The sequence below is a fragment of the Macaca nemestrina genome, chromosome 6 (assembly GCF_043159975.1).
Source record: "Macaca nemestrina isolate mMacNem1 chromosome 6, mMacNem.hap1, whole genome shotgun sequence".
Classification (NCBI taxonomy): domain Eukaryota; kingdom Metazoa; phylum Chordata; class Mammalia; order Primates; family Cercopithecidae; genus Macaca; species Macaca nemestrina.
The window spans coordinates 3955908-4010590 of record NC_092130.1 but is presented as its reverse complement, the minus strand read 5'-3'; the positions used below and the strand labels follow the sequence as shown (position 1 = coordinate 4010590).

The 54683-nt window shown below is 51.6% G+C and overlaps 4 protein-coding genes across 7 annotated transcripts; 2 read left to right on the top strand and 2 right to left on the bottom strand.

Moving 5' to 3' along the window:
* The first annotated feature begins 923 nt into the window (after nucleotides 1-923).
* On the top strand, nucleotides 924-17442 carry LOC105480935 (ARF like GTPase 10). Of its 2 annotated transcripts, XM_011740137.3 has the most exons (4): nucleotides 924-1181; nucleotides 1783-1984; nucleotides 4103-4278; nucleotides 6901-7223. In XM_011740137.3, exons 1-4 carry the CDS (start codon nucleotides 999-1001, stop codon nucleotides 7072-7074), a joined length of 735 nt encoding a protein of 244 aa, XP_011738439.1. In that variant the 5' UTR covers nucleotides 924-998; the 3' UTR covers nucleotides 7075-7223. The 2 variants fall into 2 exon arrangements, with proteins under 2 accessions (XP_011738439.1, XP_011738438.1); XM_011740136.2 differs by lacking the exon at nucleotides 4103-4278 and having other exon boundaries at nucleotides 6901-17442.
* A 2161-nt stretch (nucleotides 17443-19603) lies between these two features.
* Nucleotides 19604-24213, bottom strand: LOC105480937 (NOP16 nucleolar protein). The gene is made up of 5 exons (XM_011740139.3): nucleotides 24075-24213; nucleotides 23877-23985; nucleotides 22516-22585; nucleotides 20916-21022; nucleotides 19604-20046 (listed from the first exon to the last, which is right to left on the bottom strand). Exons 1-5 carry the CDS (start codon nucleotides 24179-24181, stop codon nucleotides 19903-19905), a joined length of 537 nt encoding a protein of 178 aa, XP_011738441.2. The 5' UTR covers nucleotides 24182-24213; the 3' UTR covers nucleotides 19604-19902.
* A 243-nt stretch (nucleotides 24214-24456) lies between these two features.
* LOC105480936 (HIG1 hypoxia inducible domain family member 2A) lies at nucleotides 24457-25380 on the top strand. Its single transcript, XM_011740138.3, has 2 exons — nucleotides 24457-24610; nucleotides 24966-25380. Exons 1-2 carry the CDS (start codon nucleotides 24457-24459, stop codon nucleotides 25130-25132), a joined length of 321 nt encoding a protein of 106 aa, XP_011738440.2. The 3' UTR covers nucleotides 25133-25380.
* A 2706-nt stretch (nucleotides 25381-28086) lies between these two features.
* Nucleotides 28087-53265, bottom strand: LOC105480938 (clathrin light chain B). Of its 3 annotated transcripts, XM_011740141.2 has the most exons (6): nucleotides 52903-53265; nucleotides 46989-47035; nucleotides 33483-33600; nucleotides 33151-33262; nucleotides 31910-31963; nucleotides 28087-28538 (listed from the first exon to the last, which is right to left on the bottom strand). In XM_011740141.2, the coding sequence occupies exons 1-6, from the start codon at nucleotides 53087-53089 to the stop codon at nucleotides 28367-28369; spliced, it is 690 nt and encodes a 229-aa protein (XP_011738443.1). In that variant the 5' UTR covers nucleotides 53090-53265; the 3' UTR covers nucleotides 28087-28366. The 3 variants fall into 3 exon arrangements, with proteins under 3 accessions (XP_011738443.1, XP_011738445.1, XP_011738444.2); XM_011740143.2 differs by lacking the exon at nucleotides 31910-31963; XM_011740142.3 differs by lacking the exons at nucleotides 31910-31963; nucleotides 52903-53265 and adding an exon at nucleotides 47770-47788.
* Between the last annotated feature and the right edge of the window lie 1418 nt (nucleotides 53266-54683).

Below are 54683 nucleotides of genomic sequence, written 5' to 3'. Positions count from 1 at the left end.
AGATGCTGTTAATCTGTGACCCTACCCCCAACCTTGTCCTTGCAAGAGACATGTGCTGTGGTAACTCAAGGTTTAATGGATTTGGGGCGTGCAGGGTGTGTCTTTCTTCCTAGAAAAGCTAGGTATTGTCCAAGGTTTATCCCCATGTGATAGGATGAAACAATGCTGCTAAAAGGTTTATCTCAAGGCACAGGATTTTCCTTTAAACTTATTCATGTCACAGAGATCCCTGTTCTTATGTCTTACTGCTGATTTCCTCCCTAAAAACGATCCTATTGTCCTGCCACTCCCTTATCTTTAAGATGGTAAAGATAATTATCTATAAATACTAAGGGAACTCAGAGACCAGTGCCGGCCTGGGGCCCCGCTTTTCTTTCTCTATACTTTGTCTCTGTGTCTTATTTCTTTTCTCAAGTCTCTGGTTCCACCTAATGAGAAACACCCACAGGTGTGGAGGGGCAGGCCACCCCTTCACTATTCCTGCCTCTGCCACCCCATAGCCGTGTGATCTCCGGGGTCTTGCTTCAATTTCCTCCCCCAGGTCTTGAGGGATGACCAGGAGACAGATCGCTTGGGTTTGAACGCAGGCCACACGGAAGCACTACGATGCGGCGTTGGGCGGGTTACTTAACTCCTGGGCCTCGGTTTTCCCTTTTGCGTGGTATCGTTGTAAGGGGTAACCGAGAAAAGCCATGAGCTAACCCCTGGTGGTTGCCAGCAAGCACCGCCGTCTCCCGTCCTCCCCAGGCACAGCCTCTCATCCCCACACCCCGCACTTGGCAGGGGGAGCGGAGGTCCCTGCGCGCCTGCCAGCGCCCCCAACCCGCGCCGCCGGTCCCGGGCGGCCAGCCGTGACAGCGGCGGTGCATTGTGGGGCTTGTAGTGCCGGACTGGGGCTGGGTGGGTGGGCGCGGCCGCGGCAGTCGCAGCGGGGCCATCTTCGGCGGGCGAGCGGGCTTGGCCTGTGCAGCCCGAACTTGGGCCCCTTGCCCAGCCCGATGGCGCCGCGGCCGCTGGGCCCCTTGGTGCTGGCGCTGGGCGGCGCCGCGGCGGTTCTGGGCTCGGTGCTCTTCATCCTCTGGAAGACCTACTTCAGCCGCGGCCGGGAGCGGCGCTGGGACCGCGGCGAGGCCTGGTGGGGCGCGGAAGCCGCCCGCCTCCCCGAGTGGGACGAGTGGGATGTGAGTGCCGGGCCTAGGTTCGCGAAAGGGCGGGCAAGCTGGGGCTGCGACTCCGCGCATGTGGCCAAGGGGTGTGACCACGGCCCTGCTGGCGCCGGGAGCTCGGGGGGTCGAGGGCTTGGCAGCCGCAGGCCGGTCAGAGCCCGGGAACCGAGGAACGGGTGGGCGTGTTTGGGTGTATACGGCGCCCTAGAGCCGCGCCGTCGCTGCACGCCGCGGGGCTCGGGCGTTCCAGCGTGGGCCGGAGTTTGGAGGGCGCGGCTCGGGAGTATCCTGGGCCCCAGCTGGGTCGGCTAGCGCCCCTCCGGCGCCTGCGCAGTGCGCCCCGCCCCGGGAGATGTCGGGAGAAACCCCGTCCCCTCCCGTCTGCGGCTGGGACTCCGAGTCCGGTGGAGGAAGCAGGGCGCGCGAGCGTGAGGAGTTCGCCAAGCGTTTGGAACTCAGGATTCCAAAGGCAGCGTTCGTCCCACTCATCCAGACCATGCCTGCCTGTCCCAGGACGGGTGGAGGGCGGGCCTGAGCCCTCTGGTGCCTTGGTCTTCCCTCGGGAAAGGTCCACCGGGAGGCCGCCAGCCGCAGCCTTACCTCCGCTTCCCCGCAGCCCGAGGACGAGGAGGACGAGGAGCCGGCGCTGGAGGAGCTGGAACAGCGCGAGGTGCTGGTGTTGGGGCTGGATGGCGCGGGCAAGAGCACGTTCCTGCGCGTGCTGTCGGGGAAGCCACCGCTGGAAGGCCACATCCCCACCTGGGGCTTCAACTCCGTGCGTCTGCCCACCAAGGACTTTGAGGTGGACCTGCTGGAAAGTGAGCGGACACCCTACCCCATCTCCCCGTCTCCTCTACTGGACCTGTCCTGGATTCTCGCAGGGAAGGGGGCTTCCAAAATGCATGTCTAAGCAGCACATTCCCGTGTACGAATCCTTCCCACCCCTCTCTGGGGCACAGGATTCAGTCCACGCTTTGTGCTCTGACATTTAGGGCCCTTCGTGATGGGGCCTCTCCAGTTGCACCGCCTGCCCCATCACCCCTACCAAAGTCGACAGGCCTAACACAGTGATACTAACAGCTAAGGGTTCATATGCCAAGCACTTGACAGGCATTGCTTAAGAAAAATCCCCTAAACAACTGCATAAAACTAGAATCAGTCACTACCCTAATTATCCCCAGAGAAAAATGAGTTCCAGCAGTAGTATCATGAATCCAAGGTCACCCACCTTTCAAGTGTTCTTTTTTTTTTTTTTTGAGATGGAGTCTCACTGTGACACCCAGGCTGGAGGGGCAATGGTGCAGTCTCGGCTCACTGCAACTTCTGCCTCCCGGATTCAAGCGATTCTCCAGCCTCAGCCTCCCGAGCAGCTGGGATTACAGGCGCCCGCCACCACGCCCGGCTAATTTTTGTATTTTTAGAGGAGACGGGGTTTCACCATATTAGTCAGGCTAGTCTTGAACTCCTGACCTTAAGTGATCCGCCCCCTTCGACCTCCCAAAGTGCTGGGACTGCAGGCGTGAGCCAACGCGCCCGACCTTTCTAGTCTTTTTTTTTTTTTGAGACGGGGTCTCTGTTGCCCAGGCTGGAGTGCAGTGAGCAGTGGCACACCCTCCTCCACCATTGCCTGTGTGGCCCAATCTAGTATCATCTTTCCTCTCAGCACCACAGCCTCCTCTTTGGTCTTCCTGCTTCCCCTTCTGTCCCTAGTGTCAGCTGCAGAAAGCCCATGTCAGGTCATGTCACTCTTGCATCTCCCTACCCCCTCACTGTGTTTTTGGCCCTATGTGGCCCGTCCCAGCTAGCCTCACAGCCATGTTTCTCCTTCTTGCAGTGCCTCAGCACCCCAGCCTTCTTTCTGTTTTGCAGACACTTCCAGCTTGCTCTCCCCTCTGTCTGGAATGCTTTCCTCTGCCTCTTCCCGTGGCTGGCTCCTTCTCACCATCCCACACTCAGCTCACATGCCACTTCCTTGATGAGACCTACCCAGACCACCCAATCCAGGGCCAACCCCTGTTCCACCTCAGCCACTTTCCCTTTTTTCTGTTTTATTTCTTTCCTTTCTGAAATGTGTTGATGTCACTGACATGTGCTTCCCAGTTAGGGAGGGAGCTCCTTGGTGCAGGGCCCCTGCCTGCCTTGCTCACCTCTGTATCCCCAGCACCCAGATCAGTGCTTGGCACCTAGCAAGCACTCAGTAAATACTTGTTGAGTGCCTGCTATGTGCCGGGCATTGTGCTGAGGGCTTTGTGGGGATCCAGAGGTAAGTGTCTCTGACTCTCACAGCTTAGAATCCACAAGTGTCAGAAGCATAGCCAGAAACACTAGGGTGCGGGGTGACCAATGGGACTAGTGCAGAGGAGCACAGAGGAACAGAAAGGTGACCCAGGCTGGGGGACTGTGTTGGCAACCATGTGTTCGTAGGATGGAGTATGACATTTCCGAGGGAAAAGAAGGGGATGGGGAAACTGAATGGAGAATGATTGTATATAGGCAGGGCAGGGGGTCCTGAGTTTTCTAGACAATAGGACTCCTGGCTCCTATCACAGCCATCACTGACAGTTTCGAACCTGTCGGAGAAATCTAAGAATTAGCAAGAGGCAAAGCAAGATAGCCCAGGGGGGAGAGCTGAAGAGTCCCATTTACTGAGCACCTATGTGTCAGTCCTGTGAAAGGTACATTGCACATGGTACCTGTGGGTTTTACTGCACCCTGTTAGGAAAGTTCAGGGAGGAGACTGGTGTTTAAAGCTAGGGACTTGCTCCAGGAGACCCACCTGTCAGAGGTAGAGCTGAATCCCGTGTGAGTAGCTGCCGAAACTGCCCCTTGCCCCTGGCCGGTGGAAGCTCACCAAGCTAGGATTAGGGTGGGGTGGGAGCTGTGGGCAGTGAGCCAGGGCCCTGGACGCTCTGAGCTGGCCCCTGGCCTCTCCTCAGTTGGTGGCAGCCAGAACCTGCGCTTCTACTGGAAGGAGTTTGTGAATGAGGTGGATGTGCTGGTGTTTGTGGTGGACTCAGCTGACCGACTGCGACTGCCCTGGGCCCGACAGGAGCTGCACAAGCTGCTGGACAAGGACCCTGACCTGCCTGTCGTGGTGGTGGCCAACAAGCAGGTGAGGGCTGTGGGAGGGCAGCTCAGTCCAGGGGATGTCCACTTAGAGATGCTTGGGCAGGGGCAAGGAGCGCTGCCTGGGCCCATGGCCTAGAGAGGTTGGCTGAGATGCTGCCCCTACCTCTTCTACCTGTGCCCTGTCCTGATCCCTGCTTCTGTCTTCCTTCCTCTTTGCCTCCCTATCATCTCGCACCCTGGAGAGATGAGAAGAATAATTATTAAGTGCCTCCTACATGCCAGGCATGGTGTTTTGTTTTTGTTTTTGTTTTTGTTTTGAGGCAGAGTCTTGTTCTGTTGCCCAGGCTGGAATGCAGTGGTGTGATCTCGGCTCACTGCAACCTCCACCTCCCGGGTTCAAGCAATTCTTGTGCCTCAGCATTCTGAGTAGCTGGGATTACAGACATGTGCCACCACACCCAGCCAACTTTTGTATTTTTAGTAGAGGCAGAGTTTTGCCATGTTGGCCAGGCTGGTCTTGAACTCCTGACCTCAAGTGATGCGCCCACCTCAGCTTCCCAAAGTGCTGGAATTATAGGCGTGAGCCACTGTGTCTGGCCTCCGGTACGGTTTTGAATAACATTTCTTCTTATGCTTCTGTTCAGCCTATAAAGTATAGAATGCTATTCCATTTTATAGATGAGAGACGTTTTGTAATCTTTCCAAGGCTGTACATCTTGAGAGTAATAGAATTGGTCCAGGCGTGGTGGCTGAAACCTCTACCCCCAACATTTTGAGGCCGAGGAATGTGGATCGTTTGTTTCCAGGAGTTCGAGACCAGCCTGGGCAACATGGCGAAACTCTGTCTCTACAAAAAAATGCAAAAAATTAACTGGATGTGGTGGTGCCTGCCTATAGTCCCAGCTACTTTGGAGGCTGAGGCAGAAAGATCACTTGAACCCGGGAGGTCGAGGCTGCAGTGAGCTGTGATCACACTCCAGCCTGGGTGACGCAGCGAGACCCTATCTCAAAAAAAAAAAGAATAGTGGAATTGAGAACGTCTAACTCTAAAGCTGTACCTTTTCCACTCTGCTATTCCCTTGCAAATTCTGGCTCTAGATCAGAGAGCTGAAGCTGGTAACTGATGAGAGGTAGAAGAGGTTAAATAATAATAGCTAACATTTATTGTGTGCTTACAGTGTGCCATACATGTGGTAAGCACCTGACAATCATGACCTCACTTCAGCCCTCCAAAAACCCCGTGATGGGCCCTGCTGCTAGCACTAAATACCTGGAGTTGCAGCTGGTATGTGGCAAAGCCTACCTGAACTCAGATATTCTTCCAAGTTCTTCCTCTAAACCAGTATGCTGCACTTCTCATCGGTGCCAGAGAGTTACCTTAGGCCCAGGAACCCTCAGTATCACAGACCTTGGGTCACAATATCAGGTGAAACTGCCAGAGTACAGAGTCTGATCATATTTCCTGTGGCCTAAACTCAGGTGCCTCTGAGAGCTGTGGGACCCATTTCCAACTTGATGTGGAGAGAGGCTGTATGTCTTTGACCTCAGATTCCCCAACCTGTTAGGAAACATTTGACAATTATTTCTAAATAGGGTGACTGTATGTCCTTTTCTGTCCAAGACAGTCCCCATATATGACTATTAATAGTGCCTGCTCTGAGCCTTACACTGCCCCAGTTTGGACCAGGAATCACATCATATTCTATTTATAAACTAATTTATAGCAGTTTTGAACCTGTAGGAGACAACATCTAAGGTCCCAGCAGTCTCTGAATTGCTCCAGGAAGAATCATTTCATTCTTGGGCCAGGGCTGAAATTACAGTGTCCATCGCCAGCCATGCTGTGTAGTGGTCTCTTGTTTTCCTCCAGCTAGTTTCTAGAGGTCTTGTCTGGGAGTGACCCTACTGTATCATCTCTCCATGACTGAGTTTAAGAAACTTGGTTGTCAAACCAACCTGAGTTGGAACCTGGCTCTGCCACTTATCACTGTTACCTTAGCTCAATGATTTCAGCTCCCTGAGCTAATTTTCTCATCAATTAAGTGTGGACTGTGAAAATTAAGCTAGGTATATAAGGGCCTGTCTACAACGCTTGACACATAGAAAGTGCTCTGTTTCTGGCTGGGCGTGGTGGCTCACGCCTGTAATCCCAGCACTTTGGGAGGCTGAGGCGGGTGGATCACCTAAGGTCAGGAGTTCGAGACCAGCCTGGCCAACATGGCGAAACCCTGTCTCTACTAAAAATACAAAAATTAGCCAGGCATGGTGGCTCACGCCTGTAGTCCCAGCTACTGGGGAGGCTGAAGCAGGAGAATCGCTTCAGGATTCCACCACAGGAGGTAGAAGTTGCAGTGAGCCAAGATCGCGCCACTGCAGCCCAGCCTGGGTGACAGAGCAAAACTCCGTCTCAAAACAAAAAAAGAAAGTGCTCTGTTTTTTACCACAGTGACTGTGGTAATGCAATGAAAAGAGGTTGGTACAAAGGTGAGCCCAGGGTGAGAGAGAGAGTATTGAGGTAGATCAAGGGGTCCAGAGGCTAATTCTGGGAACTTGGGGCCTCATATTCCCAGGGATAGCCTAAGAACAGTGTATTTCATGAATGACAAGGGTGTGAGTGTGTTACGAAATGCTGCCAGCTGTGTTCTGACTTCTCTGTCTCACCCAGGACCTCAGCGAGGCCATGAGTATGGTGGAGCTGCAGCGGGAGCTGGGCCTCCAGGCTGTCGACAGCCAGCGGGAGGTTTTCCTCTTGGCAGCCAGCATTGCCCCTGCGGGACCCAGCTTCGAAGAGCCTGGCACTGTTCACATCTGGAAACTGCTCTTGGAGCTTCTCTCCTAGGCTGGAGCTCTCCTGCTCGCCACCTGCCTGTCAAGACCACAGTTGTACTGCTGCTGCTTCATTGCCAGACTGGGCCTGGGGCAAGAGCCACATGGCAGCATTTCTCTTCTGCCCTCCTTTCCCCCTCAAGAGCAGGGCCTGGGCAAGGCCGAGAACCATGCAGAAGCTTTCCTGGTGAGGTGGCCGTGAAGCCGGAGCAGGGAGGTGGGTGAGACAGAGGGTGTCTAGCTCATTCCAGGCTGGAATGTGGATCCAGCTTTCCCTTCTCTTACCTGTACAGTGAGATGCTCAGTGGGCTCAGTTCTCCGCTGCGGGTCCCGGTAGCTGAGGAACCAGTGTAGGTGTCAGAAATGCTCCTAGAGCCTCAAGGTCTCTCCCAGTCTAGACTGTTCCCTCCTGGTGACATCATGCCTTTGTCACGTGGGCAGCTTCTGAGTGGTAACACAGCAAGCCTTTGTTCCCAGTCCTGCATTGTACAGCCCCAGCTCCACCTAAATGACTTGTGGCCTTGTGCAATCTCTGCCTCTCTGGCCCCAGGGCCATTATTTTTAAAGGGAGGTGGTTTCCCAATTCGGAGATGCCTTTCCCAGCCATGGGAGTACGAAGTGCTAGGATGAACCTGGCAATCCTAGCAAGGAGCTTTCTGAAGACCTCCCTGCTTTTCCCTGAGCCCAGGCCTGGCCTGCCAGCCTCTTTTGACTACAGAATAACATATTCACCCACCAAACAGAAAAAGTGAAGGCTGGGTTTTTTTCCCTCTAATCTGGAGACAAGCTGCTGCTCTTGTACTAACTGTGCCAATGCCCATGTTTACATAAGTCAGGGGAAGGAAGGAGCCTGTGTCCCTGGGATGACAGTCAACTGGAGCTAGGTGTTGACCTCAGAACTGCAGTTTATTAATTTATAAGAGGAACAGGCCAGAGTTCTAGGCTCTGTTTCTAGGTGCTGTTATCAAAACCCCAGATGATAGTGATAGAAAATTTGGAACTTAGGAAAATAGCTGGAATCATGACTGACAATGAGATGACATACAGATGTCAATGGAGACAACGCTGTAGGTTCCTCCTCCCACCAGGCTTTGAGGCTGTCTTCGATGTCATAGTACTTTACATGGATTCACGTGAACTGAAACTCCACCACTTGGCCCAGGATGTTGAAAGGGTGCAAATTCCTTCTGGGTAGATAAGAAATGGCTCTGGGAGAGGATTTCCCTTATGTGAATCTAGGTAAAAAGATGGAAAAAAATTGTATTATGTGATCCTAAGGACAGGAATAGCAGACCAGCCAACGGGGTGGCCTTGGGTACATCACTCAGCCTTTCCAGGCCCAATTTTTCCCCAGTGAAAGGCGAGTTGGACTGAGTTTCTGGATTTCTCGTCAGTGCACACTCCATGGTTCTCCAGTGCTTGGCGATCAGCCCAGTGTAAGGACTGGCTCTGTACTGACATTTATTGTTAGTACAGGCAAAGAGGAGCCTGTTGTCTGTTAGGGACCACTAAATCAACAACCACAAAGGGATTTTTTTTTTTTTTTTTTTTTTTTTTTTGAGATGGAGTCTCGCTCTGCCGCCCAGGCTGGAGTGCAGTGGCCGGATCTCAGCTCACTGCAAGCTCCGCCTCCCGGGTTCACGCCATTCTCCTGCCTCAGCCTCCCTAGTAGCTGGGACTACAGGCGCCCACCACCACGCCCGGCTAGTTTTTTGTATTTTTTAGTAGAGACGGGGTTTCACCGTGTTAGCCAGGATGGTCTCGATCTCCTGACCTCGTGATCCACCCGTCTCGGCCTCCCAAAGTGCTGGGATTACAGGCTTGAGCCACCGCGCCCGGCTTTTTTTTTTTTTTTAAGAGGAGCTGTGCACCTCAATTTGCTGTCTAGTTGAGAATAGAGATTGTGTGCCTTCATTTCATTTGACATTTACCCAGCATGCCTCAGTTCCACACTGTGACCAGTGCAAGAAGAGGAACTGTGATAAAAACAGTTCAACAGGCCGCAAGGAGGGTGGGAAATTCTGAAGTCCAGAAGCGAGTGCGATCTTTGGAATAGTGGCTGCTGTGCCCTTGAGCGCCATGTAAAGAATCACTGTTCTTTAAAGTGCTGGTTCACTTTCTGCAGTAAGAAGTGGTTTATGTGCTCCTATGTAAAATTGTAAGGAAGGACTTGGGTTTTAGAGTAGCCTTTGAAACTTTGCTGGCAGCTTTTCATTTTGTCATTGGAAGGGTAAGAGACTTTTCTCCTTTGTTCTATGAACTCCTTGTTCTTCAGTGCTTGAAGGTGTTAACAAAAAAAACCTTAGACAACTTTAACAGAGTTTAAAACTATGTTCTGGTTTCGAGCAGAAAAAAGATTCATGAACTGGGTAGTACTTAGCACCAAAAGCAGTTCAGATGCTCAGCCCCACAGTGTGTGTAGGCTACATTTATAGCCAGAAAAACGAAAATAACTCAGATTGCCTGATTGGCTGCAGTCTGGTATTTGTCTTATTTGAACATGTTTTAGCAGCCTTCAGCTGATGATTGACTGAAGGTTTGGCTGCTGTGATTGGCTAAAATTCAGCTACATGTTAGAAGAACATACTTTTAGGTTAGGTGATGAGTTGTTTACACTTTAAGTTATAATTCACTGTGTACAGAGGCAGCTTTAGGCCAGACTTAATTCAGCTTCACAATGTCCCCCATTTTGCTCAGTCCCTTAATTTTGAGAGACTGACCAAAATCCCAGGCACTGACACTGCCTTGTCACTATTTGACCTCATTATGGAACTCACAGTTTACAATGTTAAATCAGTTAGAGGATTCTTTATGTCTTCAGGTTTTTGTTCCTCTAACCTTAATGAGACCATTTGAGGTACAAAGGATGACTGCACTGGTGGATTTACGACTACAACACATCAGTGAGGACCTTAGGATGGCTATTAGGGGCATAATACCAAGAAACTGGAATGCATTCCTAAATATGAGTCTCTACAAACCAAACTGATCGGAATCAAACAACCCAAGGTCACAGTCGCAACGATAAAAAATAGTTCAACAGCATTCAAGCTCTGTGGCTCATAGCCTGTTCAGGGTATAACGGCAATTAAAGACATAGTTCACTATGAAGTCACTTAATTTTATTTTATTTTATTTTTTTTTTGAGACGGAGTCTCACTCTGTCGCCCAGGCTGGAGTGCAGTGGCGCGATTTCGGCTCACTGCAAGCTCCACCTCCCGGGTTCACGCCATTCTCCCGCCTCAGCCTCTGAGTAGCTGGGACTACAGGCACCCGCCACCACGCCCGGCTAGTTTTTTTTTGTATTTTTAGTAGAGACGGGGTTTCATCATGTTAGCCAGGATGGTCTCGATCTCCTGACCTCGTGATCCACCCGCCTCGGCCTCCCAAAGTGCTGGGATTACAGGCTTGAGCCACCGCGCCCGGCCGAAGTCACTTAATTTTAAAGTTTTTGATTTTTCAGTTAGCTTGGGAACAAAAGTCATGGTGATTGGGATACCCACTAAAGATAAAGATTAGAAAACCTTAGCGGCTGAGCTTGCTGTCTACTATTCAGGATGCCTGCAAACCGACCACTAGCTGTTCCTGCAAGCACATCATGTGTTCCTTTTCCCTGAGAAACATCCTTGATGTGTTTAGTGGCAGTACCTACAGCAGCGGCAGCCACCACCGCCTTTTTAAGCTCTCCATAGCAGTAGAATCGGGAAAGATAAGCACAGCGTTCGGTTTTGTTCAGCACCACACACAAGCTTCTAGCTGGGCAAAGGGCGTCTAAAGCTGCATGACGTTCCATTAAGTGTTTTTGTTGAACCCAGATGGCCTCCATTCATCCATCTGTGGCTTCTCCCCGTGTGAATCTCCATGCTACAAAATGTTGTTCAATGTAGCATTAACTTTAATTTCCATACAGTTGGCACCCCACTGCCATGGAAAGTGAGTCCCAGGAACCCCACTGGAACATCTGCTCGGTGGAAACTTACTCATCATCTGTCTCAAGGCCGGTATTCATTTTAGTCTTTGACCTCTGATTATGGGGCCTTTCAGGGAAAGCTGTTTGCAAGGCGAGTGTGAATCAGGCGAAAGAGCAAGATCTGAAGTCAGGACAGAGTAAGCAAATTATCCACAGACCTAATAGGTACCCTCTGAAGCTGGAAAGTGGGGGCCACCTGGTAGCATTTGAGCAGGGGTCCCTTACGTTCCACCATAAGTCTGCACAGCTCCTAAACAAGCTCCAGTGGGGAACTTGATTTTATGTGGTCCCTTTATAGCATGCTGTAAGGGTGCATAACCACAGCCAGGGCGAAGGGACCCTACTGGATTCAACCCAGTGACATTATATAAGCAGTCGCTTGGAGCCACATAGATAGTTCCCAGGTCCTGAATATGTGACGCCTGAAGGCATAGGTGTAGGCAGTATTCCTTGCATAGGCATTACCTGGACAGGTTTTCCATATTGGCACTTACTAGTTATTAATTGAAAAGGTCAGGGTACCACTTCCAGTGAGCGTAGGGAAGGAAGTAGTGGTGTTATAGAATATCAAGGTTAGCTGCCGGGCGCGGTGGCTCACGCCTGTAATCCCAGCACTTTGGAAGGCCGAGGCAGGCGGATTACGACGTCAGGAGATTGAGACCATCCTGGTTAACATGGTGAAACCCCGTCTCTACTAAAAAATACAAAAAATTAGCCGGGCGTGGTGGGACACGCTGTAATCCCAGCTACTCGGGAGGCTGAGGCAGGAGAATCTCTTAAACCCGGGAGGCGGAGGTTGCAGTGAGCCCAGATCGTACCACTGCACTCCAGCCTGGGAGACAGAGTGAAACTCTGTCTCAAAAAAAAAAAAAAAAAAAAAAAAAGGTTAGCATTCTACTCTTCCTTTGGAGTTTGGGGTTTGGGGTTTCGGGGTGACTCATTGGGAACATGGAGAGATTAATGGAATCTCTGGCATTCCATTAATGGAATCGTTTCCTGATTTTGACATTAACTCAGACCCAGCAGTTACTCTAGTTTCTTGCTAGAGCATTAGCTTTTGCTAAAGCCAGCCCCAGATTATGGTCCCATGGATTTTCCTATAAAGAAAGGGAAAGGATTTGGGGGCAGAAAGTAGGAAATAGAGGGAAAAAGATAAGATTTTTGTGATTGCAGTGAAGTCTTCATCCACAATCTCGGGAAAGCTGTTCGTGTCTAGGATGCCATCTGCTTCTGGGGGAAAACTGCCCTGGGTAGCTTTACCTTCAAGTCTCCAACAGGTGTGTAGCTCCAGGAGTCTGGAGAGGCCCTTTTGAGCTGTGAGATGTGGACCCACGGTTCGAAGCCCTGAAGTTTTGCCACGCTGTGGGAAATAGAAGAACTTGGTATCGCCTCTTTCTGTGAGGTTTAAGGGCACTTTTTCTCTGATACCATCTCCAGAAGACCCAGTCTCAGGTTACAGATTGTGAAGGGTTTGATGGTCCTCTGTGGGCCACAGAAAGTTTATTTTGTCAAAATACAGTGTGACATAATGCGTTATAGCTTTGTCGTATTTAGTCATATGAGCATTTAGGAGAGGAGGAACTACGTGAAGTTCTGTTAGGAGCACAGGCTTTCTAGTAACTATTTCATGGGGGTCAATCTGTCTGTTGTGGATCTGATCCGCGGACCAAAGGCGATGGTTGACTTTCTTCTTCAGAGATCAGAAAAATAAAAATGAAATTCGAAGCCAGTGGTAGTACCTTTGGTCAAGATAATCCAATCAATTCAGTTAATTTTGCCAGTTTTAGTTTTAAAATATTGTGTGTCCTTTTGGCCTTTCCAGAAGACTGAGGGTAAAAGGGATGATGGTAGTGCCACTGTGTTTCTAACACTTTATTTAGCTGCTTCATAGTTTGTCCAATAAAGTAAGTTCCTCTGTCACTGGAGATTTTTCCAGAGATGCCCCATAAAGGAAACATATTTTCTTATAACTCCTTAGCTGCTGTCATGTCACAGCACCAGCTCTCCTACACGGGAAGGCTTCTGTCCAACCAGAACACGTGCCAGCTATTACGAGAACATACTGATACTTAATCGAGGGCGGCAGTTGAATGAGGGCCGTCTGTAAACGTTCCAGTGGTCCATCAGGTGGCGGTGGAAATAAACCGCTTGGAGTTTTTATTATCTTCCCAGGATTATGGGTTTGACAAACCAAATATTGGTTATAACCCATTTTAGCATTTTAGAGGAGTCACACTATCAATATTTTTTATAATTTGGATCATTTTGCTCATTTCATGAGGAATTGTGAGGTGCAGAAGGTTTTTTCGTTTTGAGACAGGATCTCGCTCTGTCACCTAGGCTGGAATGCAGTGGTGCAATCGTGGTTCACTACAACCTCCACCTCCAGGGATCAACAGTCCTCCCACCTCAGTCTCCTGAGTAGCTGGGACTACCGGTGTGCGCCACCATCCCCAGCTAAATTTTGTAATTTTTGTAGAGAGGGTTTTACCCTCTTGCCCAGGCTGGTCTTGAACTCCTGGGCTCAAGCCGTCTGTCCAGCTCAGCTTCCCAAAGTGCTGGGATTATAGGGATGAGCCACCATGCCTGGCTGAGTGCAAAGCTTTTAACAATGGAAGTTTCAAGGGCTCAGGAAGGACCAGGGGGCCATCTAGGCTCTCCGTGAGTTCACACGTAACATTATGTTTATGTCTGTCAGACAACAATTTTGGCTTTCCAGATCAGGTGCATGGCACTGTTAGATGGGTCGTCAAAAAGATCATCAATCTAGTGGCGTTCATTCCAGTTGCACATCCTAACTGTTTCAGCACTATCTGATTTAGCATGAAAATCTGCCAAGGCAGTCCCTTGATATTCAGGTTCAGCTTTCCATGTATGGGCTTCAATCTTGCAAGAATTTGTTATTTATTTTTCTCCTTTACTCAAGATAGCTTGGAACTTAGAGCAATTTGTGATGGCAACAGGATAGTAGCAAGTTCATCCACTTGAGTCTGTTTTTAATGGGGCCTCCACTAGAAGTGAGAACCCCTCTTTGTTGCCATAACACGCCAAAATTGTGGACTACTCCAAAGGCATATCTGCTCTGTACATAAGCATTTACTGAGCTATATGACAAGCTCAAGTGAGAGAAAAACTGGGAAGAGTCTGCTTTTTATTAACTCATTTTGGGTTGTAATGACATATCTTGCCAAAGAGTAATTTCAAATGATGTTAGTCTACTTGCTGAAAAATGCTGGGTTTGACTGGAATTTAATAGACTTTCCACAGCACGTGGAACTTGCAAAAAAAAAGTTCATTCCCTAAAACCAGGTCAGATGAACCCTTTACCAATCTGGTGTTGCTGCCACTGCCTTTAAGCAATTAGGACATGCCTTAGCTATGGGGTCTGATTGCAGGCCATAATACGTGATGGGCCTGTGCTTTCCCAACTATGTTCTTTTTCATGTGTTTGTTTATTTTTTTGAGATGGAGTTTTGCTCTTCTTGCCCAGGCTGGAGTGCAACGGTGCAATCTCGGCTAGCTGCAATCTCCGCCTCCCAGGTTCAAGCGATTCTCCTGCATAAGCCTCCCAAGTAGCTGGGATTACAGGCGTGTGCCACCACACCTGGCTAATTTTTTGTATTTAGTAGCGACGGGGTTTCACCATGTTGGTTAGGCTGGTCTCGAACTCCTGACCTCAGGTGATCACCCGCCTCGGCCTCCCAAAGTGCTGGGCCAACTATGTTCTTGAGTAAGAACTCCTAATGCCTGATTGTTGTGTTTATGAACAAACAAGGTGAAGGGTTCAGTGTAATCTGGAAATCCTAGAGCAACCATATCTGTGGCTTTCCATCCTGGTTTATATTTCTTAATTAGACTGTGAAGTTCTGAATGAAGTCCTTTTTAAATAGAGCAGTTAATGTCATTTCTGTCTCTGCAGGTTTCACAAGTAGTGTTTCTAAATGAGCTCTATAATCTGAAACTGGTTCATCTTTTGCCCACAAGATTATGTGATTGACCAATTTTTTTGTGGAAAAGTCTTAGGGATTGAATTTAAAAGATTTTCGGCAATTCTTCTAGTTCCTTTTGGCCCTCCTCTTGGGGTTTTGGAGTGGTCTTTAATATCCTCAGGCTGTTTCCATTCTACTCCTGCCGTCAATGTCAATCTTCGAGCTTCACCAGGTCCCAGTATCATGTGAATAAACTGGTAAAGATTAGAGGCCTGGATCATAAGCTCCTATGAGGATTCTCAGTTTCCCAGTACATTTTTGAGTATTTTCTCTTGGATTAGTTAAGTCTTTATGATGGCTCTAAGCTCAGCTTTAGACAATGGAGTAAAAGTGGTTACAGCAGGCAGGGCCGGTTGACTAGAGAGTCTCACTTTGCAAGGCATTTATCCAACTTCCCCTCTTTCATTAGCCTCAAGGAGAAAAGGTGACTTCGCAAAAGGGTTACTATACTCAGAGCATCAAGGTAAAGAAGAGAAAGAGAAGGAGCAGTCGGGGTTAGTGTGCTGCATGAGACTTTCATTTGCATTTTGTAAAGAATCTTTTAGGCAATTTTAGATTTGTATAGTCTTTTGGGTGCCTCTGCAGAGACCAATTTAAAATGCATCCCATTGTTTTTGTGGAGTTTTTGATCCTTTCTAATGTGTCCCACAAATAAACAGTTTTATTTAAAGTTTCCTCATTGTGGCCATTTTAATTCTAAGTTGTTTCTAGTAAGGTTAGCCTGGTTTTCTAAAAACAAGGTCTGGGTCCATAATCTTGGGGATTTTTTTTTTTTTTTTTTTTTTTTGAGACAGAGCCTTACTCTGTCACCACCCAGGCTGGAGTGCTGTGGTGCAATCTCAGCTTACTGCACCCTCCGCCTCCCAGGTTCAAGCAATTCTCCTGCCTCAGCCTCCTGAGTAGCTGCGCTCACAGGTGTGCACTACCACGCCCAGCTAATGTTTGTATTTTTAGTAGGGAGGGGTTTGGCCACATTGGCCAGGCAGGTGAGGTGATCTCCCACCTCGGCCTCCCAAAGTGTTGGGATTACAAGTGTGAGCCACCACGCCCGGACTTGTTTTGTTTTTTGACAGTGTTGCTTTTGTCGCCCAGGCTGGAATGCAGTGGCGTGATCTTGGCTTACTGCAACCTGTGCCTCCCGGGCACAAGAGATCTTGCCACCTCAGCCTCCCGAGTAGCTGGGACTATAGGCATACACCACCATGCCCAACTAACTTCTGTATTTTTTGTAGAGATGGGGTTTTGCCATGTTGCCCGGGCTGGTCTCAAACTTGTGAGCTCAAGAGATCTTCCTGCCTTGACCTCCCAAAGTGCTGGGATTCCAGGCGTCAGCCACCACACCCAGCCTCATAATTCTTATATATAAAATTAGATGGAGTTCCAGAAGGTGGAGTCCCAGACTCCTTGGATTGAAACAAGACCATTATCAAAAGGATAACCTACCCAATGCCTCTAACTGGATCCATCCAGTTTATTATGGGATTGAGTCTAATCCAGGACCCAGTCCAGTAAAAATTGCTCAGATAAACTTGGAGAGCTCAAAACACAAATTTGTGGAGCTCAGAATCCCAGAACTCACTATGGCCTCTAGTTGCTGTGAGAGATCAGTGGGCACGATGGGCCCTGGCAGATACCTTTTTGTGTGGTCACTCAGTGCTCCTGGAGGTCACTGAAGTTCTACTTCGGATCCTACTTCTGACACCAATTTGTTAAAAGAAAAATTTTATAGACAAGTTAACTTTAACAGCTTAATTGAGCAGAAGAGGGTTCATGAACCGGGTAGCACTCAGGACCAAAAGCGATGGTTCAGAATGTGTGCAGGCTATATTTATAGGCAAAGGAATGGAAATGACATACAGAGATAGCCTGATTGGCTGCAGTCTGGCGTTTCCCTTCTTTGGACATGTTTTGGCAGCCTTCAGCCTATGGTTGGCTGAGATTTGGCTACTTGTTACAAGAGTAGACTCTTAGATTAGGTTGCAGGGCGTTTACACATTAAGTTAGGTTATAATTCACTATGTACAGAGGCAGCTTTAGGCCAGACTTAATGCAGTTTAACAGAGGTCACCTTTGGAACCAGTTTAATTGTTGAGGGGGTCCCATTTTACCTAATTAAGATCTGTATCTGTCTAATGAATCTCTTTATATAGTACCATTTTTAAAGTCCCCAGTTGTGGGAGGTGACCTTGAAGAATAAAGTTTCTTTATGTCTACTTGAGCTGCTTTTATCAAGACCACTCCCAGCAGCACACTGAGGGCACTGAAGGTCCGGAGTGGCACCGCTCTGTGATACTGGTACAGAATGTAAGTGTCCTACAGCCTGTGGCTTGGTGGTCAGCAGCTGCGCTCCTCTGGTGGGGCTGCTGGCCTGTTCCCCAGGCACAGTCCTCACCTGCTTTGGTTTCCACCACACATAGACTGGGCAAAGTGGGTGAACAGGCCTTAAGAACCTCACCTAACTGGCTGTGTGGTGCCCTTACCCAGCTGCTTCTGAATATGACTTTGTGATTCAGGAGCCACAATCACCTGCTCTTGGGAACCAGTCCAGTTACCCTGAGCTGCTCATGATCTAGCCTGGGTGATACTGTGTTCCCCCCACTGCCTAAACCCAACAGCTGCCAACCTAGCTGAGCTTGGGAACAGAGTTAAATGTTTGGGCAGCTCTCATGTTCCAACAGAGATGGCTGGAGGGAAGGCTGTGGACCTGAGGGAGTGGGTGGTGCCGACCATGCAGAGCGTCCACTCCTCACATAGAAGGGAAGTCTTCACGACACTTACCTGTTGAACCTGTGTCTGGTCACTCACCTGGCACTGGGGGCTTTTGTTCCTCAGTAACTCAGATGAAGCGGTGGCTTCCGATTTTCCATTCTCTGACCTATTACCATCCCTCTGAAGAGAGGCCACCAGAGATGGCTTCCTGGGATGGGCGGAGGAGGGAGGACCACTTGGGCCTGGGAGGTTGAGGCTGCTTCTGCAGTGGGCCATGATCATGTCATTGTACTCTGGCCTGGGATACAAGATCAAGATCTTGTCTCAGAAAACCTACAAGACACTCACATGGCCTGGGGGTGGGGGATAGTGGTAGGGAAGGCTTCTTTTTTTTTTTTTTTTTTTTTTTTTTGAGACGGAGTCTCGCTCTGTCGCCCAGGCTGGAGTGCAATGACCAGATCTCGGCTCACTGCAAGCTCCGCCTCCCGGGTTCCCGCCATTCTCCTGCCTCAGCCTCCCGATTAGCTGGGACCACAGGCGCCGCCACCTCGCCCGGCTAATTTTTTGTGTTTTTTTAGTAGAGACGGGGTTTCGCCGTGTTAGCCAGGATGGTCTCGATCTCCTGACCTTGTGATCCGCCCGTCTCGGCCTCCCAAAGTGCTGGGATTACAGGCTTGAGCCACCGCGCCCGGCCAGGGAAGGCTTCTTAAAGTTCTTTCCTCAACTGCATAAAGATACACGTTAAGGGGCCACCCCAGCCAAAGGCCTGAATTTGGAATCCTGTGGAGGACATGAGATGGGGCCAAATAGGCCCTCAGGAGCTCCGCTGCGGACTAAACACCGTTGCGGACTAAACACCGCTGCGTGCTTCCCAGGGCCAGTCATTGCTGGAGGCTACGGCTGACTCCAGTAAGGGGGCTTCTGGGGCTGTCCCAGCCTGACTTGATGGTGTGGGACCGATGGGCAGCCTTCGGGGTCCTTAAAGGGGAAGAGAGCAAGCAGAAAGCCTAGGCTTAGTTGTTGGACAGACTTCAAACCCCACCTTGACACCTTGTAGCCTGTTTCCTTACCTGTAAGATGAGGATAAAACCATGCATCATACAAGATTTCACATGAAATGATCCATGGAAAAAAAGCAGGCCCTCCTTTTTGAGAACAATGAGTGACAAGAGACAGCTGATAGGTGACTCTGAGAAACCCTGGGAATGAGGTTTTTGTATGACTAATAGTTGGGGATCAAGTAGCAGGACTTAAGAAAATGCCCAGTGCCCACTCCATACCCTGCTTGCGATCCTGCTACATTGTGGACATCACCTCATGCCACCAAATCAGGCAAGCCTGGCCCTGAAGGATGGCCATGCCATGTGTAGCCCAGTGCTTGGCATACAACCGAGTAGGATTCAGCAGTCCACCAGTCCCAGAAGCCAGGCTGGGGGCCTCGGATTCACTTCGGACCAAGGCCAACATAAGCAATGCAAAGAAAAGCAGAGGAGGCAGGTCACTCAGAGGGCAGCTCACTCAAAGAGTCCGGCGGAGCTCCTTACCCCCCGAGCTCCTTACCCTCCACCAGTAAAGCCACAGCTGGCCTCAGGCGAGGCCCCACCAGCCCCCAGCCTAGGGGTGGGACTAGTGTGGGCAAGGCAGGCCCCTTCCAAGCAGCCCAGGGTTCCTGGCGAGCTTCTGTAGAGGTGAGAGGAACTGCCATGTGGGAAACGGGCAGACAGCAGTCAGGAGGAGGCCGGGGCCGTGCCTAGAAGAGCATGTGAATGTAGCACTTGCTGAAGGCGGGATGGCCTCTCAGCCCCGGTAGAGGTGCTTTTCGCTGGGGCAGTCCCAGGGTTTGGCTGACAGCAGAAAATACAAAATCATCAGAGAAGTAAAATACCTTTGTTTTATTATGTACACACTATATATAAAAACCACCTACCCTGAAAACAGCAGGTTCTGGCTTTTCCATGAACCCCCAGACGAATATAAATTGGAGCCTCTGAGAACAGTTCCTTCCCCAGAGCGGGGAGTGTGTGTGTGTGTGCGTGTGAGTGTGTAACCTTCTGATTCCATGGGACCTGGCCAGCACCTCTGGGGCCACACAGCCCTCCTTGCCTTACACCCTGACTCCAGCTTCACTGGTCCGGGGCACGCCTCAGCCTGGGGCGGCTGTGATGTAAAACAGTCACTCAACCTCCATCTTACTCTTCTGCAGAGAATCAAGGAAGTCTTGCCACTCTGCTGGGTAAAAGCGTTTATAGACGTTGATCTTATTCCGAATCTGTTTTGGAGTATCTTGATAGTAATTCTTCTCATCACGGGCCATGGCCTAAGAAAGGAGAAGGGCTACTTTAAGAGAGGGCTAGACAGGCAAAGGCTGAAATTTTAGCTCATCCTGAATTAAGCAAGCCACTTGCTATCTACCCCTGAGGTCCAGAATCCTAACCTCAAAGGCTGTGGTGCACCAGGCACAGTGGCTCACGCCTGTACTCCCAACACTCTGGGAGACCGAGGTGGGAGGATCTCTTGAGCCCAGGAGTTCCAGGCCACCCTGGGCAACATAGTGAGACCCTGTCTCTCCAAAAACAATAAATTAACCATCCTGTGGGCCCAGCTACTTGGGAGGCTGAGGCAGGAGGACTGTTTCAGCCTGGGAGTTTGAGGCTGTGGTGAGCCATGATCACACCACTGCACTCCACCCTGGGTGACAGAGTGAGACTCTGTCTCAAAAAAAGACTGTCTCAGGCCTTCTCAGGAAGGCCTGAGAGTCCAGTGGGCCAGGGAGGAGCTGGGGCCAGCTGAGGAGCTCATGACGCATCATAGCCAACTAATCGCACCTGGGCCCAAGGGTCCATTGTTTGTAGCCGGATCTTTCCACTGTTAAGGAAGCCAAAAATAGACTTCCAGCCTGGGTGACAGAGTGAAATTCTGTCTCAAAAACAAAAACACACCAAAAAACACCATATGCAAGCAAAACATTTATCTGTGAGTGAGACAGGAACCAAGGCCACTCAGTCTATCCTTGCCTTAAGCATTCGTTCGAGTTAGGTCCCTGTCAGTAGGATCCATTTCCTAGAGTGTCTTTTTCCTCCCTTTCTTTGCACTCAGTTTCAGAAAACAGGTGCTGCGCAAGCAGATCAAGCTGCGAATGGTCCAGGGCACCTTCCCAGCCAGCCCACGTGGCCTCAGCCGGCTCACCTTGTAGTCCTCCCCGTGGTTCTCCACCATGTGGCGTACGTAGTCAATGAGGTCCCGAGACAGAGTATTTCCTTTCTTTTCTGGAAGGCTGGCTTCTGCCTCCAGGTCTGGAATGATGAGAAGCGGGGAAATAGGGAATGAGGCTTTGCTTTCTGTGCTCTTTGAGCTGTCCAGTCACCCCTTCACCCACTCCCAAGCCACAAGACCCACCACACCAACCACCTGGGGGTCTTTGCCTCCCCATTCCCCAATTCACTGCTGGAACCTTCTTCAGCCCCTTGGATCCCAGACTCTGTCTCCTATGACCCAATCATCTACCAGTATGGCAACTTTTGGAAAGGGAAGTCACTTCTCTCCGGGCCTCGGGTGGATTTACAAGGAAGGTAACAAACTAATAACCTCTACTTAGTGGCAGGTCTCAGGACAGAGATGAAGGCACATACCTGCTACAGGACAGGGCTCCCTTCCAGATATAAGCCTCTCAAATAAGCTCTTGATGTATTATTTCAACACATGAAATCAGACGGTCTAAATACGTGAGATCTAGAGCTTCCGGGTCTGGGGCCTGAAGCTGGGCCCTGGCACCTTACTAGTGCTCCATGGGAGAGAAAAAGCCAGGATGTGGAGCCAACTAATGGCTTCATTTTTAAAATAGGCAGGAAAATCCTACTCCATTTCTCATCTGAGAGAAAGAGCTACCTCAGAGAAAGGAAGTAGGCAAATAATATCCAGGGGCTAGGTCCTATTGTATATAAAATTATCTTTGACATGGTCGCCAGGGGTTGGAGGTAGGGGAAGACGGGGAGTTGTTTAATGGGTATAGTTTGAGTTTTGCAAAATGAAAGGTTATATGGACCTATTGCACAACAAAGTGAGTATATTTGACTGAACAGTACACTCAAAAATGGTTAGGATCGTGACTTTTATGTACTTTTTAACCACAATTTAAAATTTTTAAAAATATTTCTCTTTGACTACAGTAAGTGCACATGGCTTTGTTTATACAATCCTGTGCAGTAATTCTCATGAGAACCACTGAGATAAAGACAGGAACTCAAGGAATTCTGTATCAAATGTCTGGCCATTCAAATCCTTTATCTTTAGGGGAGCTGCTTAAACACCCTGACAGGTAAGGGGAAGGATGAATGAAGAATTCTAGAGCATTCCCACTTTCCTGTAGGGTTTACTCTTCTCGTTTTAGCACTCACTCTCTATAGCCTTAATATATGTAAAATCGATTTTGTCATTGGAAACATTTATTGAGATGGTGGAATCCCTAAAAATCAGTTCATCCTTAAATTCATGGTAAGCCATACACATGCCTGAGATTTACTAGTTTCTCTTCTATTCTCCCAGGCACCTAGCTACATCCCCCCTGAACATCTCTGACCTTAGTTCACACAGTAAGGTCAGGGTTTAGTCAGTACAATGAAAAATGACCCAGCCAGGACACAGTCCTAACTCTGTGAACTTTGAACCAGCTCATTTCTTCCCTCTGAAACTTGGTTTCTCCATCTGCAAAATGAGAACATCTTAGGGCCCTTCCCAGTTTCCCACAGTGCAGGACAGTGACCTAAAGGAATATACGGACCAAACCCACCATTCAGCACATAGGGCTTCCGCACAAGCTCCTTAGGCCTCTCCTCCATGTCCACCTCCATGGCCTTCACCTGCAGAGAACAGAGTCCTTGAGACCAGAAGGATCTTTGATGAGGGAAAGTTATAGACTCCTGCTTATCCCAACACAACTGCTAACCCATAAGAATCCCTGCCCAAGGTCAGGTAGAAGTAGGTAACAATGAAAACTAATGCCCTGGAGGCTTTTTTTCTCTCTCTTTTTGAGACAGAGTCTCACTCTGTTGCCCAGATTCCAATGCAGTGTTGCGATCTTGGTTGACTGCAACCTCCCCCCGGGTTCAAGTGATCTCCTGCCTCAGCCTCGCAAGTAGCTGGGATTACAATCGTGCACCATGCCCAGCTAAATTTCATGTTTTTAGTACAGATGGGTTTTTGCCATGTTGGCCAGGCCAGTCTCAAACTCCTGGCCTCAAGTAATCCGTCCGTGCCTTTTACCCCCAACATAACCTTGGTGACAAGAACTTTGTGTTTTGTTCTCTACTAAATCCCCAGGGTGCTTAGGATGTGACATGTTCTCAATAAGTAGTTAACCTAATGAATGGGCTTGCTGAATGCATTTGTCCCATTGCCTTAGGCAAGTTTGTTTTTATTCTTTCATGCCAGAGGAAAAATGGCACTGCCATTTCTTGAATAAATGTGAGGCTACAGCCACACGGGTTAGATAATCCCTAAGGCAAGGAGTGTTATACCCATTTTATAGATAGGCAGAGAAAGATGAATTGCTTGCTTTTCTTTTGGGAATCTAGATTCTTTTAATAGTTGAAGCCTCCAGGGGGCCAGGTGGATCACTCGAGGCCCAGCCTGGCCAACATGGCGAAACCCTGTCTCTACTAAAAAGACAAAAATTAGCCGGGTGTGGTGGCACACGCTTGTAACCCCAGCTACTTGGGACGCTGAGGTGGGACATCGCTTGAACCCGGGGAGCAGACTGCAGTCAGGGAAGCCTAGGGAAGCCTCAGACCAAGGATGATAGAGCAACAAAGAAAAGGTGTAGAGATCTCCAACTCTTACGCAGTACTAATTAGGAAAGTTAAGGGTAGAAAAAGATACATTAAGGAAAATACCGTTGAGATGCCAATGGGTTAATTTCAGAGAAAAAAGACCGAGTAGAGAGGGTGTGGGGAATGTGTGCAGGGGAGGGAGTGTGATGAAGGTAGTAAAGAGACCCGTGATCACCGTCAGTTGAGCGTTCCAACTGTGGCGAGGTCGAAAACTCGGGAAGGGCCTGAGGGAAGGTATGGGCAGTACCAAGTTCTGAAACCTAGGTCAGTATGGCAGGGGAGAGTAAAGAAGACAAGGACCGAGACCCTGCCATGTCAGTACCTTTCTCTTACGGAGGGGCACCGCCCTGTTGGGGTCCACAGCCAACCCCATCTCGGCCAGGTTCTGCCGCACCGATTTAGCGTGGTCCCAGGCATGTCGGATGTGGGAGCTACGGGCAAAGGGAGACATCGCGGATCCGTCATCTCGCGGACCCTCCCGGCCGAGGCCCACCGCCACCCGGAACCCCAGCCTCCTCACCATTCGATCCGCGGCGCTGCCTTCCGTCGAGCATTCCGGTTCAGACGCTTTCGGTTGACATTGTAACCAAACTTCTGCCTCCGGGTTTTGCCCTTGGCCTTGGGCATCGCGCTGACCAAGGCACCAGCAGCTCAAAGTGCGTCTCACTCTCAGACCTCGTGTAACAAACTCCTTCCGGAAGGCGTGCACAAGGCTTTGCGGGCATTTGGGGAAATGTAGTCCTTTCGTAGCGCTACCGTTCTGAGCATACGACTCCCAGGATGCAACGAGCACCTGCGCCTGCGTACAACGCTCAATCTATTCGTTTCCCCGCCCCTTTCGTGACCTTTACCGGGAGGCAGAGCTCGGAGTCCCTAATTTCTCATGCTGCTGTGGCCCGGACATGGCGACTCCCGGCCCTGTGGTTCCGGAGGTTCCCTTTGAACCATCGAAGCCTCCAGTCATTGAGGGGCTTAGCCCCACTGTTTACAGGGATCCAGAGACTTTCAAGGAAAAGTTCCTTCGCAAGACCCGCGAGAACCCGGTGGTACCCATAGGTAAGTGGGTGCTGTAGGAACTGCGCAAGGAGAGGAGAGTGATGTCGGAGGGAAGGAAGTAGAGGAGGACACAGCGCTAGCGGGGAGCGGAATGAGAGCGAACCAGAGAAGTAACGAGGGGGCGGGGCGGTGAGGGGAGAAACTGATTGGAGCGGGAGCAGCGGGTTTGGGGGCGGGATTTGGGGCCTAGGATTGGGAGGACTCTGTGGCTAGGAGGACCTCACCTCGACCTACCCTCTCCGCCCTACCTCCGCTGTGATCCAGAGATCTTGGCTTTGGGGAAGCTAGATCTAAAGCGGAGAATGACCTGCGGGGCCCGACCTGCTGTTTCCCAGTTGCTTTGTCCCCTCCTCAGGTTGCCTGGCCACAGTGGCCGCCCTCACCTACGGCGTCTACTCCTTCCACCGGGGCGACAGCCGGCGCTCTCAGCTCATGATGCGCACCCGGATCGCCGCCCAGGGTTTCACGGTCACAGCCCTCTTGCTGGGTCTAGCTGTCACCGCTATGAAATCTCGACCCTGAGCCCAAGGTCTGGCCTTGAAAGCTCCGCAGAAATGATTCCAAAACCCAGGAGCAACCACTGGTCCTACCATGGGACTTACTCCCTCCTCTCGAGAGGCCCATGTGTCGTTGGGGGAGGAAGTGACCCTTTGTGTAACCGTAACTGAAAGTTTTTCAGAAATCCTAGATTCTGTTGTTTGAATGTTACATACTTCTATTTGTGCCACATCTCCCCTCCACTCCCCTGCTTAATAAACTCTAAAAATCCACTTGTAGTATGGTGAATTCAGTATCATCCCCATGGTTTTTGGTCTTTGATTTTGGAGGAAACAGACTTTAGACTGGTGTGGTGCTTAGAAATCGTGTAGTCTAGTTATTCCCGAACTTTCCTAGTAACAGCCACCCAGGGCACTTTGAAAGCAGAGATTTGGCCCGACGCGGTGGCTCACGCCTGTAATCCCAGCACTTTGGGAGGCTGAAGCGAGCGGATAACCTGAAGTCAAGAGTTCAAGACCAGCCTGACCAACATGGAGAAACCCTATCTCTACTAAAAATACAAAATTAGCTGGGCGTGGTGGTGCATGCCTGTAATCCCAGCTACTCGTGAGGCTGAGGCAGGAGAATCACTTGAACCCAGGAGGCGGAGGTTGCGGTGAGCTGAGATCCCGCCATTGCACTCCAGCCTGGACAATAAGAGCAAAACTCCATCTCAAAAAAAAAAAAGAATCTCAAGGTCACTCCTTGAGATTCTAGTTCAGTGGGCCTAGAGTAATGCCATTTGAAAAATGCTGATCTACCCAGCAGGTTTTCACACTGTCAGTAGGACTACCTTCCTTCAGATGAGGCCTCCCATAGTGAGGTCAGGGACAGAGGGTTCTGCCCTCCACTCCGCCATCAGCTCCTCATCCTGCTCCCACCTCCTGAGAGTCTACAGGGCTCCACTGATCTAGACCATCTGGTTGTGTTTTTGTTTTTGTTTTTTTTTTGAGACAGAGTCTCAGTCTGTCAGCCAGGCTGGAGTGCAGCGGCACAATCTCTGCTCACTGCAACCTTCAGGCTCAAGCAATTCTCCTGCCTCAGCCTTCCAAGTAGCTGGTATTACAGGTGTGTGCCACCATGTCCGGCTAATTTTTAGAAGAATACTCCTGACCTCAGGTAATCCACCTGCCTCGGCCTCCCAAACTGCTGGGATTACAGACGTGAGCCACCATGCCCAGCGTAGACCATCTGGTTCTTGACACAGTATAGAAGAGGAAACAGGCTGAGAAGCAGTCTGGCACAGTGGGAAGAACACAGTCCCAAAGCTCTCCAGCGATTTGTGTACGTAATGTTCAAGGGTTCTGGAAGAGGAGGCTGAGGACCTGAGCAAACTCTGGAGGACAGGTGGCCTGTGAGTTCCTCCTTCATGGAAAGTCTCCAACAGGCGTTCCTGGTCTGTGGTCAGCTCTCCTCAAACGCTCTTCCTGTGTGTGATTCTGCTGTTTTCAACACCAGCTTCAAGCTGGCAGAAGGAAAAGGAGTGAAGACATGCCCCTTCCTGAACCCCCCAAGAGTCTAGATCTCAGCGTGGAGGGCTGTACTAGGGCCAGCTAAGTGTCTCGCCTCCACCATGTCCTGTCAGCTTTGAGCCAGAGATGATAGGCGTAGAGCAGTGCACTGTGGTGACTCTTGGCCTCCAGATACAAGACAAGGACATGGAGTGGTGAGGACTGTGACACTTTTAAAGAGGATGACCACTGTAAGTGTTGGTGTCATGGTGTCCCCCTCCAAAAATGTTGAAGTCCTTTTAGTTCGTTAGAATGTGACCTTAAGCTGGGTGCTGTGGCTCATCCCTGTAATCCCGGCACTTTGGGAGACCAAAGTGGGTAAATTGCTTGAGCCCAGGAGTTGGAGCCCAGCCTGGATGACATGGCAAAGCCCCATCTCTACTAAAAATGCAAAGATTAGCCGAATGTGGTGGCACATGCCTGTAGTCCCAGCTACCTGAGAGGCTGAGGTGGAAGGATCACCGGACCCAAGGAAGTTGAGGCTGCAGTGAGCCAAGATTGTGCCACTGCACTCCAGCCTCAGTGACAAAGCGAGACCCTGTTTGGTAAGAAAAAAAAAAAAAAAGGACAATTTGGCTACAAAGACAGACATACCTATAAGGCAATGTGCAAACAGCCATCTGATGGGGGCAGGATTGCAGTGATGCATCTGCCAGCTAAGGGATGCCTGAGGCTACCAGAAGCCAGAAGCAGGTGGAACAGACCCTTCCCCAGCTCCTTCAGAGGGAGCATGGCTCTGCCACAGCTTGATTTCAGATTTCTGGCCTCAAGAACTATGAGACGATAAACTTCTGTTCTAAGCCAGCTAGTTCATGTACCTTCTTATAGAAGCCCTAGGAAGCTAATATTTACTGGCAATTACTCAAATCTTTTTAAACATCATGCAGGTCATAAGCGTCCTGTTTGCAAACTCTGCTGAAGGGGAAGAAGGTGGTCACTGGTTGTTTATCCCGAATCCACAGATGGGCCCAGCTGAAGGAGGAAGCGAAACACACAGGGCAGTGGACCCTCCACATCCAGAGGGTCCCAGCCAACCCCGAGGAAGGGAGTCTCCTGGGTCTTCAGGGCTCTTCCCCAGGCTTAGAAGGAAGCTACCACTAGGAACCTCTGTCTTGCTTTTCCCTCCCACTACAAACCACTTCCCCTCTGGGAACCTTGGTGTCCTTGGCTATTTGAGAATAACAGAATTTACCTCACAGACTTGCTAAAGGATCGAGGTTACAAAAGCATTCTGCGAGAGGCTGTCTTTCCTCCTGGAGATGGAGGCAACAGACATAGACAACTTGAGGCTCCCACTTGGCTGGGAAATGGGGAAACAGTCTCACGTTCTCTCAAGGCCACGAAGCTGGGAAAGTTCTAAGCACAAACTGAGCCCTGACACCAGTTGAGGCTTCCAGAGAAATGAGAATGATAATAAATAAGTGTAAAAAGAGTTAACAACACACCCTTTAAGCTAAGAAAAAAAAATACATCAGGAGGGACAGTCACAATTGAGTAGACTGAGAGGAGGTGTGAGGGGCTGGACCATAGGGCCAGGAGGGAGAGAGGGCTGAGAGGGGTGAGGGTCTCCCTCCCAGCGCCTGGAGATGGGGAGGAGTGGAATAGGCTGTGGGTAGCAGCTGCTGCGAGTCTCCGCCCCGACCAAAGCAGCTGCTCCTCCTCTGCCCAGGCCCGGCCCGTGCTCTGTGGCCATGCACCTAGCAGGCACCTAGCGGGACAGTGGCGTCTGCTTCAGGGACATGAGCACCGAGCGCAGGCGGGACACATCTTTGCACTGCTTGCTGCTCTTGGGGTTGAAGTCACACAGCTGGGCCACCTTCTCCCACTCTGTGCCTGGGGTCTCCTCCTTAGATTCCTTCACGAAAGCCTCCTCGGATGCCCTGCAGGTGGAGATAGGACAGGGGGTTTTATAGCAGTCTGCCTTTCCCCAGCCCTTCCCTTGAGCAAGGCTGCTTTGCCCAGCCTACTCTGGGGCACTCTGTCCTCCCAGCCTTGTGCCCCCCTGACTTCAGAGGAGGGCAGCCTTGGCGCAAGAGGAAGCCTAGCTTGGTCCTGAGCAGGACCTTGCTGTCACCTCTTCCTGGAACACACTTCCCCCAGACTCGCTCCTGGCTTGCTGCTTCTTGCCATTCGGGTCTCAGTGCAGGCCTTACCTGCTCAGAAAGGTCTTCCCAGCCTAGGCACCTTCTGTTCATTACCTCCCTATCAGGAGTTCCCAACCTGGGGTTCCTGACACCTAAAGACCCTTGGAGGACCTAATGCAGGACCTTAGCTATTTTCACCATTTCCAAAAGCTTGGCAGAAGTAGGACACTGACGAACCACCTAACAGAAGCACCTAGTTCAGCAGGGCCCGAATGCTCTGTGTGAGGATTCTCCAGAAAGACTGTGGTCAAATACCTATGGAAAACCCAGCTAAAGAGGATCTTTACAGCAAGACTTTCAAAGCCTTTAATACGCTGTGTGCATCATGACCCTCCAAGGTGGGTATGTGATGGAATCTACCACATCCCAAGCATATTTCACTACAGAGCCCCTTGTAGCCCAGAACCACCATTGTCTCTATGGCGTCTCTGTGGAGCCACAGCCTGGGGCATGAATGCTCCACTGGAGTCTGCTTTTGGTTGGAATCAAGTTAGGATGAAAACTGGTGGTCCTTCATCAGAAGTTCTGGTTGACAGTTACAGAAGCCACTGACTAAGGGACAGTGGGGAAACAAGTAAATACAGTATAGTGAACAAAATCTAACGTGGGACTCATTAAGAGAAAGACAATAAGGGATGCTTAGGTGAGGAGAGCTGGGTCGATGTTCTGTTTGGCCAGTGAGGGTCCCTCAGAAGTCCCTGGAAGCCCCCTCTCCATCTCAAGCAGGACCAGTTCTGCCGATGCCAGACACGACTGATGGCAGGAGCTCTCCACGGAGGAGCTGACCTCAGATCAGGTGACCTGGCCCCTCTCGAGCAATGCTGGCTGTGTGCTCATTTCATAGCCTGTAAAATGAGGATCACAGCTCTGCCCTATCAACTATTTCAGTGGCCTGAGAATTCAATGAGGTAGCAAGTGGGCCTGGGAAAAAGAGAAGTGCCGCGTGGAGCTGGGTGGCAGGTGGGGATGAGGGAAGCTATCCTAGGAGCTGTCCCTTCAGGGTCCAGAGGCTGTCCTCCATCCTTGCAGCTCAAAGTGTCCATGGTCCAATGGCATCAGCATGACGACACAGTTTGTCAGAAATGCTGACCCTTGGGCCTCCCCACAGTCCTGCTGAATCAGAATCGGGGTTTTCACCAGACCCCCTGGTAATTCACAGGCATGTGAAAGTTTGAGCCTGGGCGCAGTGGCTCACGCCTGTAATCCCTATACTTTGGGAGGCAGAGGCAGGTGGATCACTTGAGGTTGGGGATTCGAGACCAGCCTGGCCAACATGGTGAAACCCCATCGCCACTAAAAATACAAAAAATTAGCTGGGTGTGGTGGCAGGCACCTGTAATCCCAGCTGCTCGGGAGGCTGAGGCAGGAGAATTGCTTGAACCCAGGAGGCGGAGCTTGCAGTGAGCTGAGATCATGCCACTGCACTCCAGCCTGGGTGACAGAGCGAGACTCCGTCTTAAAAAAAAAAAAAAGTTTGAGAAGCCCTGGTCTACATTCTCTCTTCAGGGCTCTCCTGGGTGCTCTCTGGGCCATTTGCTCAGGCTCAACAGAAGCATTGAGCACCCTGTGGTATTTCACAGCACCCATGCCCATCTGACATCCCCATCCCTTGCTGGAAGCCTCCCGTGGCTCCCCACTGCCTTCTGGATCAAGTCTGAGCTCAGCCTTGGCACAACAGGAGCTTTGCAACCAGCCCCAAGCCAACCACCCTCTCAGCCTCAGCTCCCACCCATCCCCACCATTCTGGCCTGTAGAGCTTCAGCCACTGCAGCCAGCTGGGCCTTTTCTCTCCGGATGCCTTGGCCCCAGCTGCTCCTCCCACCTTCTCTTCCCACCCTCCCTGTCCAGCAAACTCCTTCTCACACTTGAAGGTCAGCTGAGGGTCTTGCATCTCTGAAGCCTGCCCAGGCTCCCCAGGCAGACAGTGGCTTCCAGAGCTCACTGTGTCCTTCCACGAGGCCCTTATCACAACACACTCCAGACCATGAGCACCATGGGGGGCGGCCTGTGGGTGTCTTCCCAATCTGGCACAAGGCGAGTGCCAATGAGTACTAAATGAGGGAGAGTGGAAGGAAGCAGACGAAGGCTCTGGTGTGCTCTGTGCCCTGTGAGAGGAGGCTTAGCCTCGACACACAACAGGCTGAGAGGGCACACCTAGAGTGAAGAACAGAAAGTACTTTCTCTTCAGCTCCAGAATCCCCACCGCCACCCTCCAGGATGCCTCTACCAATCAAGAGGTTGGCATGAGATAAAACCTGTTTGCCAACCCTGGTCTTGATTACTCATCACACCAAGTAGACCCAAACCTGAAACGTGAGCGGGCCTGTGGTGGTCTGGGCAGGGGCTGATGACCAAAGTCAGTGCACTGGGGCAGGAGGAAGAGATGGATGTCACAGAGGAGCAGCTCTTGTCCTTCACATGCCTCCAGCATCCCATGCTCAGTGTCTGTTTGTTCAATAAAAGACCCCTTCAATCGGGCGTGGTGACTCACACCTGTAATCCCAGCACTCTGGGAGGCCGAGGTGGGTGGATCACCTGAGGTCAGGAGTTCGAGACCAGCCTGGCCAACATGGCAAAACCCTGTCTCTATTAAAAATACAAAAATTAGCCGGGCATGGTGGCATGTGCCTGTAATCTGACCTACTCGGGAGGCTGAGGCAGGAAAATCGCTTGAACCCAAGAGGTAGAGGTTGCAGTGAGCAGAGACTACACTACTGCACTCCAGCCTGGGTGGCAAGAGCAAAACTCCATCCCCAAAAAAAAAAAAACAAAAAAAACCCTTCACCCCACACACTCACCAAGAGATATCTCAGAGGGAGGGAGTTTGGGTGCCTTGCCATTTGCCCCTCCCACATGGGAATGAGTGCCAAGCACATTCCTCTCTCTGCCTTTATCCTGCAGGGCTCTGATTTAGCCAAGCAGCCTCCAATTCGCTGGAGGGAAGGAGGTGGTTGGTGCCTGCACCCACCAGGGCATTTGCCTCCTGCTCTGACCATTGCTCCAAGCCCAGCCACACTCATTTATATCCCACAAGCAGGAAACTCAAGAAATTGTGGTGGCCATTCCCTCTCTAGCTCCCCCGACAGAGAAGCAAAAGGAACACGTACACGTAGCCGATGATATCAGCATCTGGCTGCTGGTAGAATGCTTTGTCAGCGATCCTTGAGGGAAAGGTTGAGGGAAGGGGTTAGGTGGGGGAGGACAGATGGCAAGACAGACAGGCAGGCAGAAGGTTAGACAGAGAGAGAGAGAGAGAGCATTAGTACCTCCCGTGGGAGAAGTGTTAGGAAGCATAGTTCTGGAAGGCTCAGCAACGATCCACAGACCCAAATAGGAGAACGGGGACCTTCACCCTGGCCCCAGCGCCTTCTCTAAAATCCATCCCTGATCGTGTTACTCCTGTTCAGACCCCTTCAGTGGCTCCCCACCGCCCATGTCACTGCCCAGCTCATCAGCCAAGGCCCTTACAACGTGAGCCCACAGGTTCCTGCCTTCTCTCCCACCACTCCCTGGCCCCGTTGTCCAATACATCACATTTTTTTCTTTCGTACCCAGGTCTAGAATGCGCCCCCTACCCCCTGCCCTTTTTTCCCTGATGACCTCCTAGTCATCTTCCAAAGCCCAAGTCCCAAGACACAGAGGCCCCTCCCTGACCTGTTTCCTTGCTTCCATGGCCTTCGTGCAGAGGGCCCTAGTGTATTCGAGCTCAGTCAAACGTGTGTGTTTCTCCTCTGTGCCCTTTGAGGACATAAGACTGGGTCCTCCTTATCTCCGTCTCCTCAGTGCCTACCCCAGAGCCTGGCACGCAGCAGTTCCCCAGACAGAAGGGCAGCTTTTCCCACAACACGCCTTTCCCTTCCCGGAAGACCTTGTACCTTGAAGGGCACAGCCTCAAAGGCAGGAAGCACTGGGCAATGTTCAGTCATGTCCCCACAGCCCCCTCATGTCCCCACAGCCCCCCTCATGTCCCCATAGCCCCTCTCATGTCGCCACAGCCCCCTCATGTCCCCATAGCCACTCTCATGTCCCCATAGCCCCCTCATGTCCCCATAGCCCCCCTCATGTCCCCACAGCCCCCTCATGTCCCCACAGCCCCCTCATGTCCCCATAGCCCCTCTCATGTCCCCACAGCCCCCTCATGTCCCCATAGCCCCTCTCATGTCCCCACAGCCCCCTCATGTCCCCATAGCCCCTCTCATGTCCCCACAGCCCCCTCATGTCCCCATAGCCCTTCTCATGTCCCCACGACCCCCTCATGTCCCCATTAGCCCCTCTCATGTCCCCACAGCCCCCTCACATCCCCCTCTCATGTCCCCACGGCTCCCTCATGTCCCCACAGGCCTCTCACCGGTTGTTGATCTTGTTCTTCTCTACTTGTTCACTCTGGCGCTGGTTCCACTCCTCCAGGTCTTTCTTGGCCTTCTCCCGCCATTCCTGTTCTGTCACCTTAGATGCAGCATCTAGGACCCCACAGAAGAATGAGCGGCTGCTTTCCAGCTGGGATGCACAGGCCTGGCCACCCCGGCTGCTCCTCCCCTGGCCCCTGCCAGGCAGCCTCAGGGCCACACCGGCCCAGTCCCACATTAAGGCATGCAGGGTTCCATGCACTCCGAGGACTCCCCACACATTCCACCCCACACACAGCCCACCCAGCCAACCCCGGCCCAGCCCCGCCCTCACCCAGCTCTTGCAGCCGTTTCCTCTGCTCCTCTCTCCACTTGCGGATGCTCTCAGGCTCCTGGGTCAGCCTGTCAGCCTGGGCAATGGCTGCGTAGCCATCAGCAGGACCGTTGGCCTCCTACAACACAAACACGCAGCAGTCTATCCAGCCAGCACACCTGCCCCACTGTCTCTGCTGCCCCTGCTGGGGACTCGCTCATGTCTGGATAACTCGACCTCAAACCACCTCATACCCACCGTCTCCGGTGACTACACCTATCTTTGCACTTGCTGTTCCCTCTGCCAGCAACACTCCACCACCTGTGTGACTGCAGGCAACTTACTCACCCTCTCTGTGCCTGATCATTGCCTCCGGCCCAGTCATAGGTTTTGATACCCCCCAAGCAGGAGACTCAAGAAAGCGTGTGCCAGCCACTTTCTTTGTCATAAAATGGGCTAAATAACAGTATGCACCCTGATGGGAGGACATAAGGATGAAATGAGTTAAAAATTATAAAGAACACTGGGCGGGTGGCTCACACCTGTAATCCCCGCACTTTGGGAGGCCGAGGCGGGCGAATCACCTGAGCCTGGGAGTTCAAGACCAGCCTGACCAAAATGGAGAAACCCTGACTCTACTAAAAATACAAAAAATTAGCCGGGCGTGGTGGTGCATGCCTGTAATCCCAGTTACTCCAGAGGCTGAGGCAGGAGAATCACTTGAACCTGGGAGGCGGAGGTTGCAGTGAGCCAAGATCGCACCATTGCACTCCAGCCTGGGCAACAAGAGCAAAACTCCGTCTCAAAAAATAAATAAATAAAAGTAAAATATAAAAATACTGCTTGGCACAGTGAGTCCCTTATGTTACTGTCATTAAAATCTCTATTGTGGTTGTATCAACTCCTAACAATCCAAAAAGACCTCACTTTTTTTTTTTTTTTGAGATGACGTGTCCCTGTTTCCCAGGCTGGAGTGCAGTGGCGCGATCTTGGTTCACTGCAACCTCTGCCTTCCAGGTTCAAGCGCTTCTCCTGCCTCAGCCTCCTGAGTAGCTGGGATTACAGGCGCCCATCACAATGGCTGGCTAAGTTTTTGTAGTTTTAGTAGAGACGGAGTTTCTCCATGTTGGTCAGGCTGATCTCGAACTCCTGACCTCAAGTGATCCACTGGCCTTGGCCTCCCCAAGTGCTGGGATTACAGGCTTGAGCCACCATGCCCAGCCCAAAAGGACCTTACTTTATAATGTGTTTGTCTGTCTCTGCCATCAGGATGTCACCTCTGTCCTTTTCACTGCTGTGTCCCCAGAGCCCAGCACAGTGCCTGGCCCAGCAGATGCTCAGTAGATGTTTGTTGAGTAGAGAAGAATCCCTGAGATATGCAGCATGATCATAGCTCAGATCACACCATGGGGAAGAACTTGGACTCTGCAGCCTGGCTTTCTCGGTTCAGATGCCACCTCTCATACTGTGAAATGTTTGTAAGGCCTGGGAGAAATTGCTTAACCTTGCCTGACTTTTGTTTTCTCATTTGAAAAATGGGGCTGGACATGGTAGCTCATGCCTATAATCTCAGCACTTCGGGAGGCTGAGGCAGGAGGATTGCTTGAGGCCAGGAGTTTAATACCAACCTGGGCAATACAGCAAGACCCTGTCACTATTTTCAAAAAAATTTTTTTAATTACAGAAAAAAAAGGCCAGGCACGGTGGCTCATGCCTATAATTCCAGCACTTTGGGAGGCCAAAGCAGGTGGATCACTTGAGGCCAGGAGTTTTTGAGACCAGCCTGGCCAACATGGCGAAACACCGTCTCTACTAAAAATATGAAAAATTAGCTAGGCGTGGTGGTTGCTTAGGAGGCTGGGACTTGGGAGAAACGCTTGAGCCTGGGAGGCGGAGGTTGCAGTGAGCGGAGATCATGCCACTGCACTCCAGCCCGGTCCAGAGTGAGACTCAGTCTCAAAAAAAAAAAAAAAAAAAAAAGAAAGAAAAATGGGAATAGACCAGGCATGGTGGCTCACGCCTGTAATCCCAGCGCTTTGGGAGGCCAAGGTGGGTGCATCACATAAGGTCAGGAGTCAGAGACCAGCCTGACCAACATGGTGAAACCCCATCTCTACTAAAAACACAAAATTAGCTTGGCATGGTGGCCCGCGCCTGTAGTCCCAGCTACTCGGGAGGCTGAGGCACAAGAATCACTTGAATCCGGGGGTGGAGGAGGTTGCAGTGAGCCGAGATCACACCACTGCACTCTAGCCTGGGCAATAAAAGTGAGACTCTGTCTCAGAAAAAAAGAAAAGGAATAATATTAAGAACACCCCTGGCTGGGCGCGGTGGCTCAAGCCTGTAATCCCAGCACTTTGGGAGGCCGAGGCGGGCGGATCACAAGGTCAGGAGATCGAGACCACAGTGAAACCCCGTCTCTACTAAAAATACAAAAAATTAGCCAGGCGCGGTGGCGGGCGCCTGTAGTCCCAGCTACTCAGGAGGCTGAGGCAGGAGAATGGCGGGAACCCGGGAGGCGGAGCTTGCAGTGAGCTGAGATCGAGCCACTGCACTCCAGCCTGGGCAACAGCGTGAGACTCCGTCTCAAAAAAACAAAAAAAAAAAAAAAAAAAAAGAACACCCCTAAGAGCTGTTGTGATTTCATTAATATTTGTGAGACATTTAGAAGAGTGTTTGGTGTGGAGTGCTGGCTCAGTGAATAGTAGCTAGAATTACTACTATTATTATTCCCATTTTACAGGGGAGGAAACTGAGGCCCAGAGACATGGGACAATGTAGTGGCAGAGCCAGGGCTAGAGTCCAGGTCCCTGACTCCCAGGCAAGGGCTCTGCTCACGTCTCCCCACCCCCCTTGCCAGAGCTGGGGACCCAAAGCGCTGAGGACTGTGAGCTCTGCTCACAAGGGTGTGGCACCCTCTGGTCTGGCAAAGCCTTTCCAATCCAGGTCCAGCCACACCCGCTCTGGCACCCACGCCCTCCGCATTCCTGTCTGCAGGCATTCCACTCCAGCCGCCCCGCCTTTGTCTCCTGGGGCTTCTGGCCTGCAATAGTCTCCCCTTCCTCCTCCTTCAAGCAGTTATCAAAACTGCCATGACTGCCCGTGTTGTTTGACATCTTCTCCCCACAGGAGTGTCTGGCACACCCTCTGTCCTATGGCGCCCACCTATCCTCAGTGCCTGAATGAGCAAAGATCCCGGAGCCAGCAGGCGCCCGGTTCTGGGAGGAGCTCTGGGAGAGGGAACACAGATGGCACATCAGGGCTTCGGTCTCCAGCTGTCTGGGGAGTGAGGGACGGGCAGGCCCAGGACAGGGGTGCAGCCTGGCTCCTGGGATCATCAGGGCAGCTGGGCGCCACCCTTACTCCTCTTCCAGCACAGCACTGTATTTCAATTCAGAGACTCTCCCCAACATCCCAGGGGGCCCTTCTGGGACCCGTACCCGGAGAACACAAGTTCACCGCTGCTCCTTTCTGGGAACAACACTGCTCTGAGGCCAGGCTACAAGGACTCCTCCCAGCACCGCTGCCCAAACCTACAGAGCCTTCCATCTGCAGACAACTGCACTGTTACTTTGTGTATATGGGTTTACCCAGGTGCCCTGTTTTATTTTCTTCCCAACACTTACCTCTATCTAAAATGACTTGAGAGATCAGAGAAGTTGGAAATAAAAATAAAAATACAATGAAGGCAGCCATCTGACCACCACCCAATCCCCACTCCTCGAGCAAACATGTACTGAGCCCTTCCTCTGCGCCAGCCCACGTGGGTGTTCAGGAATCCCGAACGCCACTTGACTTCTCATTCCCCAAACTTGCCCCCATCCTCCGTCTGAGAAAAAGGCACCACAGTGCCCTTGTGGGGGAGGAGGAAGGGAAGAGAAGGTCATATCTGAGCGTTGTCTTTAGGGTGGCATCCACATGGCATCGAGACCTCAGCCTTTAGGTCTATGAGAAGGGGCAGTGGGGCTGCCTCCTCCAATCACCACTCACCCACTCGCCTTGTGTCGCACAACATTTTTACAAAACCTCCTTTGCTTTCTTGGATTTTTTGTTCCAGATGTTAAAATGAAAGCCTAGGGACAGTGAACAATTTCCCAAGGGTACTAAGGCCCCAGCCTCATGTTCGTCCTTGATTTCTCCTTCCTTCCCATGCCCTGAGCAAGTCATCAGCAGGGCCTGTCATCACAATCTCTAAAACTCTCCCTCCGGCCCTCACCACCCCTGGCCTGGACCACAGATGGTCTCTGCTTCCTGCAGCCTCATCTCCACAAAATGCCCGAATGACTTGTTCAGAGCCTAAATCCGATTTATCATGTCACACTTTAAAATATCCAAAGGCAGTCGCGCATGGTGGCTGGCGCCTATAATCCTAACACTTTCGGAGGCTGAGGCAGGCGCCTAAGCTCAGGAGTTCAAGACCACCCCGGGCAACGTGGTAAAACCCCATCTCTACTAAAATGCAAAAATTAGCCAGATGTGGTGGCAGGCGCCTGTAATCCCAGCTACTCAGGAGGCTGAGGCAGAAGAATTGCTTGAACCCGGGGGATGGAGGTTGCAGTGAGCCAAGATCGTGCCACTGCACTCCAGCCTAGGTGACACAGTGAGACTCTCTCAAAAAACAAATAAATAAAACTAAAATAAAAATAAATTAATTAAAATAAAACATGTGAAGGCTCCCTACTATGGCTAGAACAAAATTCAAGTGATCTGGTCTCTCCCTGGGCCTCTGATTTCTGTCCTCTATCTGTGTACTCTTGCCACACTGGCCTTCATGCAAGCTCATCTTGTATCCCCTCAGAGGCTTTGTCTGGAACATTCTTCCCCTAGAATCAAGGGTCTATATCTTCCTAGGGCTTCCTCTGCCTCCTGATTGAGGCCTTGTCTTGTTTACCTGTTTAAAATCTGTGTTTTCCCCCTTCCCTCCCCCAAAAAAGTAAGCAAGCTCCAGGAGGGCAGAGGCTGCCTGTTTCTACACAGCACCCAACACCGGGACGGCCTGGCTGCAGGAGCCTTTCAAGAATTTTTTTTTTTTTTTTTTTTGAGACGAGTCTCGCTCTGTCACCCAGGCTGGAGTGCAGTGGCCGGATCTCAGCTCACTGCAAGCTCCGCCTCCCGGGTTCACGCCATTCTCCTGCCTCAGCCTCCCGAGTAGCTGGGACTACAGGCGCCCGCCACCTCGCCCGGCTAGTTTTTTATATTTTTCAGTAGAGACAGGGTTTCACCATATTAGCCAGGATGGTCTCCATCTCCTGACCTCGTGATCCACCCGTCTCGGCCTCCCAAAGTGCTGGGATTACAGGCTTGAGCCACCGCGCCTGGCCACCTTTCAAGAATATTGAATGAATTCACAGATGTTCAGGCTTGGGGACAGGGATGAGCGAGACATCTTCCAGGGAGTCCCTCGCAGATGAGAACCATGGCTGGGGAAGTGTGAACCTTGCTGGAACACAGGTCAGGTAAAGAGAGTGGGGGAGGGCACCATTCTTACCTGGAGACAGAGCACAGCGGGGAGAGATGGGGAAGGGCATTTCAGGCCAAGAGCCAGCACGTGTAGGAGTCACGTGGGCCTGGAGCCTTCGGGAAATCAATACACACATGCAGCCAGATGTGGGAGGAGAGGGGTGGAGAGGGGCCCTGGGCAGGATTCTCTTTTCATCTGTATCCTTCAGGGCCTGCCATCTCCATAAAGCCTGCCCTAATTTTTTTTTTGAGGCGGAGTCTCGCTCTGTTGCCCAGCTGGAGTCAATGTCAGGATCTCGGCTCACTGTAACCTCAGCCTCCTGGGTTCAAGCGATTCTCCTGCCTCTGCCTCCCAAGTAGCTGGGATTACAGGCATCTGCCACCACACGTGGCTAGGTGTGGTGTATTTTTAGTAGAGACGGGGTTCTGTCTCTACTGTTGGCCAGACTGGTGTCGAACTCCTGACCTCAGGTGTTCCACCCACCTCGGTCTCCCAAAGTGCCAGGTTTACAGTCATGAGCCACCGCGCCTGGCCAAGCCTGCCCTAAATTAAGACTCTGGAGAACTTGCAATTAAATGGCTTTCTTTAATCTTCGCAACCCTACGTGGTTTTTTTTTGTTTTTTGGTGTTTTTTGTTTGTTTTGTTTTTTTTCTTTTTTGAGATGGAGTCTCTCTGTCATCCAGGCTGGAGTGCAGTGGTGTGATTTCAGCCCACTGCAATCTCCACCTCCCGGATTCAAGCAATTCTCTGCTCAGCCTCCCAAGTAGCTGAGATTACAGGCGCCCACAACCACGCCCGGCTAATTTTTGTATTTTTAGTAGAGACGGGGCTTCACCATCTTGTCCAGGCTGGTCTTGAACTCCTGACTGTGATCCAACCGCCTCAGCCTCCCAAAGTGCTGGGATTACAGGCGTGAGCCACAGTGCCTGGCCCTTTTCTTTTTTTTTTTTTTTTTTGAGACAGAGTCTCACTCTGTCACCCAGGCTGGAGCGCAGTGGCGTGATCTCTGCTCACTGCAACCTCCGCTTCCCGGACTCAAATAATTCTCTTGCCTCAGTCTCCTGAGTAGCTGGGATTACAGGTGGGCACCACCACGCCCGGTTAATTTTTTATTTTTAGTAGAGACAGGGTTTCATCATGTTGGCCAGGCTGGTCTCAAGCTCCTGGCCTCAAGTGATCCGCCCCCCTCAGCCTCCCAAAGTGTTGGGATTACAGGCAGGAGCCACCACACCCAGCCAAGTTTTATTCTTTTTGTTTCACAGGTAGGGAAACTCTATCTCCAAAGAGCCAAGGTCACCCAGCCAGGAAGTGACAGAGCCAGGATTCAAACTGAATTGCTGGGTGTGACTTGTCACATAGTAGCTAATAGGGCCCATGCACCACTTCTGTGATGCATGATTTGTGTTCCTGCTTGTCTCCTTCTCAAGACAAGACTAGAGACTGGGTCCCCAGCTCCGGTTGCCCCCAGGCCTCTGGCCCGCCTTCCTCTGGGACACACCCCCACACACCACCTGAAGCTCAACGAGGGGCTGGGTCAGGAATTTGTGAGAAGTGTCCAGGGCTACAGAGCACTTTCTCCACAGCCCTGTGTGGCAGCGGAGCGGAGCCTCTAATGCTCATTTTACAAATGAGAAACCAGGCTCAGAGCAGTTAAGTGACTAGCGCACAGCCAGCCAGCTGGGAAAAAGCAGAAAGTGAAAGTCCAGGTCTTCTGACTCCATCTAAACCTCTGCTGCAGCCTGCAGCCTGGGCGCGGGAACAGCCTTAAGGAAACTTCAGCCCCCACGGTGTCCTGCCCCAGGCCCAAGGTGCCAAGGCTGGCCAAACCAGGTCCACATCTCCACCCCTTGCAACCAGCTGCAAGGCCCACTGATGCACTCTAGCGAAGGCTATGCAGGGCTCACTCGAAACCTTTGGCCCCTCCTGGCTCTCCTGGCACGTCCCTTGGTGCAGCAGGTCCCAGGCTCGGGTGAACCCCGGACTGAATGACCAACCCTCTGCGGCTTTGCACATGCTCTTCCCTTGACCAAGGCCACCCACATCCCCCTGGGCAGCCTCGGAACCCCCTGCCAGCGTCCCCTCACAGTTGCGTTCCCTAACTTTAGGGCAGGCTCTGGCGCCTGATCCTGGATTCAAGTTTTACCTCTTACTATCTACACAACTTGAGCGAGCTGTTAACCCTCCTGATTAAAACAATAATGACAACCGACATCACAGGGAGTTGGGAGAACTCAGGGAGATCAGGCACGTAAAGCTCTTGGTTGGTGCCTACACAGAGAAGAACTCAATCTGTTAGCTCCTAATACTTCCCCAGAGCCAAGCCCTCACCTTCCTGGGCTCCCATCTACCTCTTTCCAGGTCCCTATCTTCTATCAGAAGCGAGTGTGAGACCAGGCACAGTGGCTCACACCTGTAATCTCAGCACTTTGGGAGGCTGAGCAGGAGGACTGCTTGAGCCCAGGAGTTTGAGACCAGCCTGGCCAATACAGCGAGACAACATCTCCATAAAAAAATTTAAAAATTAGCCAGGCATGATGGCCCTCCCTGTAGTCCCAGATACTCAGGAGGCTGAGGCAGGAGGATCACTTAAGCCCAAGAGGTCAGGCTGCAGTGAGCCTTGATCACACCACTGCACTCCAGTCTCAATTACAGAGCGAGACCCTGTCTCTCAAAAAAAAAAGAGCTCTTTTTTTTTTTTTTTTGAGACGGAGTCTCACTCTGTCCCCCAGGCTGGAGTGCAGTGGCGTGATCTCTGCTCACTGCAAGCTCTGTCACCTCCCAGGTCCACGCCATTCTCCTGCCTCAGCCTCCCGGGAAGCTGGGACTACAGGCACCCGCCCAGCTAATTTTTTTGTATTAACCACCACGCCCAGCTAATTTTTTTGTATTTTTACTAGATACAGGGTTTCACCATGTACGCCAGGATGGTCTCGAATTCCTGACCTCATGATCCACCCGCCTTGGCCTCCCAAAGTGCTGGGATTACAGGCGTGAGCCACCGCGCCCGGCCAAGAGAGCTCTTTGGAGACCAACTACCCAGTGGATTTGCCTCCATATCCATTTATTTGCTGCCGTAGCAGGTGTGTAGCCATAAAAGAATGTGCACTGACAAAATGAATAAATGACCAAACATATAAACCAAATGAATAAACAAGTGGCTGGGTACACAGGGGTGTGGAGGGCAGGGGAGAGCGCTGGACACTCCATCAGAGGGGCTGGGCTTTACATCCCCCTTCTGCCGCTCACCGGACTCGTGACCTTTGAGAAGTCCCTTCCCCGGGCAGCTTGGCTCTCAAACCTGTTAAATGAGTGACAACATCCTACTACCGGTGGGAAGTGAGGCTCACGAGACGCTATGGAAACACTCCGCAGCCCATGGAGGGCGTGTGCGTGAGGGACAGCATGGCTGCTGTCGCCCGCTGTTCCAGTGTGGCAGGCCCCACGCCTGCTGGCCTCAGTGCACCGTGGCCAGGAGAGCACAGTGCCGCTGCCAGCAGGTAAAGCCCCGAGAAGCAGCCGCCACTCATTATTTCCGGGCTGCTCAGAACAGATTTTCCTGCCCCTGCCCCCACCCCTACCCTTGCCAGTGACAGCGTCAGGGGCCACAACTGGGCTCTCCTTTAATCACCTGAGCATCTCAGTGGGGAGATCAAGTCATGGCCAGGAGGGGTGGCAACCAGCAGAGCTCACCAGTGGCTAGAGCAATGTTCTGACCCCTCCCAAGCTCTGCAGAGAGAAAGGGGCAGGAATAGCCAGGACCAGAAGGCAGGAGGCGACAGTCAGGGCCAGGCTTGTCTCAGTCTAGCTCCCTAGAATCCCTCTCCTGAGGGACCCCTCTGCTGGGCCCACCCATGAAAGCCTCTGTGGACCCACACCAGCCAAGCGTGTGCTGCGACTCCAGGGACGGCCAAGAGGATGAGCCACATCCTTCTTTGGGATTGATCAGCTAAATCTAAGCTAAGCTGAGCTGCTAATTCCTCTAAGTAGCTCAAAGGAGGATGATGGGAGTATTAAGGGAAAGGAGAGAGGATCTGTGCAGAGGTGGGGAGGCAGAGTCCTGCAGGGCCCTTCTGTCCCTGCCCCTCCCTGGCTGTGCCAAATGGAGCTGGAATAGGTGTGGGCAGGCTTGTTCTTAGGCCGTGTTGGCAATCGGGTTTGCAGCTGGACCCGCTCGTGGTGCACGGACTGCAGAAAAGAGTAACAAAGGAAGCACAAAAGCTCGGTCCAGGATCCTTGAAAGTGTTGGGTGTGTACAGGCCAAGGTTTCTCCTCCCCAGGCAGGTGCAGGCCAGACCTGCTATGCTCAATCTTAAAGAGCTGGGGCTTTCCACCTGTGACCCAGCCACTGTGGCCAGCCAGTTCCAGCAACAGAGCGGTAATGCAAAGCACACCAGGTCAGAGGTCAGGAGATGTAGGCACACTGGGGCTTTGCCACCATGCTTCTGAGTGACTCAGTTCGTCTGTGACCCTGCCCTGCCTGTAAGGATTCTAGGATGGCACTGATGTGATATGATTTACAAATAAACACACCTGCTCTGATTCTTAGTAACAGTGAAAATAAGAGTTCTCACTGAGATTAGAAAAGAGGCCCAGGGTTCCTCAGATTCACCCAGGGCTCACCCAGGGATGAGGGGTTGGGAGGGAGAAGGCGGGGGGCCAAGTCAGTCAAAGGGGGTGCACTCCAGAACTGGCTGATTTCCTAGGTGACTTTGCATTCACCACTTCACCGCTCTGAGCTTCACGATGCTAATCTTTAGGAAAGGTAAATGATCCTGCTCAGAGTGTTCTAGGTACTTTTCTTTTTTTTTTTTTTTTGAGACAAAGTCTCACTCTGTCATCCAGGCCAGAGTGCAGTGTGCGATCTCAGCTCACTGCAACCTCTGCCTCCAGGTTCAAGCAGTTCTCCTGCCTCAGCCTCCTGAGTAGCTGGGATTACAGGCACCCACCATCCTGCCTAGCCAATTTTTGTATTTTTAGTAGAGACAGGGTTTCTCCATGTTGACCAGGCTGGTCTCGAACTCCTGACCTCAAGTGATCTACCCACCTCAGCCTCCCAGTGCTGGGATTACAGGCGTGAGTCAGTGTGCCCAGCCACGTTCTACATACTTCTGTGGTTCCAAGCATATCTCCAGCTCTGGGTCCACTTTAGGACAGAGAACTGTGGGGTCAACCAAAGTCCTTCTGAATGTGCCCAGAGCCTGGGCAGCCTAAGTCTCAGTGATCTACCAAGCTGCACAGCAGCAAATCCTCATTCTTTGACTCCCTCGGGCCCAACCAGACATGAAGCTGCTGAAGTCCTAGAGATCGACTTTTCCAGCTTGCTGATAGTTGAGTAATTTTCCAGAAACAGGACTTGGCCAGTTTCCCTGCATAAGGTACCAGCCCATCCCTCTTACATAAGAAAATAAGGATTGTTTATTCCCCCAGAGGATTTAAGAAGCCAGCTCCTCCAGGGCGGGGCTCAGAAGATCCCACAGCCGAAGTCCCCAGGATCAAGGGTCTTTGGCCCAGTCTGAGTGGGAATGAAGGCTCTGAGGGGAGGTTTAGCCCCACCAGGCATCTGGTTCGGGGGCTGAGGTGAGGATGATTGCATGCCTCTGTGGTCTGAGTTCCCTCAAAGTACTAAAATGGATTTGTGTGTGTTCAAGGGGAAGAGAGTCAGGCAGGTGCAGACAGAAGCAGTCTTAACTAGAAATACACTTACTAGGGTTTTCTTTTTTTTTTTTTTTTTTTTTTAAAAGACTGTCATGCCGGGCGTGGTGGCTCACGCCTGTAATCACAGCACTTTGGGGGGCCGAGTTGGGTGGATCACTTGAAGGTCAGGAGTTCGAGACCAGCCTGGCCAACATGATGAAATGCTGTCTCGCCAGGCACGGTGGCTCACGCCTATAATCCCAGCACTTTGGGAGGCCAAGGCGGGAGGATCAGGAGGTCAGGAGATCAAGACCATCCTGGCTAACACAGTGAAACCCTGCCCTACTAAAAATACAAAAAACTAGCCGGGTGTAGTGGTGGACGCCTGTAGCCCCAGCTACTCGGGAGGCTGAGGCAGGAGAATGGCATGAACCCGGGAGGTGGAGCTTGCAGTGAGCAGAGATCGCGCCACTGCACTCCAGCTTGGGCGATAGAGCAAGGCTCCATCTCAAAAAAAAAAAAAAAAAAAAAAAGAAACACCGTCTCTACTAAAAATACAAAAAATTAGCTAGGCATGGTGGTGGACTTCTGTAATCCCAGACTCAGGAGGCTGAGGCAGGAGACTCACTTGAACCCAGGAGGCGGAGGTTGCAGGGAGCCAAGATCGTGCCATTGCACTCCAGCCTGGGCAATAAGAGCAAAACTCCATCTCGAGAAAAGAAAAAAAAAAAAAAGACTCACCCAGGCCAAGTGTAGTAGTGTAATCATAGTCACTGCAGCCTTGACCTCCCCAGCTCAAGCAATCCTCCCACCTCAGACTACTGAGTAGCTGGGACTATAGGCACACACTATTTCCCCAGCTAATTTTTCATTTTTTGTAGAAACGGGGTCTTACTATGTTGTCCAGTTTGGCCTCAAACTCCTGGACTCCTGCGATCCTCCCACTTCAGCCTCCCAAAATCTGGGATTACAGGCTTAAGCCACTGTGCCCGGCTGGGTTTTCCTTTTTTGTGCTATAAAAACACTTAAAGAATTTTTAAACAACCCAGCGAAAGTGAATGCCCTTTTCTTATCCCCATCCCACCCTGCCCTTGGGGCTAACCATTCTTAACAGCTGGTACACATCCTTTCAGATACGTAGTGCAAACTTGTTTTTTTTTTTTTTGAGACAGTTTTGCTCTTGTTGCCCAGGCTGGAGTGCAGTGGCGCGATCTCGGCTGACCGCAACCTCCGCCTCCAGGGTTCAAGCAATTCTCCCGCCTCAGCCTCCCAAGTAGCTGGGATTACAGGCATGCGCTACCACGCCCAGCTAATTTTGTATTTTTAGTAGAGATGGGGTTTCACCGTGTTAGCCAAGATGGTCTCAATCTTCCGACCTCATGATCTGCCTGCCTAGGCCTCCCAAAGTGCTAGGGTTACAGGTGTGAGCCACCACACCTGGCCCAAACATATTCAAAAAAAAAAAAAAACCACAGGACCATACTGTGTATATTATTCTGCAAGCTGCTTTTTCCACTTAATATATTGTGGACATCTTTTCGTGTCAATACAGGAAGCTCTGATTGCCCTTTTATTTTTTATTTATTTATTTTTTTTGAGACGGAGTTTCACTCTTAATCTCCCAGGCTGGAGAGCAATGGCATGATCTCGGCTCGCTGCAACCTCCACCTTCTGAGTTCATGCAAATCTCCTGCCTCAGCCTCCCAAGTAGTTGGAATTACAGGCACCTGCCACCATGACAGGCTAATTTTCTGTATTTTTAGTAAAGATGGGGTTTCACTATGTTGGCCAGGCTGGTCTTGAACTCTGACCTCAAGTGATCCACCCACCTCAGTCTCCCAAAGTGCTGGGATTACAGGCGTGAGCCACTGCGGCCATCCCTGATTGCCCTTTTTAACAACAGCATGGTTTTCTCATCTATCTATTCAGTCCCCTGATGCTGGACACTTAGGTTGTCTCCAATTTGTCTGCCATTATAAATAATCCTGCAGAGAATCTGGGTGGCCTTGTCCAATTATTTCCTTTGGGAAAATTCTGGAAGTGGAATATCTGGACCAAAGGGCCCGCCCTGTGTGTGGAGATGGCCTTGGTTCTGCCTCCCGTCAGTGGTACATGGTCAGGGAAGGCCTTGCGCTGCCTTCATCTCATGCCACCGTGGGCTACTTGACCTCTCCCTCCCAAAACCAGACATCACCATGGGCAACTTGAGGTTACTCCCCATCAATCTCGATCACTAGTGGTCCTTATTCTTCTTCCCTGCCCTCTACATGACAAGAAAACATGCCAAAAACCTTTCTCTATGTTCCCACCCCAACGCATCAGATATAATGAACAGGAGAACTTGGAGCTGTAAGCCTACAACAATGAGGCTTTAAGTTACTGAGATCGGGGCTGTTGGTCCTCACCGCTGCTGAGACAGAGCCTTGCTTACCCGAAATACATCTCCATTGACTGTGGTCCCCATGTCCTCAGAACCAGCTGGAAAGAGAACAAGGAGATAGCATTACTCACTGTTTAGCTTATAGCAAGCAGGAAATGGTCCTACATTAGCCCCTCAACCCAAACTCTGTGTATACCCATGTATATATTGACCCACATATAGGAGACATAACGGATATATATATAATTTAGGCTCAATCCCCTCCCTGACTGTTTACAAAGCCTCTCACAGCCATTAGTACATTTTATTTTCACCACAGCCCTGCAATGAAATGGTTGTCAACCCATTTTACAGATACTCAAGCTGAGGCTCAGACAGGCCATGCGATTGCTCAAAATCACCCAGCCAGTAATAGCTCCTTACCTACCCGAAATCACCGACCCCTGGCCATGGCTGGGAATGGCCAGATTACCTGTGGAGCCTGTGCTGGTGAGTAGGCTGAGCTGCTGTAAGCTCAGGGTGGGGGCTATAGTGGATAAGGAAAAGAGGGGCCTACATGTCTCTGCCTGTCCCTGAGGTGCCTTAAGCAACTGCTCCTCCTGGGTGAGCAGGAGTTGCAGTTCCCACCAGACAGCACCTGGCACATTTTTTCTCTTTGTGCCCTTCCCAGAAGGAATGAAGTTTGCCCTCAGCAGTGACTCCTCCCTGTCCCTTTCCTTGACATCTGATTAGTCACCAATTCCTGGGGCTTCGGCTACAACAGTGACATTCACAGCTGCCCTCCACTCTCTCCCGCAGCTCAGCCCCAGGCCCGGCCCTCAGCATCTTGTACCTGCACAACTGCTTTGCCTGCTAAATAGGGGCAAACAGCTGGGAAGACACAACTGTGTCTCTTTCTCTTCTCCTGTGTCTTTCCCAGAGACCTGCACGCACTTGTGCCTTTGCAGGTGCGCAATCATTATCTGTTGAATAAACAAGTAAATAAATGCATGAAAGACAGACAACGAATGTACGGCTTTTGCCCATTCACAGGCCCCCTTGACTCCAGCCTCTCCCATCCCTCTTTCAAACCAACTGCCAGGGCTGACAGTCCATAAAACATGCACTTACCTGTGCCTCTCCTCTGACTCAAAATGTCATGAAAACAAACTTCAAAGAAATCCACTTCCCATGGACCACAGTGGCCTGTAGCGTCTGCTCCTGCCTTGGGGACTTTGCAGGTGCTGTTCCCTCTGCCTGGAAGGCTGCTCCCTCACTCCCTTCAGCTTCTGCTCAAATGCTGCCTAATTAAAGGCCTCCCTGACCACACTCCCATCCACCCCTTGGGCACCCCTTCCTATTCCTCCAGCAGTATTAAGCGCACTTACTACAGCCTGCTGTTTATTTGTCTACGTGTTTATTATCTGTCTTCCCCCATCGAACAGACCCTCCATGAGGGTGTGGACTTGCTTTCATCCATGATGGGGCCCACCACCTGCAGCAGTCCCTGGCACATGACAGAGACTCAATAAATATTTGCCAGATGAATACATCTATCCTGGAACATAAGGATCTCTACAATCTGGCCCTGCCCTTTCCTGGCTCACTTCCCACCAGCCCATCCCACAAACCCTAAATTCTGGTTTCCTCCTTCCCCAAACACACCACCCTCATCTCCATGCTTTCGTCCTGCTTCCCTCTCTAAAGAACGCTTTTTTGGATCCATTTATTCTCCAAGGTGCAGCTCATAAGTCACCTCCTCTGGGAAGCCCTCTTTTGCTTCCTCTACTTCCCTAGGCACTTATGGTAGGTCTCACTTTTGGGGTATTCCAGGATATCATACAGTATCCCCCACCCTCTTGTGCAATTACTTATGATCCCCAGGGTCCGTGTGTACCCCGTTACCCAGTTCTGTGTCCTACTCAGCTCCTCAGGGTTCCAGCACGGAAGGGGTGAGCAGTGACTGTTGGCCAAATGCAAATTGAATCGTTCTTTTGAGGCCTGCTGTTATCTGCAAGGCTCTCAAAAACTGCGCTGCCTCCTAGCAAAAAGCCATGGAGGCCACATGAGGTTATGAGGCAGATAGTCAAACAGCCCTTCACCAGCCAGAGAGGGCCGTGAGCAGCGACAGTGTGTTTGGCCTGGGGACTGAAGGGAAGGACACTTAATCCCATGGAAATAATCCCCGGGTGACATAAATCATAATTGACTTTTACTTTCAGAGTCAAACAGTGATGGATTCCAACCAACTCTGTCAGCTGTCACCCCCACTCCTTCAGATAAGGCTTCTCCTGCATGGGTGTCCTGGCCCCTAAATCACAGTGGGACCAATAGGGTTTCAGTGGCAGCATCTTCCGCAAAGGGGCTTCTTCTGCAGGGCCGTCTCCTCTAGCAGGGCCTCACGTTACCGGGGTCTGTCTATTTCCTGGGATGCCGGTCAGCACACTTGGCCTTCTCAAGAAATTGCACCACTCCACTCCGCCCTGACCAACCCCAGTCTCAGACCCCACCTCTGCACGCAGCTGCCCGGAGTCTACCCTGACCGACAGAAAAAGTCTCTGCCCAGCCTCAGCCTCCAGAGTGTTCCTCTGGAGAAGCCGTTTCGGCCTCCTTGGGAGTCCACACACACCCACACAGCGTTCCAAGTACCTGTTCCCACAGGGCTCTCCACCCGCCCACTGCACATCTATCACCGGGAGTCCACACTCACAGGCCGGCAGAACAGGACTGAGGCAGAGGCACGTCCCGGGGATAAACCCCTGGATGTTTGCTTCCCTCAGCTGCCTGGCCCATTTTGGAACAAGGGCAGAGAGGGTCCAGAACATTCCTGTGAGCTTACTGAGGCCCAGCGGGGGAAATGGGCTTGCCCAGAACTGACAGGCAAGTCAGAGCCAGGCCTGGTGCTCAGAAAACTGGGTGTGAAAATGGAAACCTACCCAAGGCTGATGAATGGAAACAGTGTCCATCATCCAGATCACCCAGGGCCACAGGCCCCGCCAGAGAGGAGGGGCTCCCTGCAGCTCCAGCACAGGTCTACAGCAGATCCCTCTTTCCCCAGGGGCACCTGAGCCCAGTGGCAGCACAGAGACTGCTAATCTGAGGACCCCAACATCCAAGAGAAGGTGCCTCAGAGGTAGTGACTGGCGGCTGCTGCTAGAGCCAGTTTTTGCTCAACTCCCAGCAGGCCAGGGCGCTTTTTCTCTGCCCCATCCAGGCTCCTGGCACACATCCCTGGTCAGGGGAAGATTACCTGTTCAGCACTGCGTAGGCTGAGAAGGTCAGATCAATTCTAGTCCATCTGGCCACCCACTGAGCCACCATCCCTCAACACCTCTCTGTTCCCCGACCTGACTAAGGAGGGCAGCTGAGGCTTTGCAGAGTCAGCAGGTATGTGCCTGGGAGACCCTCAGAAGGCTGTGTCCCCACCAGCTCCCTGGAAGAAGCAAGCGTGTCTGTTTCTCTCCTTGTCACCTCGGGTCTGAGGCCAATCTGTGCCCCATCTCTGCCAAGGACAGAACTTCCCGTCCAGGCTCTAAGCCCCCGGAGCCCCACCGTCCTGGGAGAGGCCACAAACTGCTCAGCTGCCAGAGGCGTCTGGCTGCCCTCGGCCTGAATCCCATCTTCTCTCTCCTGAGGTTCTGGCAATGGCTCCCCTCAGCAGGACCTCCCCACAAGGCCTCCCTCCTCTTCCCTGCACCCCTCCCCCAACAGGCCCCAGGGAGCCAGACTGAAGAAAAGGGTGGTGTCACAGAGGTGTGGACCAATGAATACTGGTGCATTAACTGGGGCAGGCATTTCTCAGCAATTCCCTGGGACAGGGCAGGGTCTGTACTGAGGTGCTGGAAGCTGCCACTTCAGAAGCCCTCCATTGCTGTCAGGTGGCAAAAGACCCAGTGCTTCTCACCCCACATCCTATCTCCTCCCAAGGAGGTGACTGCTACACATATTTTTTTTAAAGACAGGGTCTCACTGTTGCCCAGGCTGGAGTGCAGTGGCATGATCACAGCACACTGCAACCTACCTACACCTCACGGACTCAAGCGATGCTCCTGGCTCAGCCTTCCCGAGTAGCTGGAACTACAACTACAGCTACATGTCACCACGCCTGGCTAATTTTCGTATGTTTTGTAGAGATGGGGTTTCACCATGTTGCCCAGGCTCCACAGCATTGGAAAGAGAATGGAGCCCAGAGTTGGGAGGTGTGGGATCAAGCCCTAGATCGGTCACTCCTGGCTGTGTGACTCTGGGCAAGATACTCAGATTCTCTGGGCCACCAGTTTCTTGCATGTTACAAAAGCCTGGTTACATTTCTCATATCAAGGAGATACAGAGATGCTTCAAACTCCTCAGCCCCAGGAACTGTCTTATTCATTTCTGTATCCCTAGTGTCCTGGCACACAGTAGGTGCTCAGCAAATGTTGAATGAATACACACATGACTGTGAAAAGCCTTGTAAACACCATTAACCAAAATATATCTATATGTATATATGTCAGCACTATTACAACAGGTCCATAAACCACTCCAAAATGACATTAACAGGAAGTAAAACCTGTTTTGGATGCACCCATGAAAGTGATGTCTACTTTTTTTGTTGCTGTTTCTTGAGACGGAGTCTCGCTCTGTCACCCAGGCTGGAGTGCAGTGGCGCGATCTCAGCTCACTGCAAGTTCTGCCTCCCGGGTTCACGCCATTCTCCTGCCTCAGCCTCCCAAGTAGCTGGGACTACAAGCACCCGCCACCACGCCTGGCTAATTTTTTGTATTTTCAGTAGAGATGGGGTTTCACTGTGTTAGGCAGGACGGTCTCGATCTCCTGACCTCATGATCCACCCGCCTTGGACTCCCAAACTGCTGGGATTACAGGTGAGAGCCACCGCGCCCGGCTGATATCTACTTTTTTACTAAATATTTCACAAAATCATTCTTGCTAGCCAGAACCAGGGCAGGAACATCATTGATAAAGATGATCTCTCAGGGACCAGGCATGAACTCTGAAGTCTGAAGCCAATCACAGTAAATCATGATAGCTCCGGACCACGTTTGGAAAACCATTAAGTCGACAACTACAAAACCCTGAAGGGCCCTACCACATCTGACTGATGCCTCTTTGCGGCCCACACTCCGGTGTCTAACTCAGAGCCAGACACTTGGAAGGCAGTGTGGTCAGGTGGAGAGGGCTTCGAGTCTGACAGAAACAGGTTTAAATTCACGGCCAGGTGTGGTGGCTTACACCTGTAATCCCAACACTTTAGGAGGAAGATGTGGGAGGATCGCTTGAGCCCAGGAGTTCAAGACCAGCCTGGGCAACACAACAAGACCCTATCTCAAGAAAAGGAAAAGAAAAAATATATAAAAAATAAAAAGAATCAGGTTTAAATTCTTGATCTGCCACTTATTAGTTATTTCAATAGCATACCCCTTTGAGTCTCAGTTTTACCATCTCTGAAATGGGTTCAGTAACGTGTATGAAGTGATTAAATGTAACCAAGGTGCTTAGCCCAGCGACTGCCGAATGGCAGGTGGTCACGGGGGAAGGTTAGTGACTTCCTGGAGCACCCAGGGTCCTCTTTTTTCCCAGCTGCAGGAGAGAGCTAAGCCTGAGGGGCCAGGAGGGCTGTGTTCTGCCCACACCTGCACACTTAGCTGGGAGCCTGGGACAGCCAGGCTATTAGAAGGCTCAGGAGGGACTCTCAAAACTGAGCTGGGGTTGGATTCCAGAGCCGGGCAGCGGGGAAGCTGGCCTGGGGATGAAATGTCATGACCGAATTCCTGTCCCGGGAGTCACCGGATCCACAGCCCCAGGGGAGGCCTCATCCCCAGCTCGGAAGTGCTACATGGAGAGCTCCAAGAAGATTCTTCCCCACGTCCCCCAGCTCCTGCCCCGGCTGGCCTAGAGCAGGCTCTCTACCCTGTGCCGCTGGGCCCCGGCCGGGGTCCCCCGGGTGCGCGCCCTGAGCCCCGCTCCAGGCCCCGCGCTGACTCACCCCCACTCGTGGGGCCCAGCTGCGCGGGGGCCGCATGGCTGCCGGCAGATGCCCCGAAGCCCTCGTCGTTCTCTATGCCTGCAATCTCGCTCTCCTGCTGGGCCAGGAAGGCGGCCGCCGGGTCCTCCTCCGCCGCCTCCGGGGCCCCGCTCTCCGACGACGAGAAGAAGCCAAAGTCATCAGCCATTTTCCCCGCGCCTCTGCCGGAGCCTCCGCTGCGCTCGGCTCTGCCCGCGCCTGCCCCGCGCTGCGTCCGGCGGCCGCGACGCTGTCACCCGAGCCGCGGGGAGCCGGCTTCGGCGGGGACGAGCTTGGCGCGGACCGCACTTCCTCTCCGCCACCGGGCCCGGCTGGCTGTCACTGCGGTGCGGGCGCCGCGGCGGGAGGAGCGGAGCCGGAATGCGGTGACGTCAGCGCGGGGGCGGGGCCGCAGCCGCAGGGCCGGGAGGTCGCCGAGCAGCGGCCGCAGGAGGGCGCCTCAGGACTGGGCGCAGCGCTGGGCCCGGGACCCGCGCGGCGCTTCCCTCTCTCCGCAGCGGCGCCCAGCTGCTGGTGTCCAGGACACCGGGGCGACGCACAGCTCCCGCCCGGTCTGGAGGCGAAGCGCAGGGCACAAAGTGGCCGTTCTGTGCACTGGGCCGCGACAGGAGGCCAGCTCTGGCCTCGGGAGCGCAGACCTGGCTCCTGATTCATTCTGCAAAAGTTTCTTCTCCTAAGCTGGGGTGTCATGCACCTCATTCTATGAGCCTCCGCCTCTGTAAGAGGAGGAAAATTGAGGCTGGGAAAGGCTCCCCCGTACCTTTTCATGCAAGTCCAGGTCCTTTCCCACTAGGCCGTGTTGTTTTGTGCATTTTTTGTGTGTATCTCCCTTGAGGAGGCTTCAGTTCATACGACCAGAGTTTGAATGGCCCGGCTGGACCCCTTAAATGTCCTTTAGGTATGAACTAGCCTGAGAAAGGCAGACCTGGTTTATCCAGACAGCCTGCCACTCTCCGCCGATGCCCGCTGCCCTCCGTGAACAGGTTCTGAATGCCTCCTCCCTGCCTGCGCTTTGCCAAGCACCAGGACAGCAACGTTTTATAAAATCCAGCCATGGCCATGCGGAGATTACAATCCAGTGAGACCAACAGACGGCAAATGGTATGTCAAGGCTCTGTGTGTGAGGCGCTGTGACATTTAAACATGGGGTACAGGGAGACGATGCAAAGAAACACCATGGGATTTGGGCTGTCTGCTATTTCTAATGTGGGACTTGAAGGGCTACTATGAAATATGGACTGGAAGAGAGAAAGGAAAGACGTGCCCCCACACTGGGGGTAGAAGTGGAGTTGGGGTGAAGGGAACTTCCAGGTTTTTTTGTTTTTTTCTTTTTAATTTTTTTATTTAGAGACAGAGCCTCGCTATATTAACTGGGCTGGTCTTGAACTGCTGGCCTCAAGGGATCCTCCTGCCTTGGTCTCCCAAAGCACTGGGATTACAGGTGTGAGCCACGAAGCCCAGCTGGAACTTTCAATTTAATTGGTAACACCTTGAGAACCTTTTGATGTTACTGGTTTTTTGAGTTTTTTTTAAAAATTGTTTTATTTAATTAAATTAATGTATTTATTTATTGCTGTCTATTTGCATGAGTTTTTGTTGTTGGTATTTGTTTTTTGTTTTGAGGCAGGATCTTACTCTTGCCCAGGTTAGAGTGTAGTGGCACGATTATAGCTCACTACAGCCTCAACTCCTGGGCTTAAGTGATCCTCTCATCCTCAGACTTCCAAAGAGCTGGAATTACA

Excerpts from the sequence above, each read along its gene's own strand:
- LOC105480935 (XM_011740136.2), top strand. The coding sequence starts at position 999 with ATGGCGCCGCGGCCGCTGGGCCCCTTGGTGCTGGCGCTGGGCGGCGCC. Across the intron at positions 1,182-1,782 it reads CCGAGTGGGACGAGTGGGAT|CCCGAGGACGAGGAGGACGA; the intron begins GTGAGTGCCGGG and ends GCTTCCCCGCAG. Across the intron at positions 1,985-6,900 it reads TGAGGTGGACCTGCTGGAAA|GACCTCAGCGAGGCCATGAG; the intron begins GTGAGCGGACAC and ends TGTCTCACCCAG.
- LOC105480937 (XM_011740139.3), bottom strand. The coding sequence starts at position 24,181 with ATGCCCAAGGCCAAGGGCAAAACCCGGAGGCAGAAGTTTGGTTACAAT. Across the intron at positions 22,586-23,876 it reads TGCCCCTCCGTAAGAGAAAG|GTGAAGGCCATGGAGGTGGA; the intron begins GTACTGACATGG and ends TGTTCTCTGCAG. Across the intron at positions 20,047-20,915 it reads ACCACGGGGAGGACTACAAG|GCCATGGCCCGTGATGAGAA; the intron begins GTGAGCCGGCTG and ends CTCCTTTCTTAG.
- LOC105480936 (XM_011740138.3), top strand. The coding sequence starts at position 24,457 with ATGGCGACTCCCGGCCCTGTGGTTCCGGAGGTTCCCTTTGAACCATCG. Across the intron at positions 24,611-24,965 it reads GAACCCGGTGGTACCCATAG|GTTGCCTGGCCACAGTGGCC; the intron begins GTAAGTGGGTGC and ends TCCCCTCCTCAG.
- LOC105480938 (XM_011740141.2), bottom strand. The coding sequence starts at position 53,089 with ATGGCTGATGACTTTGGCTTCTTCTCGTCGTCGGAGAGCGGGGCCCCG. Across the intron at positions 31,964-33,150 it reads AAGAACAAGATCAACAACCG|GATCGCTGACAAAGCATTCT; the intron begins GTGAGAGGCCTG and ends CTTTCCCTCAAG. Across the intron at positions 28,539-31,909 it reads GCTGATATCATCGGCTACGT|GGCATCCGAGGAGGCTTTCG; the intron begins GTACGTGTTCCT and ends CTCCACCTGCAG.